Raw genomic sequence first — 63,868 nt, forward strand, 5'->3', positions numbered from 1 at the left:
GGAATCTAGGGAGGAGAGAGAAAGGAGAGAACCAGGAAGAAAGAGAGGGGGACTCCCGGGGCCAGTCAGGCAGCCACCAGCCAGCTAAACATGGAGTAGGACACACAGAACGAAAGGTAAAAAGCCCTAAGGCAAAATATAGACGAAGAGAAACAGGTTAATTGAAGTTATAAGAGCTTGTGGGGTGAGTATTCATAACTAATGGTAAGTCTCCGTGACGTGGATTGGAAGCTGGCTGGCGGTCAAAAGAAAGCCTGATACAAAAGAGTATAATAAACAAGAAGGGCTAGCCTAGGGTATCATGACCAAGGTTGTTATGTCCAAAGTCTGGACCCGAATCTCCACCACAGGACCAGCTCTGATGCAAAAACAAAGAGTCTTTATTTGCACATTAACTTGGGTCCCTCCATCCATCAGAAGCAGCCAAGACAGCAGGAGAGACCCCAGGGGCAAGGGGAAGGTGGAGAAGGCTTGGGATTGGCTGCCCCTCTGGGCTAAGGTCCAGAAAATGTCAGGGTATGTCTCTAGGCTAAGGTTACTACTTCCCTAGGCTTAAAGTCTATGGGAGCCCTGCCTCTAGCCCAGTGACTACCACTTCACTATTTCCCTGGGCCGGAAAAGTCGCCCTCTAGGCTAGAGGTTACTACTTTACTACTCAGGGAGTGGTGAGGCTTTCCTGCTCAGGGGTTGCCTGGTTTTTTGTCAGTGCAGAGACGGCTCAGATTTCAGGGCCAAACTGTGTTTCTTTCTAGGGTTCTTTTTGGCTCTTTGGCTCCAATCTTAGGCCTGGGTGAATTTCTTTTACAGGTTCTGATTCTAGAGGCACATTGTGTTCTTTTGGTGCTAGTGTCGGAGTTAGGGTGTTTCCCCTTGGCTCTAGGTTTAAAGTTCTTTCTCTGGCTCAGGTCCCAAATGCAGGGTGTGTTTCTTTCACCCGGTTGGGGCTCAGAGCTGAGCTATTCAGGCACTGTGTAGGGGTTGAGGATCAGGGATTTTCTGGGGCCTGGGTCTCTCAAGGTGGCCTCCTAAAGGTGACAGCTGAACTAAATCCTAAAAAACTGATGAGACTCCTCTTTGGCTAAGAACTTCAGAACCAGACCAGTCAAGGTCCTACAGGGGACCAGATAGATTAGAGAGAGGGCTGAAGAATCACACAAAGGCATGTGTGTGACACTGGAGTTCTGGGAGTGTGAGGAGACAGCTGTTCTATGGAAGGATGAGTGCAGAGGGTAGCAGTGGCTCCAGAGGACACTGGAGGTCCTCAGATCTCACACAAGCATCCCTGTGTACAGAGCCCAAGCCCTGGCTCTGACTGACTGACCTCAGTTATTGGCCCCTGGAGCAGAGATCTCCTAAGGAGAAAGGGAATGCCACAAAGAGGCGATCCTAAACCCGGACAGGACTGAGGAAGGTAGGGTACAGAGTATAAAGGTCACAGGCACTTGTGTGAAATGAGCCAACAAGGCTGTCCATGTCTGATAAGGACGCTAAAAGATTTCTCCATCAAGAGGCCTGGGTCAAAGAAAATCGAGAAGGAGCCAGAACTGGTCACTGAGAAGAAGGAGCTGCAGAGGACAGGAGGAAGTGAGAAAGGCTTGTAAACTAGGGAAGGAGCAGACATGAAAGGTAAAGGGCTGGATGAGTTGGGGATGAGGAGCTGGCCTTGGGGAAGGTTGTAGAAATTTGAAAGTGGAGTAGACAGGATCCATTGGCTGCAAGTACAGAACTAAAAGAGGCTAGAACATTCCTGGGCGGCTGGCTCTGCTGGGAGAAAGATGGCTCAGGGGCATTGCTGGTGCTGAATGTCCCATGCAGGAGCAGGGGAAGGGAGCGAGTGATCCTGCACACAGGCTCACACACTGGCTCACACACCCTGCACACAGGCTCACACACTGGCTCACACACCCTGCACACAGGCTCACACATTGACTCACACACCCTGCACACAGGCTCACACACTGGCTCACACACCCTGCACACAGGCTCACACACTTGATTACCCATCCTGAGGCTTTGATAGAGGGGATACCTTCTAGGCAGAACCCCTGGAAGAAGACAACTTCAGTCCAGTTTAGGCTAACTATGAGCCACTGTGCCATGAACATATAGACCAATGTGTTTGTGTCTGTCCACACTGTAAGAATGTATTGACTATCGCCAGATTCACAAACAATATCAGTGTCATTGACTTTACTCCTGGTGTCACCTGCAGTCTTGACCACACCAGCTGTTAGTTCTTCGTCACACTCCAGTTGCTGTGGTGTCATGCCACACATGCCACAGCACTCAGGTGAATGTCATAGGACAACTTTTAGGAGTCAGTCCCTGCCCTCTATTTTGTTTTGAGGCAGGATCTCTCCTGCCATTTCTGCTGCTTCTCCATATGCTTTAGGCTAGCTGGTCCCCAACCTTGTGCTTCTGTTTTTAATTACATGTATTTATTTGCATATGTACATATCAGAGACAACTTCTGAGAGTTCATTCTCTGTTCTCTCTTTTTTCCATGTGGGTCCCAGGGGATTGAAGTCATCCATTTTGGCCACACGTGTTTTGACCCACTGAATCACCTTACGGCCTCAACATTCAGTTTTTTAGCCTTTTATGTGGGGTTTCTGGGGATCCAGCCTCAGGCAGTCAGCCTTGCAGGGTAAGCACTTTTACCCTCTGAGCCACCTCCCAATCCACTCCAGTTTACTGAAGTCTGTAAGACTCAAGTTAGACCAGGTTGTGGTGACGCACATCTTTAATCCCAGCACTCGGGAGGCAGAGGCAGGAGGATCTCTGAGTTTGAGGCCAGCCTGGTCTATAGTGAGTTCCAGACATAGAAACCCTGTCTCATGGTGGGGGGGGGGGGCACCTCAAATTAAGAACTGGAGAGATGACTCAGCAGTTAAGAGCACATGCTGCTCTTGCTGGGGACCAGAATCCTGTTTCCAGAACACACTTCAGGCAACTCACAATTGTCAATAGCTTGAGCTCCAAGAAAAGCAAAGCCTCTGGCCTCCACGGACACATTCACTCATGTGGACATGCACATACTTAAAAATAATACAAATAGCCGGGCATTGGTGGTACATACCTTTAATCCCAGCACTCGGGAGGCAGAGACAGGTTGGTCTCTGTGAGTTGGAGACCAGCCTAGTCTATAAGAGCTAGTTCCAGGGTAGCCTCCAAAGCCACAGAGAAAGCCTGCCTCGAAACCCTCCCCCCCCCAAAAAAAAAAAAACACAAATAGTGCCAGGCGGTGGGGTGTACAACGTTAGTCCTAGCACTCGGGAGGTAGAGGCAGGCAGATCTCTGTGAGTTTGAGGCCAGCCTGGTCTACAAGTTTCAGGACGACGAGAGCTGTTACACAAAGAAACCCTGTCTCTCTATCACCTTGGTCTACATAACCAGTCCCACACCAGCCAAGGCTACATAATATGACCCTGTCTCAAAAATAATAAAAGAAAAAAGAAAAGAAAGAGAGAGGGCTGGAGAGATGTCTTAGCATTTTAAGAGCACTGGCTGTTCTTCCAGAGGACCCGGGTTCAATTCCCGGCAGCCACGCACCTGTAACTTGAGTGTCAGGGGTTCAGACACTCTTCCAACCTTCTAGGACATCAGGCATGCAAGTGGTATATAGACACACGCATAGGCAAAACACCCATACACATAAAATAAAAATAAATTTTATTGAGAGACCAAACAAGGGCGTACAGAGATTCGGGGAGGGAGAGACTTTGAACAGATGCTGAGTCATTCTACCTTAGCATTATTTTCAATGTCGTGGGATGCCGGTGACTGGGCCTCATCCTGCCAGTCACACGATGCGCCACCCTGAAAAACACCTATCTCCAGACCCTACTTTAGCATTTTCACTCCAAATTTTGCCTCTATGCAAAATAGAGAACTCAGAGCAGGGCATGACCCTGCTTCTTTGTCCAGACTGTTTTCAAACTCTGGGGCCAGCTGGACTGGGTGGTACAGGAGACTGAGGGGGAAGGATCATGAATGGAAATTCCAGACCAATTAGCCAGACCCCCAACTCAAAAAAAAAAAAAAAAAGGAAAAGAAAATGGGCTGGGTGGAGAGAAGGCAATAGAGGAAAGGGAGATGGTGTCATGTTGCACTCGTGTGCAAGTGTGGGGGGGTGCCCAGAGAAAATGCCCTTTGCTGGCAACAGGACTCGGCAGTGGAGCTTGACTCTTGATCTTCAATACCTCGTAAAAGGAGTGTTGTAAGGTGGTTTCCAAGGGCTTTCTTTGCAACCTTCAGATCCCAAGCCCTGCACCAGCCTGCTCACTGGTGGTGAACCGGGCTGATCCTGGGGGTGGTGAATGTTGGTCCGTGTGTGAGGAAGGCAGCTTGGTCATAGAAGTTTGGAAACAGATCCATCTGCCCTTTGGGAGACACCAGGGCATTACTGGCCCATGGTCTGCTGTCTTGAAACAGTTATCAAGTGGTTTAGAAAACCACTGCCGGTTTTCAGGTGATGTAATAGTTAGAATTCCACTGACCTACCTGTGCCATTGGTCACTGCCCGCCCCTCCCCTGCTTCTTTCCTGCCACCTCCAGTCAGGCTGTCCCTGGGAAATGGGTGAAAGGAAATGCCAAGGCCAATGCAAAGGCCTCTTGCCACCTCCCAGGGGGCGGTGCCCCTCCTTGATACTTGGGGCTGGAGCATAAGGAAGCAGCAGTTTCAGTCACCCAGGCAGGGTAGCAGGTGGGCTGGGGGAGGGCTGGCAGCCTGCCACCCACAGGCTCCCTTCTCTTTCCTTCCAGGCTGTGGTCACAAAGTAGCAGTAAGGCTGTGACAACAATACTAGTAGCTGACAATGCCCCAGGCTCTGGAGCAAGCAGATGGCAGATGGGCCTGGGTAGTCCTGCTGGCCTCCCTGGTGGCCCAGGCCCTCACCGTGAGCTTCCCTTCCTGCATCGGTGTCTTCTTCACTGACCTACAGCGTGACTTCCAGGCCACCAACAGTGAGACCTCATGGTTTCCCTCTATCATGGGAGCCATGCTCCATGGTGGGGGTGAGCAGCTTGAAGAGGGGGTGAGGGTCTGTTGGGAGCTGGGGGGAATCCTCCTGACTTACTAGGTCCCTCTTTCTGGGGCCATAGGCTTTACCTGCTGGATGCATTCCTGAGGTTTACTTGATCTGATCAGGGCCTGGCCTACCTGGCTAGAGTCCAGTTGCATTATGTCCGGTTCCTAGAAGTCTGGGCTGCATTAGTGCTGAGAAAGTGGAATGATGGCTGAGGCACAGAGTCAGCAATGATTCCAGAGCCCTCTCGGTGACCGACCTGGAGCGGAGCATTCCATGGCAGGCTGAGTGACAGCTGGTGCTGAGGCCATCTCAGGACCTTTCCTTCCCATGTGATGTAATGGGAAACCTCGTGGATCCTGGAGCTAGTGCGAGCTAGGAGACATATGGGCTGTGAATTGCTGTGAATATGCTAGAGACCCTCACTGTAGCTTCCAGATAGGCGAGGACAAGCCATAAGGAGGGGGCACCGCAAAAGCCCCATCTCTCCCTGGAGGGTCCCCCACAGAGTCTGGAGTTGAAAGAGGAGACAGACCCCATACCCCCTTCTCCTTGCTCTCCAACCACACCAGCTGACACGGGTGACCTCTCCCCCAGGACCTGAGCAGATTACTCTATAGACAGAGACCTCAATGGGGGCTTGGTCAATGAGAGCATAGCCAACTATCCACAGGGCTCTCTCTTACACACACACACACAGACACAGACACACAGACACACACACACACACACACACACACACAGACACAGACACACAGACACACAGACACACACACACACACACAGACACACAGACACACACACAGACACACACACACACAGACACACACACACACACAGACACACACACACAACACACACACAGACACACAGACACACACACACACAGACACACACACACACAGACACACACACAGACACACACACACAGACACACACACACAGACACACACACACACACAGACACACACACAGACACACAGACACACAGACACACACACAGACACACACACAGACACACACACAGACACACACACACAGACACACACACACACACACACAGACACACACACAGACACACACACACACACAGACACACACACAGACACACACACACACACACACACAGACACACACACAGACACACAGACACACACACACACAGACACACACACAGACACACACAACACACACACACACAGACACAGACACACACACACAGACACACACACACACACAGACACACACACACACACAGACACACACACACACAGACACACACACAGACACACACACAGACAGACACAGACACAGACACACACACACACACACATACAGACACACACACACACACACACACACACACACACACACACACACACACACACGTTTGTTTGGGTAGTCCAGTTTGGCTCTGTTGATTCCAGCTCCCCAGCAACCTTTCTGCCACTCTCTCCATCACCCTGATGGTTATTCCAGATACTTTCCTCCCACTGAGAAAAAGGAAAGTCGAGGCTGGGGAGATTGTCAGCCTCCATGGTGACCCTGAATTGACCACCAGAAGTATGGACTCAGGCTGAGAAGGAAAAGCCCAGCTTGGCCTAGAATGTGTGGCCTCCCGGCTTGCAGGGCTGGAGTGTACAATGGGAATCTCAGAGGGATCTTTGCCATGAAGGCCGAGGAGGGGCCTGCAATAGAGACTAGAGACTGGGCATCCTGTGGACACCCTAATTCACCAGCCAGTGTTGGGCCCACTGCCCTGTCACAGACAAACCCACAACTTCTGTTGGTGTGAGGTTCCTACCTGTCCATCTTCTCACCTGCATGAGTGTGTGAAGCTGTAGGGGAAAGAGAGGCCCACAGAGACCGAGGAGGGGTCTGAAGGCAGGCAGAGGGCACAGGTGGCTCAGCATCCCCACCCAGGCTCCACTCTGCTCGTCTATGACTGGAACTCCTCCCAAGGTCACATTCCTGAGTCAGGTAAATCCCAGAGGTGGGGAAGACACGTGGGCCAGCAGTCACACCCATTCAAAGACTCCTTCCCCATTCTGCAGTGGCAAGCGCGGGCTGCTAGCGGGCTGCTAGCGTGCCTGTTGTTCTCCTGGGGCTCACACGGGCTCACAGCGCACTTCCTCCCTTCCAACACACACACATGTGCTGTGTGTGCACACACTTTCTCTGCCCTCCGGGAAAGTTACCACGAGAATCTCCATTGTGTGTGTTTGGGGGGTGGGGGTGCGCAAAGCGTGTGGGTCCGTGAGATATCTATGGACAGCTGGAAAGTTTGGTTTTTACTTGCCAGAGTGTGGGGCAAGTGAGAAGCAACTGGGCCCTTCAACTTCAGGTTGGATAGCTTTGGAGCCACCTTTCTTCCTTCTTTCCTTTTTTCCTTCCTCCCCTCCTTCCTTCTTTCCTCTTCTTCCTTTCCTTCCTCCCTTCCTCTCTTCCTTCCTTCCTTCTTTCCTCGCTCCCTTTCTTCCTTCTTTCCTCTCCTCCTTCCTTCCTTCCTTCTTTCCTCTCCTCCTTTCTTCTTTCCTTCCTTCCTTCTTTCCTCTCTTCCTTCCTTCTTTCCTCTCTTCCGTCCTTCCCTCTTCCCTCTCCTCCTTCCTTCTTTCCTCTCTTCCTTCTTTCCTCTCCTCCTTCCTTCTTTCCTTCCTTCCTTCTTTCCTCTCTTCCTTCCCTCTTTCCTCTCTTCCTTCCTTCCTTCTTTCCTCTCCTCCTTCCTTCCTTCTTTCCTCTCCTCCTTTCTTCTTTCCTTCCTTCCTTCTTTCCTCTCTTCCTTCCTTCTTTCCTCTCTTCCTTTCTTTCCTCTCCTCCTTCCTTCTTTCCTTCCTTCCTTCTTTCCTCTCTTCCTTCCTTCCTTCTTTCCTCTCCTCCTTCCTTCTTTCCTTCCTTCCTTCTTTCCTCTCTTTCTTCCTTCTTTCCTCCCTTTCTTTCCTCTCCTCCTTCCTTCTTTCCTTCCTTCCTTCCTTCTTTCCTCTCTTCCTTCCTTCCTTCCTTTTTTCCTCCCTTCCTTCTTTCCTCTCCTCCTTCCTTCTTTCCTTCCTTCTTTCCTCTCTTCCTTCCTTCCTTCTTTCCTCTCTTCCTTCCTTCTTTCCTCTCTTCCTTTCTTTCCTCTCCTCCTTCCTTCTTTCCTTCCTTCCTTCTTTCCTCTCTTCCTTCCCTCTTTCCTCTCTTCCTTCCTTCCTTCTTTCCTCTCTTCCTTCCTTCCTTCTTTCCTCCCTTCCTTCTTTCCTCTCCTCCTTCCTTCTTTCCTTCCTTCTTTCCTCTCTTCCTTTCTTTCCTCTCCTCCTTCCTTCTTGCCTTCCTTCCTTCTTTCCTCTCTTCCTTCCTTCCTTCTTTCCTCGCTCCCTTTCTTCCTTCTTTCCTCCCTTCCTTCTTTCCTCTCCTCCTTCCTTCTTGCCTTCCTTCCTTCTTTCCTCTCCTCCTTCCTTCTTTCCTCTCCTCCTTCCTTCCTTCCTTCTTTCCTCTCTTCCTTCCTTCCTTCTTTCCTCCCTTCCTTCTTTCCTCTCCTCCTTCCTTCTTTCCTTCCTTCTTTACTCTCTTCCTTCTTTCCTCTCCTCCTTCCTTCTTTCCTTCCTTCCTTCTTTCCTCTCTTCCTTTCCTCTTTCCTCTCTTCCTTCCTTCCTTCTTTCCTCTCTTCCTTCCTTCTTTCCTCTCCTCCTTCCTTCTTTCCTTCCTTCCTTCTTTCCTCTCTTTCTTCCCTCTTTCCTCTCTTCCTTCCTTCCTTCTTTCCTCTCTTCCTTCCTTCTTTCCTTCCTTCCTTCTTTCCTCGCCTCCTTCCTTCTTTCCTCTCTTTCTTCCCTCTTTCCTCTCTTCCTTCCTTCCTTCTTTCCTCTCTTCCTTCCTTCCTTCCTCCCTTCCTTCTTTCCTCTCCTCCTTCCTTCTTTCCTTCCTTCTTTCCTCTCTTCCTTTCTTTCCTCTCCTTCCTTCTTGCCTTCCTTCCTTCTTTCCTCTCTTCCTTCCTTCCTTCTTTCCTCGCTCCCTTTCTTCCTTCTTTCCTCTCCTCCTTCCTTCCTTCCTTCTTTCCTCTCCTCCTTCCTTCCTTCCTTCTTTCCTCTCCTCCTTTCTTCTTTCCTTCCTTCCTTCTTTCCTCTCTTCCTTCCTTCTTTCCTCTCTTCCTTCCTTCCCTCTTCCCTCTCCTCCTTCCTTCTTTCCTCTCTTCCTTCTTTCCTCTCCTCCTTCCTTCTTTCCTTCCTTCCTTCTTTCCTCTCTTCCTTCCCTCTTTCCTCTCTTCCTTCCTTCCTTCTTTCCTCTCCTCCTTCCTTCCTTCTTTCCTTCCTTCCTTCTTTCCTCTCCTCCTTTCTTCTTTCCTTCCTTCCTTCTTTCCTCTCTTCCTTCCTTCCTTCTTTCCTCTCTTCCTTTCTTTCCTCTCCTCCTTCCTTCTTTCCTTCCTTTCTTCTTTCCTCCCTTCCTTCCTTCCTTCTTTCCTCTCTTCCTTCCTTCCTTCCTTCCTTCCTTCCTTCTTTCCTCCCTTCCTTCTTTCCTCTCCTCCTTCCTTCTTTCCTTCCTTCTTTCCTCTCCTCCTTTCTTTCCTCTCCTCCTTCCTTCTTGCCTTCCTTCCTTTCTTTCTTTCCTCTCCTCCTTCCTTCTTTCCTTCCTTCCTTCTTTCCTCTCTTCCTTTCCTCTTTCCTCTCTTCCTTCCTTCCTTCCTCTCTTCCTTCCTTCCTTCTTTCCTCGCTTCCTTCCTTTCTTCTTTCCTCTCCTCCTTCCTTCTTTCCTTCTTTCCTGCCTCCCTTTTCTCTCAGTCTCCTCTTTGTATCTCTCAGACTCTTCCTGCTTTCCAGCCCCTGTTTCTCTCTCTCAGTATATCTCCCTTTCAATCTTTCTCTCCCAATCTCAATTTCTCATCTCTCCTCTCTTGTGCTCTCTCCCTCTGTCTTCTGTCTGTCTGTCTCTCTGTGTGTCCAAAATATAGAGCCCAAGACCTGCACGCCAAACATGCTCTCTCCCTGTCAGCTGCATCACCAGCCCTGGTGCACAGATTGGGTAGTGGCTAGAAGAACAGTGAGAGAGGGCAGAAGGAATCTGGCCTGATTTTCTCCCTAGCACACCAAAGGTCAGAACAAGGAGGCGCGGAGGAGTCCAGGACCCCAGTCAAATGCATGAGGTTGGGAGGTGAAGGGTCCAGTCTTCCAGAAAACTGTGGAGTGGGTGAGAGCAAGGGCTGGAAGTGCATGCTGAGATCAAGTGCTCTAGGGGCTCTTTCTGGGGTGACCCCAGCAAGGGTGTGATGCTCACGGGGGTCATAATCCCACACTGTTAGACCCGCATGGAATTGTTCACAGTTTGGGTGAGAGGAGGGCTTTGTGTGCCCTTTAGATGTCCTTATGGTGATCACATATCACCTAGCCCAACCACTCATTGTCTAGGGGAGGAAACTGGGGCAGAAAGAAGCGGGAAGCCTTCCTGGGGCCACATGGCCAGACTGTGGCAGAGTGGAGACCAGAAGCCAAGCTAGAAGATTTTCATCATCTCTAAATCCCCTGGCTGGTTCCTATTAGAAGCCTTCCCAGCCCTGCTTGCCCTGACTCCAGACCTCCTGACCCACTGCTGCTCATCTTGCCCACAGGACCCCTGTGCAGCATCCTCATAAGACAGTTTGGCTGCCGAGTGACCATGATGCTGGGAGGCTTGCTGTCCAGCCTGGGCATGGTAGCCAGCGCCTTCTCTGCCTCACTCAGCCAGTTCTTCTTCACTGCAGGATTCATCACGGGTAACTGTCACTCTGTCCAAAGTGGCAGGGCAGGTGGGATGGCTTGCAGCCCAGGGGAGAAGACAGCCAGGAGACAGGTCCATAAGAATGCTCGAGAGGACAGGGCTGGGGATGTGATAGCCTCCTGGCCTGAGGGAGCAAGCATGAAGAGTCAAGAAGAAAGACACCCAAGGCTCCATAATGAGACCCTGTCTTAAGGTTCATTGTCAGTTTGAAGCCAGACTGGGCTACATTGCAAGTGTAAAGCCAGCCTGAGCTACAGAGTAAAACCCTGTTTCAAATAACCAAGCAAATGAAAAAGGCCCTCTCACTGCATGGTCAGGGAGCAAGAGAGAAAGAAAAGGAACAGAGGGTCCCAGTAGCCCCTGACCCAAAGATCTCCCATTAAGCCCTACTCTCTCTTTTTAATTTTTAAAAAGATTTTCTGGGGCTGAAAAGGTAGCTCAGCAGTTCAGGTCCTCTTCCAGAGGGCCTGGGTTCAAATCCCAGCACCCACATGCTGTTCACAATTGTCTGTCACTCCGAGATCTGACACTCTCGCACAGACATACCTGCAGACAAAACACCAATGCACATAAAAATAAATAAATTTTTAAAAAATAATAAGCCTGGAGATGGTGGTACACAGCTTTAATTCTAGCACTTAGGAGGAAGACACAGGCTGATCTTTGACTTCGAGGCCAGATTGGTCTACAGAGTGAGTTCTAGGACAGCCAGGGCTACACAGAGAAACCCTGTCTCGAAGAAAAAAAAAAAAAAAAAAAAAAGGCAACAACAACAGGGCTCAAACTCATAGAGAGCCTGAATAGCCTCCAGAGTGCTGGGATTAAAGGCATTTACTACCACAAAGACTGGTCCAGTGAAGAAGGGAAAAACAATATTGCAAAACAGAAGAATTGCTGGTGGGAGCGCTTAAGCAGACAGGCCAAAGGGCAGAAATAAAGAGCCAACCCTGAGGGTTGCCCCTTGGACAGGTAAGTGAGGGGTTAGGAACCAGGCTTTGGACTGCAGAGAGGAAGAAGCCTACACTGCCACCTAGAAGGCAGGCAGGTGAGTGACTGAACAAGCTGTAGTGGCAGAGGTATGGGCCAGGGTAGGGGATGCAGCTTTCTTTCTGTTGGGGGCTTTTTCTCCAGCACTGACCACTGTGGGGCACAGGGGGCACAGCAGGGAGACCCCTCTGGGGAGGTGCTGTCTCAGCTAAGTGGAGCATATTGCACGCAGAAGATTTGGCCCTGGCAATGGACACAAAGTATAGGGGCAGTTTGCAGTTTAGAGGAGAGGGGACCTGCAGGGTTTGATCCTGGTGATTGATAAGAAGTGGCTTGAGACTGATCCCAGGGCCTAAGCCAAAGTCAAACGGATCTTCCAGGGCAGAGAAGACACTTAGGATGTTTAAGTGTGACAGGAAGTCTTTGGGAGGCATTAAAAGCTGGTGTTTAAAATGTCAGTGCAGTCAGGGCTGGAAAGATGGCTCAGAAGTTAAGAGCACTGGCTGCTCTTCCAGAGGTCCTGAGTTCAATTCCCAGGACCACATGAAGGCTCACAACCATCCATAATGAGATCTGGTGCCCTCTTCTGACCTGCAGGGATACATGCAGACAGAACACTGTATACATAAATCTTTTAAAAAAAAAAAAATGTCAGTGCAGTCAGGCAGTGATGGCACACACCTGTAATCAAGGAGTTCGAGGCCAGCCTGGGCTGCAGAGTGAGTGCCAACAGGCTCCAAAACTACACAGAGAAATCCTGTTTCAAAAAACAAAAATAAATAAACAGATAAATAAATAAAATGTCACTGCAAAGAGCTTGATAGATGGCTCAGCGCTAACAGTGTGTACTGCTCTGGAAGAGGACCTGACCTGAGTTTCATTTCTCCGAACCCAAGTAAAGTGGTTCACAGCCACCACCACTCCAGCTCCAAGGGCTCCGGCGCCTCTGACCTCCACAGGCACAGAACTCCAGTACACACACACATATATAATCAAAAACAAAAATAAAATCTAGGGGCAGGATAGATGGTTCAGAGGAGCTGGGTTCAGTTCCCAGGACCCACATGGTGGCTCACAGCCGTCTATAACTCCAGTTCCAGAAGATCCTATGTCCTGAGTTCCACAGGTATCAAGCATGAACATGGTGCCTATAACACAAGCAGGCACAACACTCATGCACAACACTCACTACGTAGCCCAGGCTGACCTGGAACTCATAGAGATCCTCCTGCCTCTGCCTCCTGAATTCTGGAATTAATGTCACTCACCATAATAATACCTGGATAAAAAAAAAAATGAAGGTTATAGTAGTGCTGGCAGAGGGGAGCTGGGAAGAAGAGTTGGGTGAGATGCTTACAGGATGGTCAGGTGCCTTCCATCACGGGAACTTGGAAGTGTATCTGGCCTAGGGTCAAAGGAGACAGATATGTGACAGGAGCCAAGACCCCTATTCCATATGGAGGTGGAAAGCCCCAGAATGTCCCTGAGCTGATGTCCCCTCTTGCACTACAGGCCTGGGCATGTGCTTCAGCTTCCAGTCAAGCATCACGGTCCTGGGCTTGTATTTTGTCCACCGTCGACCACTAGCCAATGCACTGGCCTCCATAGGAATCTCTGTGGGCGTCACTCTCTGGCCACTGCTGGCCCGGTATCTTCTGGAAACCCTGGGCTGGAGAGGTGCCTTCCTCATCTTCGGCGGCATTGTTCTCCACTGTTGTGTATGTGGAGCCATCCTGAGGCCTGTTGCCACCAGCGTGGTCCCTGAGCCCAAAGAAGATGCCCCTCTACCGACCAAGACACCGACACGCAGCTGCCTGGCAACATGTGTCTCAACCATCCAGTACCACCTGGCCTTCGACATCCTTCGGCACAATATGGGATTCCGCATCTATATAGTGGGCGTGGCCTGGATGACGCTGGGTCTCTCAGTGCCGCACATATTCCTGGTGCCATACGCTATGCACCATGGGATGGATGAGTATTGGGCAGCCATGCTCATTTCGGTCATCGGCTTCTGCAACATCTTCTTACGGCCAGTGGCAGGGCTGCTGGCAGGCAGGAAGAGCTTGGCTGCCTACCGGATGTATCTGTTTGCCATGGCGACCCTTGCCAATGGGCTCACCAATCTGTTATGCACGGTGTCAGCGGACTTCTCGGTGCTCCTGAGCTATTGCCTGGTGTACAGCCTGTCCATGTGTGGTATCGGGATCCTCGTCTTCCAGGTCCTCATGGACATTGTCCCGATGGATCGGTTCCCCAATGCCCTGGGCCTCATGACTGTCCTCTCTGGTGTGTTTTCTCTCATCTCTCCACCACTGGCCGGTGAGAGCCTGGGAGGGAGGGCAGCCAGGCATGCCCAGGTGGGGCCTGTATAGAGAGGGCGTACGGGACAAGGCAGAGAACACCTGGACAGATTTGAGCCCAGTCTACCATTGTCCCAAAGGGACTTGGAATCTGTGAACCTCCCCTTACCCCAGCAGCTCAGGGCCCATGTTATAGTGTGTGATCTACCTGACAATCAAGGTATGAAAACATAGGCTAGACCAGTTGTTGTGATGCATGCCTGTAATCCCATGAGTTGGGAAATGGAGGCAGGAAGATCAAGAGTTCAAAGTCATACCAGCCTAGGCTATATGCGACCCTGTCCCAGCCTCCCCATTAGAGAAAAGAGAGACATAGAAAAAGAGGGCTAAGAGTACTGGCTGGTATGACTTTGAACTCTTGATCTTCCTGCCTCCATTTCCCAGCAATGAGGACCTGAGCTCATTGCCAGCACCCACATGGTGGCTCACAACTGTTCAGAACCCCAGTTCCAGGGAATACAGCGCTCTTCAGGCCTCCACAGTACACTTACATACATGCAGGTAAAATGGATCTTTTTAAGGTAGGGAGGGGCTGGAGAGATGGCTCAGCAGTTAAGAGCACTTGTTGCTTTTGCAGAGGACCTGGATTCAGTTCCCAGCACCCACCTGATAGCTCAAAGCCATTAGTAACTCCAGTTTTAGAGGACCCATGCCCCTTTCTGGCCTTTGTAGGTACTGCACACATGTGGCTTATATACATACACGAAGACAAAACACTCATACAGTTAAGTAAAAGATTTTTAAGTGGGGAGAGGGAGGGAAAGAGAGAGAGAGAAAGGGCTTGCACTCCAGACCCAGGTGAATCTGTCTCTTTTTCTGAACCTTTGCTCCTATCAGTGAAACACGCTGATAAGAGGCACGGCCTTGTAAGGATCCCAAGGCACGAAGGAAAGGGCATGGCTCATGATAAGAGCTGTACCTGTGTTTACTGTAATGAACATCCTGCCAACTCCAAAATGCAGAAGAGAGCACGTGCTATAGCCATCCACCCAGAACAGTCACAGAGTGCACCCGGTCAAAGCCTCACTCTTGGGCCTTACCCTCAGGAGTGGAAACAAAGAGATGTGTGGGGAGGGAAACAAGCCGAATTTGTATGATGAGACCCAGGGGGAAGGCTACGGCTCAGCTGAGGGAGGGACTGTGGGAATGGGTGGGAGGAGGCTGGTCCAGGGGTGGTCGACACTCAAGTGCTCTGGCAGTTACTATGGTCAGACCCTATCTATCCTCAGCAAGCAGCCTTATTTATTTGTTTATCTTTGGATTTTCAAGACAGGTTTCTCTGTGTGGCTTTGGAGCTTGTCCTGGAACTTGCTCTGTAGACTAGGCTGGCCTCAAACCTACAGAGATCCGCCTGCCTCTGACTCCTGAGTGCTGGGATTAAAGGTGTATGCCCAGCGAGTCTTTTTCCTAAGTGTGTTTCAGTTTCGCAGGAAGTCCTGCAGGCAAATGGATGCCTAAAGAGGCAGGGTTAGGGCCTAAGGTAGGGTTATGGCTGGGCAAACAGCTCGGATTCCATTAACCCTTCTCTCCATTTTCCCTGCCACCAAGGGTAAAGAGCCCTTAGGGTCCCTCCTGGGGAGGACATCTGCCTAGGCCAGAAGCCAGGTGTTCCCCCCCCACATACCTATTGTGCACCTCCAAGGTACCAGCCATAATTCCTTGTTGAGCAGAAATGAGTCTAAAATCTCTACCTTCCTCAAATACACAAGTTAGTTGGAGGACACCCTTGCAGCGTCCATGGTGGATTAACCTGTTCTCTGTCCTCTAGGACTCTTGCTGGACACGACCAACAATTTCAACTATATTTTCTATGCATCAAGCTTCTTGCTCATCTCGGCCTCCCTCTTCATGGGTGGGGGCTTCTATGCCTCAGATAAGAAGAAGCTGAAGCAAAATGGGCAAGTCAAGGTGGAGGACCCCGTCTCGGAGATTACCCCGATGCAGCAGGGTCTTACCTCAGAAGACAAGGCCAGCAGCCAAGAAGCAACTGTGCCCTGAAAACATGTATGTGAGCAGTGCCTAAACTTAGAGGTCTCATGTGACCTGACTCCAGGCTTGGAAGTCCCTGAGGGACTGTCCTTCCAGAAAGCAGAGTGTAGAAATGGGGCCTTGTAAGGGATGCTGTAGCCAGCCCCTAAGCAGGCGTGGCTACAGCATCCCCTACAGGGCCTCCCTGGCCTTGGGTCCCAAGAGGGGTCTGAGCCCTGCTCGAAGCAGTCATGGCTAGCTACCCTGGGATGGCTGCTCACAGCTGCTCCTACAAACCAACACTCTGTGTCTTCCCACCCAACCTTCCTCCGTAGATTTTCCTTCTTGGCCTCCAGACAATTCTGAAGAACTCACCTTTCAGAGTCCAAGAACTTCCTGCTCTCTCTTCTCAAATAATCGGCCCTGACCCCTTAGATCACGAGGGTTAAGGGTGCTGCTTCTGAAGTGGACCCTCACACTGACTGGAACCATAGGAGAGGAAGAGCTGGAAGGCCAGGGTGAGAAGTCGTCGGCCTCAGTACAGGATGGGGACAAATAGGCTGTTGGGTGGAGTACAGGTCCTGACAACTATGCAGAGAGCTGTCCTGGAGGCATCCTCCTGCTTGGGTTTCAGAGTTTATGAAGTCTGAGGAGTCTTCTACCATCAAGCAGGGCCTGAGCCAGCATCTTCTCTTGTACCCCACTTTGTATCCACGTAAGGGAAGGCAGACATCTGACCGGCCCGGACTGCAAGGCTGGCCAGGTAGCCTAAGGAACATTGTGAAAACTGGACTTGTGTGTGTAAACGGTAGCCTGTGCTCTACTCTTGGCCTTATGAGCGTCCCTTTCTTCAGGATGTGTTCAAGGTATCAACCCTGCGGCTGCAGTTGCTGCTAGCCTGAACCCATGGCCTGGAGCTATGCCCATGGACACACTTCTGCCAGTGTGTCCTCTCAGGTCATTACCCAGGGCTAGCTGTCATCAGCCCAGGCTTGTCCCAGCAGGGCACTCCTGGGAATGGGAAAACAGACTGTTTGAATTATATACAAAAACATTCCCTGAAGGGGGTCATAAACTCTGGGCTAATAAAGCAGGAAAAGAAACCTGAGTAAATTTCCTCCGCTCTCCCAACTTGGCAGAAACTTCTTGGTCTTGTTTGTTGGTTCAGGCTCAACCAGGCTGCAGCAAGAAAACCTTATCAGGAAAAAACGACTTTATTTTCATGACTGACGCCAGCCTTCCTCCTCCGCAGAGCCATCTGGCATGAATAAGCGTCTTTAGGACTGTCCTGACTCCTCTAAGGCTATCTTGAGTGCCCCCTCATGGCCAAAGGCAGTACTGCAGGGGTGCCTTTGCTGATCCCTGGGTCCCACATGGTGGAAGGAGAGGTCCCACTACCACAAGTTGTCCTCTGGCCTCCTCATGTGCACTGTGGCACACACACACACACACACACACACACACACACACACACACACACACACACACAAATACATGCAAAAGTAATGCTTTTTGTTTTTTGGGGTTTTTTTAAGTTTGGCTTGTAGGAGATAATATCACCTTCAGATTGCAAAGTCTGCCTCTGTGTCTAATCCCCACTGTTTTCCTGATCCCAGCTTGGTCCTGAGCTTGGCCACAGGCATAGCTTGTGCTCTGAAGGGGAAAATGCCAGGACCAATTTTTTCACCCTAATGGAAAACAGAGTTGGGGCTGGCTAATAGTTGGACTTTCAGGAAATATGGAACCCATGAACCTCCAGCTAGGAAATTTCCATCTCACTTGCCCGCTGGTAATAATGACATTAATCTATGGGCAGCAAGCAAAGAAGAAATGAGGATAGGTATGTGTACCAAGCCCTGGGTTCAATCCCCAGCCTCGACTAAACCTACAAGTGTTGTAATCCCAACACTCAGGAGGTAGAGGCAGGAGGATGAGTAGTTGAAGATATTCTTGGCTACATAGTAAGTTCAAACGAAATCTCTGGGCAAAATTCCTTTGACAAATATTTATTGAGCATCTACTGTGTTCCAGGAACCAAGCAGAGGGACTAAGTCCATGTCACTCTGCCCTTGGCACAAAACCAGAGGCTGAAACTTCTTTCCTAGAGGGCGGACCTGCAAATGAGCGAGACTTGAATGACCTTTGAAATTCCAGAACCCACACTTTGCTGATCCCCTCAAAACCTTCTAGGAATGATCTAAAGCAGTTCCTGGCCACAAAAAAACAAACAAACAAAAAACAAAAACCTGGAGCTTGGTTCCATGTCCCAGGCTCCTGGTCCCTAGGTCTTTTGACGCTCTTTCTAGTCAGAAGCCAAAGAGACCCCTGGCCACCTTGACCTGAGATGTACTTCCCCAGGGTAGACCAGGCTTCTCACAAAAACCAGAGGCCGGGAGTTCTCATGGAGCAGCCAGACTCAAGCACCCAGACTAGGGTCAAAACTCTTGTCCCAGGTTGCGCTGGGCAGAAATTAACCAGACTTGAGCCCCAGAGGTGGGGGGGCCTGGGAAAGGTAAAGGACATAAGCCGTTCTGCAGTAACTCAGACCCCTGGTACCAAACACAGAGCTAGTACCTGACCCTTGACCCTCTGCCTCCATGACGACGGCGTGGCAAAGCTGCCTCCCTTCCTGATGCGCCTCGGGACCCTTAGGGCCTGTTTTGGGTTTGGGGGATGCTTTGTTTTGTAGTCGGGGTCTTGCCACGTAGCCCTGGCTTGCCTTGAGCTCTGTTCTCAAACTCACGGAGGTCCTCCTGCCTCTTCCTCCAAGTGCTGGGATGATGACCGTAAGGTCCGGCGGTCTATCAGTGCCACCCATCCTTCGCCCCCTCCCTTTCTCCTCTTTCTTCCCTCCCTCCCCTCCTCCCGCTGCGAATCCCCGCGGCTGCGCAGATGACGCCCAAAAGCCCTGCGCTCGAGGAGCGGCGCCAGAAGCCCGGGAGGCGCTCAGTAGCCACGCCCAGTCCCGTCCTGGTCCTGCCCCTTCCGCTCCCTGGGGCGGGGCTATAGAGCGATTTCCGCCCTGAGCCCGGAAGCGGTGTGCAGAGCGCGGTGAGGGCTGTGCCTCTGGTTCCAAGTCGCCCCGGCTTTTTGTCCCCCGGGTTGAATTCGGTTTTCAAACCCGGCTCTGGCAGGTTCTGAGACGCCTGCGCATCCCCATAGCCCGTCTCCCGCTGCCAGTCACTGCAGACTCGGAGCCCGGGCCGCACCGGGTTGCCTGCCGCCTGCCGCCCCCGGGACGGAGCCTTCCCGCCCGGCCCCTTCGCCGCCCCAGCCATGGCACAGAAGCCCAAGGTAGACCCCCACGTCGGGCGGCTAGGGTACCTGCAGGCGCTGGTCACCGAGTTCCAGGAGACCGAGAGCCAAGGTGAGAGGCGCGGGGTGGGCGCGAGGGACCGGGCGGGGCCCCGACGGCAGCAGCCCGCGCGCGGCCCGAGCCCAGCCCGCTTCCCGTTGCAGACGCCAAGCAGCAAGTCCTCGCCAACCTCGCCAACTTCGCCTATGACCCGAGCAACTACCAGTATCTGCGGCAACTGCAAGTCCTAGACTTGTTCCTCGATTCGCTGTCCGAAGAGAACGAAACCCTAGTGAAGTTTGCCATTGGTAAGGGTTAGGCCCGGACTAGAGCGACCTCAGAGATTTACAAGTGAGGCCATAAGCCAGGCGTGATGGCACTCGCCTGTAAACCCAGCATTATGGGGACCTGAGGCAGGAGGATTGCCACGATTTGGAGGCCAGCCTGGGATGCAGAGTAAGACGCTGTCACAAAATGGAACCAGTCTTTAGGACAGGAATCTCATCTGCCAGGGCACACCTCTTATATGTGTGGCCATCTCCTCCTCCATACATTGTCCGGGTCACAGCTAGTCTGAAACAGGGCTGGAAGTCAATGCCAGCGCTTCATGTCTTTCCTTCCTCTTAGACAGGAGAGAATAAGCAAGGAAATGAGTCAAAACTGCTTTGAAAGAAGTTTGGAGCTTGCTCTTATATCGAGACAAAAGGTGACTTGGAATTTGTAGCTTAGGTCTCCTGAGTTAGATGACTATAAAACCGGGTGTGTGTTGGGAGAGGGGGAAATACACCTAGGTGTATGCTTCAAGGTCAGAGGACAGTGGCTCACAGTGCTTTAATCCCAGCACTCAGGGGACAGAGGCAGGTGGATCTCTGTGAGTTCCAGGCCAGCCTGGTCTACTGAGCAAGATCCAGGACAGCCAGAGCTGTTATACAGGGAAACCCTGTCTGGAAAAAGAAAAAAAAGAATAGCTCCAGGACTGGAGTGTGGCTCAGTGTTAGAGTTACCCTGTATTATGGTGCATGTACTCTCAAGCCTGGGCTCTCTAGATCAATCCTCAGCACTGGAAGATTATTCCAGAATTGTTTAATGTTTAATTATGCACATTTCTCTAACAATACTCTAAATAATTTTTTTTTTTTTTATGGAGACGTGGGTCATATGCCGAGGACAATTTTGTTATTTTTTTTTGATGCAGGGTCTCACTATGTCTCCCTGGCTGGCCTGAACCTTGTCTGCCTTATGGATGCTGGGATTAAAGGCATGAACCACCATCCCTGACTTTCAGAGGGCAAGCTATAGCGTCAGTTCCTCTACCATGTGAGTTCTAGGGGTGCAACTCTAATAGTCATGAAGCTTGGTGTCAGGTGCCTTTAGCCACTGAGCTGTCTTGCAGCCCTAAAAGGACATTTTTTGTTGGAGGTGATTTATATAAACTAGGGTCCAGTTTGGGACCTGTACATTTTGTCTAAGTGTTCCTTAGAGAGATCTCTTTCTGTCCCAAATAATCTTTTCATCTTAGAACAAGTTGAGAAAACTTGAAGGGGCAGGGGTCTAGCTCAGTTGGTAGAGTGTGTGGTGGCCCATGCTTGTGATCCCAGCACTCAGGAGATAAGGACAGGTGGATGAGGAACTTTAGTGCCTCTCCAGCCATGTAGTAAGTCCAAGCCTGAACCACTCAAGACCCTTTCTCAGCAGAGAAGAAAGAAAGAATTCCAAACATAAAAGTTCCCACGTAGCCACACCCACTTCTTCCTGGTCCCAGTTTCCTCCATTGTATGGAATGTTTGCTATAAGCCAGTATACGAGAATCATCATTAGCCAAAGTCTTTAGATTGGTCAAAGGTCCTTCATTTTTTTCCTAAAACCCTTTTTCTGGCCCAAGATCCCACATGGCACACATGACTTGATCATCGTGTCTTCCTTGGGGCTGGGGTGGTGGGAGTGTTTTCTGAGACAGGGTCTCATTACGTGGCTCTGGCTGGCCTGGAACTCCTTATGTAGATCAGTCTGCCTCTGCCTGCCTAGTGCTGGGGTTAAAGACTGGGTCACCATGCCCAAATCGATGTTTTTCTTATGTTTTGTTCTGAAAGGAAGGTGCTGTTTTCTTTGGGTTTTGTTTTGGTTTTTCCAGACAGAGTTTCTCTGTGTAGCTTTGGCGCCTATCCTGGCACTCGCTCTGTAGATCAGGCTGGCCTCGAACTCACAGAGATCCGCCTGCCTCTGCCTCCCGAGTGCTGGGATTAAAGGCGTGCGCCACCAACGCCAGGCGGAAGGTGCTGGTTTTTTTTGCCACATCATGTTAGCAGCATTTAGTGCCAGTGTGATGTAGCTCTCCTGATGCTCACCTTTGTGATCTGACTGAGGGAATGTTTGCCAGGTGTCTCTACAGTGAAGCCACCCGCACCCTGCTTTCCATAGTGTACTTTTGGTTTTTGGTTTTTGGTTTTTAGAGACAGGGTTTCTCTGTGTAGCTTTGGAGCCTATCCTGGCACTCGCTCTGGAGACCAGGCTGGCTTCGAACTCACACATAGTGTACACTTGGGAAGGGAGTTACTGCATAAATTGTCTTAAATCTCTCTTTTTGAGGCTTTTTTTTTTTTAATTTCCTTTACATTTATTTACTGTGTATCTGTGTCAAGATGGGAATGTGGAAGTCCAGGGACAACATGCAAGTATCAGTTCCCTCCTTCCACCATGTGAGATCAAGGGATGACACTCAGGTCATCAAGCATGGCATCAAGTGCCCTTAAATCTCTTTAAGCTCTTAGATTTTGGGGAGTTCTTTGCCAGGAGAGATATAAAATAAACAATGTCTGTGCCTTCTCTGTAGGCAGTAACCAAAGTTAGATCCCACCCAAGTGCAACTTGGATAGCCACTGATGTCTATTGGACTTACAAAATAGGGTGATCCTTTAGCAACTGTACCACCAAAAAATCTTGCACCAGCAGAGGGGATGACTTCCCTGTAGATGGAGAGATGGAGCCCCTACTCCCTCAGTAAGCTGTAGCACCCCCAAGGCCACCACAGTTGGCACAGGCACAGGCACGCACAGCAACTTGGAGACACAGGAGGGAGCCCCTGGAGTCTTGAGTGAGGATCTAATGGCGCTCTCTCTCTCTCTCTCTCTCTCTCTCTCTCTCTCTCTCTCTGTGAGGGGGCATCAGTAGTGAGAAAGCACAATGGGCATACCTTTTGTAAACAGTCACAGTTGCAGCAATGACAGCCCTAGGCTATGTGTAGTGCTGCATGCCTTTAATCTCAGGACCCAGGAGGCAAAAAGGAAAGAAAATAACAACATATTTTGTGTAATGAGGTTAGCAATTACAGTTCCTTAAAAGATGCTCTTTCCATAGTGCTGATGGTTGAATGGTCTACACCTTCCTATATGTCATTGCTTCTTAACCTTTTCCCACTCAGAGCCTTATTTGCCTGAGAAAAACAATTCAGAGGGATGGGTACAGTTCAAGACAGGGTTTCTCTGTGTAACCCTGGCTATCCTGGAACTCACTCTGTAGACCAGGCTAACCTCAGACGCAAGAGATCTGCCTGTCTCTGTCTGTCAAGTGCTATAAAGGCGTGTTGCCACCACAGCCTAGCTGTCTGAGAAATTTTTAGTTACATATATAGCTATATAAAATAAATGCAGAAGCTGGGCGGTAGTGGCGCACGCCTTTGGTCCCAGCACTTGGGAGGCAGAGGCAGGTGGATCTCTGAGCTTGAGACCAGCCTGGTCTACAAGAGCTAGTTCCAGGACAGCCTCCAAAGCCACAGAGAAAGCCTGTCTTGAAAAACAAAACAAAAACAGTGCACAAAACAAATGTTACTATAACAAATCATAAAGAAATATAGTCCTGGTATTTGGGGGGCGTGAGGCAAGAGAATCAAAAGTTTGGGGTACTCCAAAGCTACACAGAGAAACCCTGTCTCGAAAAAACCAAAAACAACAAAAAAAAAGAGTTTAGGGTGATTTTTTCAGTTAAGTAACAACTTTGAGGCCAGCCTGGGCTACATGAGACACCCTGTCCTGGAGGGATCCCTGGTAACATAATTTTACTATTTATTAAAGACTACGTTTGTATACTAATAAGATGGATTGTTTATTTTTTCACATAATCAAAACTGGCTGAATGTTTGATACCGTGTGACATAGAATATCCTCAGTGTTTGTCAGAGGTTTATTTTGTTTTGTTTTTTGTTTTTCGAGACAGGGTTTCTCTGTGTAGCTTTGGAGCCTATCCTGGCACTCGCTCTGGAGACCAGGCTGGTCTGAACTCACAGAGATCCCCCTGCCTCTGCCTCCCAAGTGCTGGGATTAAAGGCGTGCGCCACCAACGCCTGGCATTGTCAGAGTTTTAATGGCTTTGATTTTATAAGGTCAGTGCTGAGAACTCTGATTTACAGAACTACACAGTAACAAATGGTAGGTGTATGTTTAGGGCTGTGATTAAAGATGTGTGTAGCTTGCCCAACTGGCCCACCGTTTTAGGGCCTCCACGTTCAGTTACATAGCCTCATGTGTGGTTGTGACTTACAATATAAGAAGCAGTGATTTAAGTCAGGCAGTGGTGGCACATGCCTTAAATCCCAGTACTGCACAGGCAGGTGGATCTCTATGAGTTCAAAGCCAGTCTGGTCTACAGAGAGTTCCAGTTCCAGGACAGCTAGGATTACACAGAGAAACTTGTCTTGGAAGGAAAAACAAAGAAACAGTCATTTAGCTTGTCCTTCTGTCTCCTTCCTTTCCTATAACCTAGAAATTGAATAGTGTAACAGCCCAGTGACACTTTTTATCCCTGAATACATTATGGTATGATATAGATTTTTTTTTTAAGATTTTATTTTATTGAGTATACAACATTTTGCTTCCATGTATATCTGCACACCAGAAGAGGGCACCAGATCTCATAACAGATGGTTGTGAGCCACCATGTGGTTGCTGGGAATTGAACTCAGGACCTCTGGAAGAGCAGTCAGTGCTCTTAACCTCTGACCCATCTCTCCAGGCCCTGATTTGGATTCTTTAGAGACGCCCAGCTCTTGTTAATGTTTGTGGTCCACAGAACGGGAATACAGATCCTCTGTCCCTTTCATTGAGCAGGAACTCCAGGGCACAGAAATCCCATCTGCTCTCACCCTCTACAAGCAGCTGCTCCACTAAGTGTGATGCTGAGGGAATCCACCCTAGGAGTCAGGACCCAAAAGAGGCCCTTGCAGCTGGAGGCACAAGTTTGGGGACTGAGCCTCAGATGCAGGGGAATGGTAGGGCTCTAGGTGGGATCCAGGGCTATGGCAGGAGCCCCTTTGTCTAGGTCTTACTGATTCAAGCCTATCTCTGTTCTTCTAGAATAATGTTATACTAGATAAAAAGTCTTAAAAATTGGCCCCAGACTGGGAGGAAGGAGGATCGGGAGTTCAGGGTCAGCCTCAGCCTATATATATATGGCAAGCCTCAGTTTACAAGACCCTGTCTCAAAATCCTCTATAAGTTTGTGCACACACTATTCTCAGCACCTAGGAGGCAGAGGCCAGCTAGGGACTACATAGTGAGACTTTGTCTTAAAAAACAAGGAACCCTACATACAACTAAATACTGGTCTTTAGATGTGTTCCCAAGTACCTACAATTGTACCTCTGCCTCACTGTTGTGCCCTCTGAATGGTGACAGTGGCCATGTCTCCATCTGGGAACCATAGATCTTTACAGCAGGCTGCTGACTCCAGTGCAAATGACCTAATCACAGTGCAGACATCCCTTCGGGTTCCAGTGTCTGCCTGCTGGCTCCTCAGCACCGACCCCCATGCCTCCCTGGCCAGGATAAAGTGTCCCCAGAACAGGACCCCTGAGCTCCTCTATGGACCTGGAGGCTCCATGGGAGATGGGCCTGGCCTGAGTCTGCCCTCTGGGCAGCTTCCCTGAGTGGATGACTATGTCCTGTCCCTCCTCAAGAACTGTCAGTATCACCACCAGTTTCATTTTTCCGAAGCACTTCTCTGTGCCTGTCCTTCTTCCCCTGGTCTAAGTCTCTGTCTCAAGTGTTCCAGCTCTCAGCCTGGAATCTCTGGGATGCTGCACAGATGAGATTGCTCTTGTATTTATTGTATGCAGCATAGCCTGGTCTGGCTGACATTTCCAGGGAAGGGGTAAGTGGTGTTTTCCTGTGCCAAGCAAGTGGAACTAGCCCTCCTTGCATACCAGGAACTCTCCTCACCAAGGTTGATTCCCCCTAGTTGTGATACCTAGAGCCAGGGTTATCCTAATCTTCCAGGATCTGAATTTGGTGCACAGGGGACCCAGTGGCCAGAGCCCAAGCTCAACTCCAGGGCTTGTCTTCCCTTCTTCTTTGTTTTCCACCATGTCTCCTCTGCCACAGTTAGGAGTTAGCTCTGGTTCGAGAGCATACCTGCTGCACCTGGTGGTGCCCAAGGTCAGGGTCACATTTAATCAGGGACTAACAGCCACCAGACAGTGGGCAGTGGCTTCAGTCACACAAAAGCTGTCCATGGCTGCTGCTGGTAGTAGTGGTGGCGGCGGCGGCGCCTCAGGAAGCAGAGGCAGGCGGATCTCTGAGTTCCAGGCCAGCCATGACTAAGCAGAGAAACCCTGTCTTGAACCCTCACCCCCACCCCAAAACAGAGGGAAAAAATGGCCTCTGAGAATTCAGGTTAAATTGACTTCCTATATCTTGCAATACATATCGATGCCACCAGGTGGTAGTAGTGCTCAAAGGCTAAGTTTCTATAGCTTTGGAAAGCAACAATGTTTTCTCTTGGTTTAATTAGATGTCTTGGGCATTTGAAAGAGTTGTCTTTTTCTTTTCAAGTAAAGTACAAGCGGAGTACAGTGGCTTGCATGCAATTCCAGCTACTTGGGAGTCCTGGGCCAGAGGATCTCTTGAGCCCTCTAGTTGGAGACCAAGCAGGCTTGTTCTAAACATAGGCGACACATAACTGGTCAACATGGTACAGAATTTACAGAATTGGAGAGTGTGATCCTAACATGGAGGTACACCATTATAATCCCGGCACTGGGAGACAAGGGCAGGAAGATCTCCAGGAGTCCAAGGCTAGACTTGTCTACATGAGGGGTTCCAGGGCTACATAGGAATGTCTTGTCCTGTGCATGCATGTACACATGAAAGCGTATTGCTTTCTCTTTCCTTCTTTTCTTTTGGTTTATTGTTTATTTGTTTTTAGATAACGTCTCACTATGTAATACTAGCAGGCCTGGAACACTACATAGACTAGGGTAGTCTCAGACTCACAGAGATGCCTGCCTCTTCTCCCAGGTGTTGAGATTCAGGGTCTGCGCTACTAGGCCTGGCCTGCTTTCTGTGGTTCTTGATACTGTGCTAGGGTGTGGACTCCAAGGCCTCCTGTGTGCTTGCCAGACACTCCACTCTGTTCTGTAGTCTCCACCTGCTTTGGTAATGCTTCCTACAGCTAGCTTTTAGTATACTCTCCAAAGATATTTTCTCAATTTGTGAATCCACATGTAAGTATCATGTGTAGTTTTCGTATAATCTATGCATGAGGTAGCCTGTATATATGTATTTCGTTTGTGTTATTGGTTGAGGCAGGATCATACTCAGTAACCAGGATAGCTTGCAGCTCACTGTGTAGTCCAGGCTGTCCTTGAACCTGCAATACGTCTTGCTAGTCTAGCCAATGTAGTGAACAAAAAGCAATTTATCATTTAGCAAGATTAAAAGTGATACACACCTTTAACTCTAGCACTTAGGTAGAGGAGAGAGGATGGTGAGTTCAAAACCAGCATGGGCTACAGAGTGACGCCATGTCCATTAAAAAAAGAAGAAAGAATATCACAAGGTATTTTCAGAAGAGCCTCATCGCATGTCTGTCCCCATACCAAATTCTGTCTGTTCGTGTGTGTTACATAGATGTGAGCATATACGTGCATGCATATTTTTCTTTCTTTCACAGGTGATGACTCAGCATTTTCAAGTTGCTGGCCCAAGAACAGATTTGTTTAAGTTTTGTAAACTTTATTTATTAGTATTGTGTGTGATGTGTGAGGGGTATGCATACATGCCATTACATGCATGTGGGGGTCAATTTTACGGAGTCAGTTTTCTCCTGCTGACTTTATGCAGGTGCCTGTGATTGGACTTGGGTCAGCAGGCAGGCTCAAGTGCCATTACCTGCATTTCCCTGGCCTGGTTTTATATTTTTTGAGTGAAGGAAGGTCTTCCTCTGTTGTCCATGCTGCCCACGGACAGCATGGTGAGCTCCAGTGATCCCCCTTCCTCAGCTGCCCTCGTAGCTAGGACCACAAGGACTTGCCCACTCACCCTAATCTGAGGAAGATTTTGTGCCCTGTGCCCAGGTGTAGACAAGTCCTTATGTTGAGGTAACATCTCGGGGACCTCCTCAAGAAGAGCTCTCTCAGTCAGCAGGTGCCCAGTGCCATCAAGCTTCACCTGTGTCGCCTCCTAATCCCCAGGAAAGTCCCTTTGTGAGCTCTTCCCAGCCCCAGTGATTGACTCCAGTTCACTGGCTTCTCCAAGTCCAGCTCTCCCATTTCAGATTACGCTTGGGAGTTCCTCTTCCACCTCTCAGGGTTTCTATGGTTACTGGTGTCCAGCAGAGCCCTTTGCCTCTTGCCTCCAGCTGTTTTTTTTTTTCCCTTGTCTTTGTCTGTCCAAAGCAAATTCTTCAGCTAGTCAGGACTTGCTTTTCTCTCTTCTTTCTTTCTGGTGGTGCTGGGAATGAACCAGGAACCTAGGCAAGTGCTCCACTGTCAAGCCACACCCCAGCCTGCCCTTTTTGTTTTGCAACTATCTTTAAATGCAGTATGATGAATGCACAGTAAAATGCACGTAAGTGGCAGTTTAATTAATCCTTAAGTTTATTAAGGTGTGTGTCCCGACATGCAAGATGTGGCTTGTTTCTCCCATGTGCCCCACACAGGCACAGCTCTGACCTCTCTCCCCATGGGTTTCTTTTACCTGGTCTTGGTCTTTATATGAGTGAAATCATGTGAGAACCATCCTAAATCTACATTTTAAAAAAAATGTAGAGGGCTGTAAGGAGGCATGGTAGCACAGGGCGTTAACGCCGACACTCAGGAGGCAGAGGCAAATGAATCTCTGTGAGTTCAAGGCCAGCCTGGTCTACATAGCAAAGTCCAGGCCAGCCAGAGCTATACTGTGAGATTCTCTCTCTCTCTCTCTCTCTCTCTCTCTCTCTCTCTTCTCTCTCTCTCTCTCTCTCTCTCTCAAGCACACAGGCACACACAAACACTTATTCTTTGTATGTATGTGTCATGAGTGTGGTAGCCAGAGATGGATGTTAAGGGTATTCCACTGTGTTTTGGTTTTTGGTTTATAGAGATGTTTCTTTGTAGCTTTGGAGGCTGTCTTGGGATTCACTCTATAAACCAGGCTGTCCTCAAATTCTCAGAGATCTGTCAGCCACTGTCTCCCTAGTACTGGGATTTAAAGACATGCTCTACCACCGACCAACTTACATTGTGTTTTTTTTTTTGGAGACTGAGTCTCTCACTGATTCTGGAGTTCACCAACATAATCTCTCTCTCTCTCTCTCTCTCTCTCTCCCTCCCTCCCTTCCTCCCTCCCTCCCTCCCTCCCTCCCTCTATAAAGAGGATACAGACCCATGTGATCATGTCTGACTTTTTTGGTTTTTTGAAGCAGGCTTTGGAGACTGTCCTGGAGCTAGCTCTTGTAGACCAAGCCAAGTGCTGGGATTAAAGGCGTGCGCCCGGCTTACCTTTAAGATTTTTTAAATCTTCAGTGTGTGTGTGTGTGTGTGTGTAGAGAGAGAGAGAGAGAGAGAGAGAGAGAGAGAAATGGAGGTGGGGGAGGTCCCTGTGGGCAGGTAGAAGAGGACATGGTAATCAGGTAATGAGGAGCTACAGCTGGGTGGAGTACTTGTGAGCCACTGAGAGTCTGGGAACTACACTCCCAGGTCTTCTGCAAGAGCAGTGTGTGGTCTTAACTCTGAGCCTTCTCCCCAGTCCATGGGGTTTGTTGTTGTTTTTCGTTTATTAGTTTTTGTTTTGTTTTTAATTTTTATATGCATTGGTGTTTTGCCTGCATGTATATCTGTGTGAGAGTGTCAGATCCCCTGGAACTGGAGTTATAAACAGTTGTGAGTGGCCATTGTGGGTTCTGGGAATTGAACCCTGGTCCTCTGGAAGAACAGTCAATGCTCTTAACTGCTAAACCCGTCTCTCCAAACAAGTTTGGAGAAGGGAAGCCCGGGCAGAACTGGTGTTCCAGTTTTTTCTTCCACCTTTTTTTGGGGGTATGTTGAGACAGGGTTTTTCTTTGTAGTCTTGGCTGTCCTGGAACTTGTTCTGCAGAGATGGCTGACCTCAAAACCCACAGAAATCCACCTGGATTAAAGTCGTGTTACACTACCTCCTGGCTAGTCCTTATGTTTTTTTTGTTTGTATTTGAGACAGGGTTTCTCAGTGTAACAGCCCTGGCTGTCCTGGAACTCACTGTAGAGCAGGCTGGCCCTGAATTCAGCTCTTTTTTAACTGGGGGGGGGGGTTGTTTATTTGTTTGAGACAGGGTTTCTCTGTGTATCCCTGTCTCTGTAGCTAACCTCGAACTCAGAGTGCAGGGATTAAAGGTGTGCGCCACCACTGCCCAGTTCCATGCCCTTCTCAGCTCTTCACAGCAGGCAGGGTCAGGGACCTGCACTGGTGAGGGTGCTGGTGGGTCGTCTGGTACCATCTTGGTGCCCCCAGCCCGGTCTTCTTGTCTCAGAGTCTCAGCACTTCCCCTGGACCCTCACCCTACTGTCCATCTTCAAGAGATGCTGCAGCTAGGCAGAGGGGCCTACAGCCCTGATGGCCGGAAGCTGAGTCAGTGAGTACAGGAAGTCATCTTCCGGCAACGAGGAGCCGGAGCTGAGCAAAGTGCTCCTCTAGAAAAGGTAGCATCTGTCCTCAAGACCAAGAGGCCATTAGATTGAGGGGCCTAACCTGAGAGTGAAGAAGGGGTCTTGGTCACACACCTGTCATCTGCATGTATGCATGTGCTCTACACACATGCCTGGTCCCCACAGAGACAAGAGGACATTGAGCCCCTCAACTGAAGTCACAAGTGATTGTGAGCCACCATGTGGGTGCTGGGAACTGAACACAGGTCCTCTGGAAAAGCAATAAGCACTCTTAGCCTCTGAGCCATCTCTTGACAGTTTTTCTTTTTTAAATAAATTTATTTATTTTGCATAAGGTCACAAATTCACCTCCTTCCTCCCCTTCTGATCCCCTCCCCACTCTTGACAGTTTTTTTTAACCCAGAGTCACTGGCCTCTCACTGTGGACTTTCCTACTCCCCAGAATTCTCCTAACAGTGAGGTATAGTGTTGTGTCTACTTCACAATATAAATAGTGGCAGGCTGGACTCCCTGAAGCCTGGAGAGGAGACTGGGTTTTGGTGACCTTGCAGTCCTTGGCCATGGGCAAACTTTTCTCCAGGCCTGGGCAGTCCCCGGGACTCACTAGCCAGAGAGAAGCTGGGAGGAAAGATGAGAGGACCCCGGACCACAGCACCCAGGCTCATCCTTGCCTTTCTCCAGGGGGCCTCTGCAACCTGTGCCCAGACAAGGCCAACAAGGAGCACATCCTACAGGCCGGGGGCCTCTCGCTCATCACCAACTGTCTGTCCAGTCCTGACGAGGAGACCGTGTTATCTGCTGTCACCACACTCATTTACTTGAGCTCATCCGGTGCTGGCTCCCACCCGGAGCTCACCTCCTTGCCCGTGGTCCAGTGCATGCTGCGCTTTTCGATTTCAGCCAACACAAGGCTCCGGAACCTGGCCCAGATCTTCCTAGAGGACTTCTGCTCCCCGAGCCTGGTGGCTGAGGCCCAAAGCCAACAGGCTCATTCTGCCCTGGGAATCCCACTGCCAAAGACTAAGTTAGTCCCACAGCAGCCCTGATCCAAGAAGACCTCAAGACCCTGCCACTTTCTACCTGAGACCAGTGCTGGCATAGGCATAGGAAGCAGAGGCTAATAATAGCATCTTGAGCCCATCCTGCCCAAGTGGTACCTGTTGGTTGTGTGCAAGGTGCAGTCTCTGGGCATGGCAGTTATTTACAGCTAGGAAAAGCAGTTGAAATGGAGAAGCCAGACTTGAGATGCTTAGAGGAGAAAACCAAAGCTGATATGACTTTCATGGACTAGTGTTCCCAACAAACTACAGACATAAGACCACTGCTGATGCCCCCAGTGCCCAGCTGACATGCTCATTAAAAGCTTTGCATTGGTGTACTTGAGCAGCTACTAGAACCAAGACTCGGCAGAGTGGCCAGTAACATGAGTGTCTAGAGAAACTCTGATGGCTAGAGATAGGTCAGCCTTATTAGCTGGGAAGGCACTGTGGGTAACTCCTCCAGTCGTGAGGCTGAGCATTTGGGCACAGCAGACATTGACTTGGACAGCTCTGTAGCCCAGAAACAACTGCCCAAACAACCCAGCCCTCTGCTAGGCACCCTTCGAGCAATGCCAAGATGAAGTCTGCCCTTGGCTGTCACACCTCAAAGACTATTAACCAGATGACCATCAGGCATAGGAGCAAGGCCCTCCGGGAGTTAAGAGCAAAATAAAGACAGGGGAGCTCAATGTGGAGGTGCACACCTTGACCCTTTGAGAACCTACATAGGATCCTAGGACATAGTGACTTCTGCTTACCTTGTGACCAGGCTGTGGTACCAGCTGCCCCCTGTGGCACCCCAGTCCTTCAGAAAAGTCCCTCTGGCCCTCTCTGCCTGTCATCAGATCTTCTGACACTAGGATGGGAGCCCTGGATGTAAACCCTTCACGGCTATCCAGTTCTACTTCCTGTCATTCTTCCAGGAGCCACCAGCCTCCAAACCTATTAGGACTCTGATGCAGATCTTCAATAAAGACACCTAGAAACTTGATGCCAGTGTGAATGCCAACAAAAGAGCACGGTGGCTTAGACCTGTAGTCCTGTCTATCACCTGAGGAACGCAGGCAAGAGGGGAGGCATGAGTGACACCAGCCCACCTAGTGAGTTCCTGGTAAGATCCTGTCACTAATGTCTGAAGGACAGCAAGACCCTGTAACTAGCAACGCCCTCCCTCCCATGCCAGTGAAAAGAAAAAATGAAACTGGGGGGGGGTGAGAAGAGGGTAGACCTGATGAGAAGTTGGGGTTCAGGACAAATGGGTCCTGATCTCAGCATTGTCCCCTTAGATGAGCAACTAGAAGCTGTGTTAGAGGAAGGAGAGCTAAGGAAGTGGGGCTGTCCCTACAGCCCCTGGATGAGGGAAGTTACCTCACCCCACCCCCACTGCAGGGCAGTGGACCCTTTTTTTCCTAAGAGAAGGGTCTTCAAAGAACCAAAGCCTTGGGGCTGGGGAGATGGCTCAGAGATTAAGAGCTCTGGCTGCTCTTCCAAAGGACCTGAGTTCAATTCCAGCAACCACATGGTGGCTCACAACCATCTGTAATAAGATCTGGTGCCCTCTTCTGGCCTGGAGGCAGAACATTGTATACATAATAAATAAACTTAAAAAAAAAAAAAAAGGAGCCAAAGCCTTGCTTTTAGTTTTTATTTTTATTAAAAGCCTCCTGAGTTCCCCAGTATTTCTGTCCAGCCCTGCTCCTGCGTGTAGCCATCTTGGCCAAATGGCAGAGTTTGTTCCAGTGGAGGTTACAGTGGCCCCTGCTTGGAGAATGTCGCCTGTCCACTGTCCATGTAGGTTCTTGTTGACCCACCTCAGGGTCGTTCACAGGCTGGCTCGCTTGCTGTCTATAATCCCCCTCCAGTTGTCACTCCAGGAAAGCAGCCGTCTCCTGGTGGGGGGCAGAGCCAGGTGCTGATTGTGGCAGCAGGTGAACAAGATGTGCTCCCAGCTTGGGGTCTCCTCCAGGCCTGGGGCAGAAAAGGCACAGCCTGTCGTCTGTAATCTGATTTTATTTTTATTCCTCTACCTAATCCCAGCAGGCCAGATGCCTGAAGGTTGTCGAGGTTAACTGGCCCAACCTTGAATGGTGTCTTTGTCATCAATGAGCAGGTCTCCCACGACCACTGTCTTGTCCCTAGTCAGGATAATCCGCTCCACAAACTGAGGCCCCAGGTTCTGCTCCACCCAGCGGTACTGTATGGGGGGGGGGGCGGGGAGGGGGAGGTGGTTCCGTCAGTGCGCCTGCTACACTAAATGCAGCATCAGTGAGATGTTGGGTTAAATGGGACCAAGCCTTCAAAAGTGAGGTACCCCAGCCCCCCGATTTCTGCGGCTTATTTTTAAGATCAAATTTGGAAAAGCACCTTCTCGCCCACACAGTGGTCATACTTCCGCAGTGGGCTGGTGCAGATGAAGACCTCGGTGCTGCAGAGAGAGGCGGGAGTCAGGCCTGGGGCGCCGGCGACCTCCCGCCGCCCCTCCCCACGCTCCTTACTCTTGCATGTCGTTCATCTCTCGCACAGCGTCCACGGCCCCAGGGATGGGCTCCAAGTTCAGGAAAAAGCCTGGAGCCTCATACACACTGGCCAGTTTCTCCTGGAAGAGACAGAGCTCGTCCGGCTTCTGCCGTACTGCAGGGGGAGCCCCAGAGAGCACCCCCAGGAAGCAGCCCGAGTGCGCGCCGCCGGGCGCTCTCCAGCTTCCTGGGCTGTGGACTCAGAAGCCGGGGTGCCTGGGACAGAACCGACCCCAGACGGCCCTGCCCGGGGCGGGGAACCGAGATCCCCGCCGGGCCTCCTACCGCCAGGTCCGGCCGCAGGGCTCGGTACTGCTCGCTGGCGAGGAAGCCGCGGCGCTGCTCCAGCGGCACGTGCGGGTCCCCGGGGAAGCGGCGGCGGAAGCCCCGCAGGAGGCCGGACTCGAAGTCGGCCAGCACGCCGTCCATGTCCACCAGCACGCGCACCGGCCGCCGCGCCGCCATGGCCGCGCCCGGGGTCGCCGCCGCCGCAGCCAAGGCCGAGGGTGCCAGCCCCGGAACCAGCTCCCGGGACGCGGGCAGGGGCGGGGCCCCAGCCGGCTCATTTGCATAGAGCCCCGCCTGGTACCCTGCGGGGCCCCGCGCCCCTTCCTGCGCCGCCACTCCCGTGTCGTCTCAGGGTCCCTCTCCCCAGACCTCCCCGAGAGCCGAAACCCTTGCGATGTGGGAGCCGCTTCACGCGCTGCGCGTTCTTCGTCTCTCCCTTGCTTGTCCAGGCTGCGGGTGGCCAGGAGCGCACAGGGACCCCAAACTCCCAGACCAGTTCAAGAAGGGGCCCCCTAGAGACGACTGTGGGCGTCGCCGGGCTCTCAGGAGACTCCGTCATGAGCCAGAGTTGGTCTGAAACAGTAGCAGCGTTGATTTCAATGAATCCACTGCTTTTTCCGTGCATTCGAGGCCTCCGGCAGAATCCAAAGCTTCTGTTTCCTTCTAGAGAAAATGTTAACCGTCGACACTCTCACCGGTCTTTGTAGATTTGGCAAAGTTCATGGAGACTCTCACATCGATCTACCGACCTGTAAACGCGGGTTTGAGTGAGCCCTCTTGCTGGCTGTCCTTCCCTATTGAAATGTCTCCACCCCGCAGGCTTTCTCTGTGTAGCCAGGGCTGTCCTGGAACTCAGTCTGTAGACCACGCCTGCCTCTGCCTCCCGAGTACTGGGATTAAAGGAGGGGCCACTACACCCCGCAGTTGGATGACTCCTAAACAAGCGGGAGAAGCATCAACACAGAGCCTGAACTCTCCCTTGAAGAAAGGCCAGTTTACAGTCTAAAACAACAAAGTGTGGTGGCCTGTAATCCCAGCACTCCCTCGGAAGGTAGAAAACTTCGTATCTCTATAAATTCCAAGGTAGCCAAGAGCTACGTCGTGAGGACCATGTCTCAAAAACAAAAACAGTAAGCCCTTACTTTGTGGCTGAATTTTCACCAAGTCAAGCAACGCACACGAACTGAGTCAAAAGGTTCATCTGCAAGTGTGTGTCTCCTGCCTTTTGGGAACTTATTTAAAAATACTTTTATGCTAGGTGGTAGGGTGGTGGTGCACGCCTTTTGACCCCAGCACTTAGGCAGTGGCAGGCAGATCTCTGATCTCTGAGTTGGAAGCCAACCTGGACTATACAGCTAGAATACACCAGGTGTTAGTACTCGGGCATCTGTACTGGCTGTCCTTGGGGTTCTGACAGGACACGCCCTCAGCTGCAGCTACTAAGAGCACCACCTGAGCACATTCACTATGTTCCCTTTAAAAGAGCCCTACCCGCCTCCCATGCTTCTCTCTCTATTTCACTCTGTTCCCTCTCTCTCTCCCCACTCCCCATGCTCCTGTCCCCAGAGGCCAATCTCCACCTTCCCTTTCCCCCTGTGATTCCTTTCCCTAAAAAACCTCTGCCGGCCTCTCCCCCTCTCTCCCCCTCTCCCTTTCTCTCCCCCTCTCTCCCCCTCCCTTTCCCTCTTCCCTTCTTTCCCTCTCTCTCCCTCTTTCCCCCTCTCCCTTTCTCTCCCTCTCTCTCTTTCTCTCTCTCTCTCCACCCTCTCCCCCTCTCTCTCCCCCTACTCTCCCCCTCTTTCCCTCTCTTCCTCTCCCCTCTTCTCTCTCTCCCTCTCCCTCTCTAGTTGCACCACTTTTCTTACATTTTAACATTTAACATTTAACATCCCTGATAGAGAAGGCTCTCCTGGCGTCTCCTCCTGCCCTCGGGCAGTGTGAGGTATGCCAGGATCCTGGAACTCAGTTTACTTACAGCAGCCTCTCTTCTCCGGATTGCGGAGTCCTTCATCCAAAATCAGCACGATTGGTGAGCCACTCCACACCTTAGGCTCTTCCCACAAATAAGGATTCCTCGTCTCAAGGGTGGTTTCTTGCATTTTGGCCTCTGTTAAGTCCTGGTATCAGAAACCACTGCTCTCTCAGGCTCTGAGTCCTTGGCCCTCACCCTTTGATTTATAGCCGACTGGGTGGCCTGTGCCACTCTTGGACCCTCAGGTCCTTATCCCCCACAGCTTGGTTGGCAAATCACTGAACTGGCTTGTGCCTTTCTTGCTAGATCCTTGCTTGACAAAAGCCACTGGGTCTTGCTCTGCTCCACTCACTGGGAATAAGCCGACCAAAAATGCTCTTCCCGGCACTTTGTAATCACTGCGTGCTTGAACCTCACCCTCCTGCTCCACCTTCAATAGACCCGCTCTTCCACCTGCCGCAAAGCTGCTTTTTCATTCACTGATGGCTCTGCCTTCCATTCAATACCAACCATTGGTCTCTGGTGGGGTTATCCACTTCTGACCATTGCCCTGCACGTGAGGCTTCCTTTCTGGAGCATGGTCCTTTCCTCCCCTCTGGCTTTTCTGGAAGTCCTGGTAGCTGGGGACTGTGTGTCTCTTGAGCTCAGAGCCCTTGGTCCCCACATTTCAGTGACGCCTCACTGGGAGGCCTGTGCCTGTCTCAAAATCAACCCTGTCTGAATTCCTGGGATGCTAGGAATTGCAGACCCTTGGGTCTTACTTCTCTGCCTCACTCATGGGAGCTGTGTCATCGTCTATACCTCCTTGCTCCCACTGATATGTTTTTTGGAGAGTCACTGACCATTCTTTTTTTAAAGATTTATTTATTATATATACAATGTTCTGCCTGCATGTATGCCTGCAGGCCAGAAGAGAGTGTCAGATCTCATTACAGATGGTTGTGAGCCACCATGTGGGTCCTGGGAATTGAACTCAGGACCTCTGGAAGTGCAGCCAGTGCTCTTAACCTCTGAACCATCTCTCCAGCTCCCACTGACCATTCTTAATCAGCCATTGTGGCAGCACTACCAGCTGTTGGCCGTAGAACTGGAGGCACAAGATTATCAAACATGACCAGGTGATGGTGTGGTGATGGGAAAGGCACCTGATGGCCCCTTTCCAAAGGGCCCTGCCTACATCCATCCTTCTCTCTTTCTTTCCCCTCCCCCTCATCCTACTCTTTCCCCTTCCCCCTCTGTCACACTTTCTTCTCTCCTGCTGCTCCTGTCCCTGGAGCCAGTCTCCCCCCTTCTCTTTCCCCTTTTTATGATCCCTTTCCCTAATAAAAACCCTCTGCTTGAACCCTGTAGCGTGGCGTCTTTCTCTCCCACACTGCTTTTCTTAAGTTAAAACAAGATGGTCCTGCCTTGCAGAGACAGAGGACTGACTTGTAAGCTCCTTGCTTTTTCCTTCCCAGTTGCAGGAGATTAAACCCCTCTGCAGTCAGGTTTTCTGCTTTAACATCAGTGTCTGTACTTTGAGTAAAGTGGAACTCGCTGCAGATGAAGCCGGGGTCTTTGTGTGTGACATGAGTCTCTCCCCTCAGCTGGTCCTCTCCTCCTCCATCTTCTTGACTGGGTCCGACTGCACGTGTGTGAGGTAGACAGTTTATCGGCAGATGTTCTGGGCAGTGAGAACCCAAGCAAACATGAGAGCTTCTGGAACTTGGTGAGTATAACGTGGGCAGCCCCCTCCTTCCTTCTGCTTTGCATTCTGCATCCTGGTGCTGTCAGGTGGCTATAGGATGACGACTGCTCCAGGCCTTGGCTCGGCTCTTTTGAGTTTCTGATCCTAGCAGCAGTTTTACATCTTTCTTTCTCTGCTGCAGAGTAGTTTCAAACTAATTTAGCATGAAGGGTAACACTTGCTGTTGGAAAGGAAGTTTGATTTGTTTATAGAGCTGAGGAAGAGAAGGTAAGATGGTCAAAGTGGTTGATGGGGACTAAGCTGGGGATGGAGTGCAGATGAGCACAGTGGCTGTTCTGAGGTAGAATACTTAGGGCCGTAATGTAAATAGCAGATAATTACATTAGGATTTATAACTGTAGCTCGGGGTGGTGGTGGCAGCGCACGCCTTTAATCCCGGCACTCGAGAGGCAGGGGCAGGCAGATCTCTGTGAGTTCAAGACCAGTCTGGTCTACAAGAGCTAGTTCCAGGACAGCCTCCAAAGCCACAGAGAAACCCTGTCTCAAAAACAAACAAACAAACAAGGATTCATAACAGTAGCAAAATACAGTTATGAAGTAGCAATGAAGTAATTTTATGGCTGGGGTTCCAGCATTAGTAAGATTGAGAACCACCGATCAGGGGCTTGTGGCATCCTAGAATACCTGCCGGCATCTTCGAGATCACAATCTCTAGCATCACCAAAAGAAAAAGAATATCCTTGGTTGTTTTGTTTTTGGTTGTTGCTGTTGGTCTGTTTGGGTTTTTTTGTTTTTTGTTTTCCTTTGAGACAGGGTTTCTTTGCTGTGTGTGTTTGTCTGTCCTGGAACTCTCTGTAGACCAGGCTGGCCTTGACACCTTGACTCACAGAGATCCCTACCTCCTGAGTACTGGGATTAAAGGCTGTGACACCACTGCCTGTCTGGTTTGGGTTTTGAGACAAGGTCTCCTTATGTAGCCCTACTGGTCTGGAATTTTTGTTGTTGTTGTTTTTGACAGGTTTGGGTGGCGTGGTTGCCTATGTTCCCAGTGATGTGGTGCTGGGGATGGCCACCAGCCTAACTCTTAAGTTCAGTGAGAGATCCTGTCTCTAGGGACTAAGTCATAAGTGCTGATCACCTGATAGTCCTCTGGCCTCCTCATGGTACACAACTGTACACACACACACACACACACACACACACACACACACACACACACACGGGTGTTAAAACATTTAAAGTTGGTTGCCAGCTATCTTTAAACTGACAGTTTGCTAAAGGAGTCATATCTTAGGGTTGTTATTCTTGTGATGAAATACAATGGCCAAAAGCAACTTGGGGAGGTAAGGGCTTAATTTACATAGCCCAGAGTAATAGTGCATTGAGAGAAGCCAAGGCAGGAACTTAGACTGAGTAAGATCCTGGAGACAGGAGCTGAGGCAGAGGCCATAGAGGGGTGCTGCTTGCTGGCTTGCTCCTTATGGCTTGCTCTGCCTGCTGTCATACAGAACTCAGGACCACCATCCCAGGGATGGCCCCACCTACCATGGGCTGGGCCCTCCCAAATAAATGACTAATTGAGAAAATGCTTTCCACCTACCTACAGCCTGATGCTATGGAGGCATTTTCTTGGTTGAGGTTCTAGCCTCTCTGATGACTGTAGCCCATGTCAAGCTACTTTAAAATCAGCCAGCACAGGGTATGACTGGGAGTCACTGCTGGAAGGGAGGAGTTCTTGCTGACTCGGGTCAAGGGCAGCCTGGAGGCGTCAGCACTTTGGAGTAGCGAGCCTTCTGCTGGGGGCTCTTGGCTCCCATCTCTTTGCAGGTGACTGTCTTGGTGCTTCAGGGCCGGTTGGATGAGGCACGACAAATGCTGTCCAAAGAAGCTGATGCCAACCCCTCCTGTGCAAGCATGTGCCGCATCCTTGGGGACCTGATGAGGACAATGCCCATTCTCAGTGTATGTGGGAGCCTCCTTGCCTGCCCGGCCTTGGGAGATAGGGATCAGGGAACGTGTAGGTCTGGGGTCTCAGTGTCTCACAGCAGGCCTGTCCCGTCCCGCAGCCTGGCAACACTCAGACGCTGACTGAACTGGAGCTGAAGTGGCAGCACTGGCGTGAGGAATGTGAGCGGCACTTGCAAGACAGCACGTTCGCAGCCAGCCCCCGCCTGGAGGCTCTCTGCAAGGTGTGGGCGGGGGCAGGCCAGGGCTGGGCACTTCTTTGGGAACCTGGCATCCAGGCAGCAAGCAGCTGGATTTTCTTTGGAGAGGGCTGTCCGGTCACTCGGCTGCAAAGGAGGGAGAGCTTTCAGCTTCTAGTTGAGGCCCCCGATGAGATCGGCAGAGTCCTAAGTCTTCTGTGAGGACAGAGCTCAGAGAATGTCTCTCCTCAGATCATGCTGGGGGATGAGGCCACCTTGTTGGAGCACAAGGAGCTTCTGAGCAACTGGTACCATTTCCTAGTGACTAGGCTGCTGTATTCTAACCCCACAGTGAAACCCATTGACCTGCACTTCTATGCCCAGGTGAGTGAGTGACAGTGTAGGGGGATTCCTTGGGACCCTAATTCTTTCCTTCAGTCCTCTGTGAAGGAACTCCTCTCCAGACGGCCCACCCCCACTCCCACCCGCACCCCCACCCCCACCCCCAGTCTCTGCTTCCATCTTGGGAGATTGAGTTGGGCTATCACCTTCCACAGTCTAGCCTGGACATGTTTCTGGGGGGTGAGAGCAGTCCAGAGCCACTGGACAACATCTTGATGGCAGCCTTTGAGTTTGACATTCACCAAGTGATCAAGGAGTGCAGGTAAGGCACCCTCACTTTAACTGGGCTTTTTTGTTTTTTATTTATTTTTTGAGACAGGGCTTCTCTTTTAAGGGGTATAATTATCAGTATTCAATATACATCAGTCATCACCTCCATTTACTTCTAGAATGTCTTGTTCCTCCTACTTTTTACTTCCTTTCCTAGTTTTTATTTTCTTCGAGACAGGGTTTCTCTGTGTAGTCTTGGTTGTCCTGGAACTGGCTCTGTAGGCCAGGCTGGCCTCAGACTCGGAGATCCTTCTGCCTCTGCCTCCCGAGTGCTGGGATTAAAGGTGTCCACTGCCCTGGAACGTTTGTTCTTTTTCGTATGTGGTGGTTTATTTATATTGGCTTGTTTTATATTTGTGTGTACTCTGTGTATGGTGGTTAATGTGCCTTGTGAAAGCCTCGGTTTTATTGCCTTGATACCTGGACTCTCATGGAGCCAGAAGCTTGGTTTCCCCTGGGCTGACCTTATTGGCTGGCAGACTCTTAGGATCTACTTTTGCCCACTTCTCAGTGCTCTGGTTGCAGGCACCCACAGCTACATCTGGTATGGAGGATTCAAACCGGGGTCCCTCATGCTTGCAGAGCAAGGTTTTTTTTGTTGTTAAGATTTATTATGTACACAGTGTTCTTCTGCATGTCTGCCTGCACACCAGAATTGGGCACCAGATCTCATCACAGATGGTTGTGAGCGACCGTGTGGTTGCTGGGAATGAAGCAGGACCTCTGGATGAGCAGCATCAGGGTTTTATGCACCCAGGTTTGCCTCAGATTCACTATGGTCCCTGAAGTTAGCCTTGAACTCAGGATGCTCCTGCCTCCACCTCTCAAGTTCTCCGATTAAATGCATGCAGCACTGAACCTCACAGTTTAAACAAGATTTTGTTTTGCCCACATGTATGTATGAATGAATGTGCACAGTCATGCAGTGCCTGCGGAGGCCAGCAGTTGTGAGCTGCTAAAAGGGTGCTGAGAACTGAACCTGGGTCCTCTGCAAAAGCAGTGATGTTCTTAACTGCTAAGCAACCTCCCGAGCACATCAACCCTACTACCATTTTTAAAGTTTGAAGATCATATGACCTCATAGATGCTTTTCTAAAGTGGGGTGCTTGGACCCCTTCCAGTTAGGTCACCAGACAGTCCAGCAATCTGCTTCAACAATGCTGAGACTGGCTGAACAGCCAGCCAGCCACTCCCTCGTAACACTCTGACCAGGTGTTTCTCCAGTAAGAGTTAAGGCTGGCTGGAGGGATGGCTCAGAGGTTAAGAGCACTGGCTGCTCTTCCAGAGGTCCTGAGTTCAATTCCCAGCAACCACATGGTGGCTCACAACCATCTGTAATTGATACGTGGTGTTCTCTTCTGGTGTGCAGGCAGACATGCACTGTAAACATACATCTTTAAAGATGAGGCTAAGAAACATTCCCTGTCTGGGGAGGTGGGGGGGGGGGTCTGCAATCAGTCTCTCCTAATTTGTACCTTTTTGGTCTAATTTTTTTTTTTTTCAAGACGGTTTCTCTGTGTAGCTTTGGAGCCTATCCTGGCACTTGCTCTGGAGACCAGGCTGGCCTCTAACTCACAGAGATCCACCTGCCTCTGCCTCCCGAGTGCTGGGATTAAAGGCGTGCGCCACCAACGCCCAGCTTGGTCTAATTTTTGTAGACCAATTAATAGAATCTCCTCTTTTTTTTTTTTTTTTGAGCAATTCTTAATTCCCAGAGAGGCAAAACATGTGGCTACAGGGCTGTGGGTTCCAAAGCCAAGCCTCCTGCATGTGCTGTGGCTGTCCGTCCTGGCCCGCTATGGCGGCAGCAAACCCCCCCCCCACTCCAGCCTGTGGGAGGCTGAAGCCGACTTAATGCCTTTGGCTTTCAAATCAGACTTAATGCCTTTGGCTTTCAAATCATCGGGCAGGATTGTTTCTAGGAAGGACATTCAAACACTGTCAGAAAGCCAGGACGGGGTGAGTCTCCATTGAAAGACAGCATGCAGGACACCCTGGTGGTTTCCGTCCTCAGCACTGCGTCAGCTAAGTATACTAGTGCATGCCTGTAACACTGCACATGAAGGTGCAGTCAAGAGTTCAAGACCAGCTTCAGCTGGAAGTCAGTAGACTGACTCTCCCCTCCCCCTTATGCATGCACACACCACACACACACTTTGGGGGAAAAAAGACAAAACACAGTGCTTCAAAAGGTGGGTATTGTTTACTTTAAGCAACAGTCCAGGACTGAGAAGTACAAGTTTCAAGGACGAGACTTTTCTTCATGGTCAAGCACCAGCGTCATGCACATGGCATTGAGTTATTCCATTAGGACGTCCCCACGGGACTGCCTCCTTGTGTGCTTCATCTTGCAATTCCAGGCGGCTTGATGGTACACCTGAAGCCTTCCTCTGCACCAGGGTGGCTCTGCCCAGCAGCTAGCCAGTCACAGTGGCCCTGGCTTCCTTCCTTTGCAGACAGCAGGGTGAGGTGCACGTGCTTATCATCCCACACGGCACAGGAAGGCGCACTTAGCGAAGGACACTGACGGTGGGAATACCAAGGAGCTACCGTGCTGTGTCACAGACCACTCTACAGGGGCTGAAGGGCAGCACCTGTGGCTGTCATCTGTCTCACCACACTAAGCCAAATACAGCATCAAAAACCCTGGTACAAAAGCGTCTCTAACAACATCAGGACCCAGATCATTTGTTCTTAAAAACAGTCTACTATTCCAGCCTACTACTAGAAAACATTCATGCCATGGCCCACAGACCCAGAAGTCAGACAGAAGAAAAGGAACAGAAAGCAGGAGAAGGAAAAACAAGGACAGCAGTACATAAAGTGCTTCTCTTTTAATGAACAAATGCAAAGATGTACAGTCAGGCTCACGGTGTGCAGTTCACAAGCACGGAAAAACAGACAGAAGGACAGAGTTCCAACAAAGGAAGCTAACCCAAGACCAGGCTGGATTTGCCGCCAGGGGGGTTTCTCCTGGATGGCACTGGGGCCGGGGCCACTGGGCTGGGCACAGGAGCAGCGGGCACAGGCTTCTCTTCAATCTGCCCCAGGCTGGCTTGGAAGTCTGTGTCCACGTTTTCTAGGAAGAAAGAAAATGGTTCAAACCAGTGGAAAAACCACACAAATATCAGTCAACTCAGTGTACTGCCTACTTGTTTTGTGTATGCCTTTAATCCCAGGTGGTAGAGGCAGGGGAATCAGGAGTTCAAGGTCATACTTTGCTACACAGACTATTCAAGGCCAGTCAGGGCTACAACGTGATACCATCTCAAAAAGATAAATCAGGGTGTCCCATGCCTTTAATCTCAGCACTTGGGAGGCAGAGACAGGCGGATCTACAGCATGAGTTCCAGGACAGGCTCCAAAGCTACACAGAGAAACCCTGTCTCCCAGGAACTATGGGTAGGTCATTTTCATAGGCTATCCCTTCCCACCATTTTACACTTGTGTCATTAATGAACCTGTTTCATATTTCACATGTGAAGTCGCTGTGCTGAAGGTGAAGGCAGGTAGAGAGGTAGAGAGGCCAGCTTGAGCTACTATAAAAACCATGCCTCAAGAATAAAATAGCTGAGTGCTGGTGCCACACACCTTTCTTTATCCCCAGCACTCGGGAGGCAGAGGCAAAGGCAGGTGGATCTGGGTTCAAAGCTAGTCTGATCTACAGAGTGAGTTCCAGGACAGCTAGGGCTGTTACACAGGAAAACCGTATCTCAAAATAAAAATAAAACAAGGAAGCAGGGGAGAGAGATGGCTCAGCAGTTAAAAGCACCTGCTGCTCTTACTCCAGTCCCATCTTGCTCCAAGGCCCTCTTGGCCTACATGAAGGCAAAACAGCCATATACCTAAAATTCACAATCATTAAAAGTCTTAAAAAGCGAGCATAGGTGTATACTTCCACAGCAATCTGACAATAAATGTGAGCGTTCAAACTAGGAATTCTAAAGAGGAATATTTCAACAACCTTGAAGATCAAACCTAGGGCTTTATACATCAAAATAAACACTGTCTATAATAACTTGCTATTTAGCCCATCAACAAAATAACTAAACAAAGTCACCAGTGCTGAAAAGAAAATGTTCACAGTGAGCTTCAGGGTCAGAAGGAAGAACGCTGCCTCTATCTTTCGGGAGGAAGACGGCTGCCGTAATTCCCTTTCTCCCCCACACACATCTGAGGAGAAGCCAGGCCAGTGACTTGCTAGGGCCAACACTACCACTGAGCCTCATCCTCCACTCCAGACTCTACCCCCGCCCCCCTTTTTTCCAGACAGGGTTTCATTATATAACCCTGGCTGTCGTGGAAATCACCGAGATCCTCCTGTTTCCAAGTGTTGGAATTTAAAAGTGAAGACATTAAGCAGCAAATCATCTCAGTAGCTGGTTCCCCACCACCCCTTCTCCCCCTACTTCCTCCTGTAGCCCAGACTTGGCCTTGAATTCTGGTCTTGATTGTTCTGTTTCATCTTCCAATGTGCTGGGCCTATGGATTGCAGAGCCACCAGGCACAGCCCTCCCCAAAGAGCAGGTCCAAACTCCTCCATGTACCCATTCTTGTATTTGACTGCCTTCTATCCAAACAAAGCCTATCTCACTTAATGTTCAACACGTCCTTCCTTGAAGCTAATGGAAAGAAACAGAGTTGCCCTTTAGCCTACCAAGTGCATATTAATTATTTTATGACAAATGCCTAAAAGTCACAGCAGTCAGAAGCTCAGAATAACCAGGGGCCACATGACCACTTCAAGAGGACTCCATGTTTGAGTTCCGTGAGCAGTTTCCCTGTAGGACCTGCAGCTGAGCTAGGGCAGAGGGGCAGGGAGGGAGCCATTAGGCCACACTACTATCTTCGGAGCTTTCGGCTCTCCAGGCTTTCTGCATTTTAAATTAAGATCAACTGGCTAGGGCTATAGTTCCCTGGTAGAGTCCTCGGCTGGCAGTCACAAGGTGTGGGGTGTGGGCTGGGCAGGTTCTGTCTGTTGAGTGTGGTCGGTCTGATTGTGGTAGTGCTCTGAAAATGAGCACAGCTGCAAAGCCAGGAGGGCTCGGTGTGGTAACCAGTGCGGCCCTAGATTGCCAACCTTGTGATGCCCAAAAAGACACAGGGTTACGCTGGAGTGAGGTGCCTTTAATGCCAGAACTCAGGTCTATATAATGAGACCCTGTTTTCTAAAAGTTTTTTAGGACAGGATCTCTATGTAGTCCTGGCTGTCCTGGAAATTGAGATATAGACCAGACTGGCCTTGAACTCACAACATTTTTCTGCCTCTGTCACCATGCCTATCTTAAATCTTTATGTCTTAAGTGCTTTGCCTGAGTGTTTGTCGATGAACCATGCACATGCACCATGCCCACAGAACTCGGGAGGCTGTTGGATCCCCTGGAGCTGGAATTACAAGCAGCTGTGAGACTCAAACCTGGATCCTCTTGAAGAGTAGTCAGTGCTCTCAAACACCTAGCTATCTCTCCAGCCCAGAACCTCTTAGAACTGTCAGTAAGCACACCACACACTGGCCTGATTCATATTCTTTGATTTGGGATTTTTTTTCTTTTTAGTCCTTTCTAATCGAATGAAGGCTGACAGCATTGGGCCAGCAAGAAGACACTTTGGAGGGTAAAAGCCCCAGCTCCCAAGCGCTGGGATTAAAGGCTTGTGCTACTTGACTTATATATGTGGCTTGGGTTTTAGTTGTAGTGATTTTTAATTTTATGTGCATTGTTGTTTTGCCTGCATGTGTCTATGTGAAGGCGTCGGAGCCCCTGGAACTGGAGTTACAGTTGTGAACTGCCCTGTGGGTGCTGGGAATTGAACCCAGGTCCTCTAGAAGAGCAGTCAGTCATTAAGAGCACTTGCTACTCTTCCAAGGAGCCAGAGTTTTGTGTTTTGTTGTTTGATTTTTCAAGACAGGGTCTGCCACCCTCCCAAGTGCTGGGACTAAAAGCATGCACCACTACGTGGATCTCTCTTGAGTTCTAGGTCAGCCTGGTCTGCAGAGAGTGTTCCAGGAAGGCCAAGGCTACACAAAGAAACCCTGTCTAGGAAAAAAAAAAGTGTGTGTGTTATAAAATGTGGCCACACTGACTCCCTGCAGCTCCATTTTTCCTTCCTCTCTAGGGTATGCTGGCCCCTGAGGCACACTCAGGTCTCTCTCCCTGAGACACGATTTGAACATTAATTCAGACCTAAGCATTACAGGACGGGGTCAGCATTCAGATGGACTTACCATGCATATCACCTTCTCCCTAGAAAAGAAAAGTTCAAAATTAGTTCCTGTTTTACTGCTGCAAAGCACAAAGCATAGTTCAGAGCAGCTAGCCCAGTTGAAATTACATGTGAAATTCCATTTTGGTAACTGCAGGATCCAATTCAATACAATCTGGGGCAATGCTATGCAACTGTCCTGCATAATAAATGCCTCAGTGCCAGGGAGAGAGAGACAGACAGACACACACACACCATCTTTTCTCAAACAGGGAATGGGGAACTTTTTTTTTTCCTTCCCCTATGTAATTGCTGAAGGGCTGGATTTACTCCACAGCTACTGCACAACCTCCAGTTATCTAGGAGTTGATGCCTCAGGGTGCTCTGAGGCACCTAGAGGGAAGACTTCCTCCCAGACACACACCCAGGGGGCTCACTGGCAGCTCTAATTACAGACATCCCACTGTGACATCAGTGCTGCCATTTCCTGGAGTTCAATACAAACATGCAGACAACTGACACAGTCCTTCAACTCCAAGATACAGGAGGGTTAAAGGAAGGCAAAGGCTGCAGAAGGCCCCAGAGTTAATAAAGAGCCTAAAACTAAGACATCTAAGCAGATCAGGCCAGGTTAACTTACTATCTGACTCTCTGGCCTCCCTTAGGCTTTTGTTTGAAGGAGGGGTTCATGTAGCTCAGGCTGGTTTAGAACCCTGTGAAGCTGATCTTGCTGCCACCACCACCCAGGTACTGGGATAATTGGTATGAGCCACTTAATTTTGGTCTCATGAGGCAGCACTGGGGGGTGGGCCCAGGGCTTTTGGCAAGCTAAGAAAACACTCCAAGTGAGCTCCACCCCCAGCTTACTTGTCTAGCTTTCTGTCCAATCTTACATTTTAATCTTCATCATCAACACGGCTCAGTTCATTACCTTAAGGAGAACTGAGCAATCAAAAAATTTTTTAAAAATGTTTTTTCAGGACAGGGTTTCTCTGTGTAGCGCTGGCTGTCCTAGAACTCATTCTGTAGGCCAGGCTAGCCTTGACCTCAGAGAGGTCTACTTCTGCCTCCTGGGTGCTGGGACTGAAGACCCAACACCCCACATGCTGGCCTGCCAAGGAGCCTGCCATCTTATTCTCACACTGACCTTGAGGTCTAAGAAGTCTCCAGAGCTTGCTTCAGAGGGGGCACTTCTCTGTGCTCCAGGCGACTCCGAATCTTCCCTGCCACCACTCGACTTGGCACCTAGAAACCAATACATACTTAAAGAAATGAACAGAAGGGGCTGGAGAGAGGGTTGAGCCATCCAGTACCCACCCACAGGGTTCACACACATACACTTACTTGTTAGAAAAGAATACAGTAGACATACTATCTAACAAGACAGGCAGGCTAGCTGAAAACTACTTGGGGACATTCCGCCTCTGATCCTTAACTTACTCCAGCTATCATATGGTAGACTCTCCAAGGTCTGGGGATCTACTCACTACTCCCAGTCACCCTGCCTGAGTCTGCCAAGTACTGGACTGCAGGTGTAACGCACACCCAGCTAGTGCTGTACGTCTTACCTCTTAGGGTTCAGCCTTTACTAGGCAGTACCAAACCCAGTTGGATCAGTGACTTTGTGAAACCGGTATCTGCTGTCCGGTACACACCTTTAATCCCAGCACTAAGGGGTGGGGAAGAGGCAGGCAGCTCTCTGTGAGTTCAAGGCCAGTCTGGTCTACAGAGCGAGTTTCAGGAGACCCAGAGCTACACAGAAAAACCCTCTTAAAAACAAGACAAACAGGTCGGGCGTTGGTGGCGCACGCCTTTAATCCCAGTACTCGGGAGGCAGAGGCAGGGGGATCTCTGAGTTCCAGGCCAGCCTCCAAAGCTACACAAAGAAACCCTGTCTCAAAAAACAAAACAAACAAACAAAAGACAAACCAGCACCTGCTGACTTGGCCCAAGAGGGAGGGTTTTCTTCAGGTGTTCCAAAGATGCTAGAGGCCATCTTGTTCTTCCTCACAGGCTGTTCTGATGGCTCATCGAAGCCTAGTGAAAAATTGGAGCCGCCGCCTGGAGGCCGCAAAACCCTGGAAACAAGAGTCAGACATTAGCTTCCACTCACACACTCCTGTATGAATATGTTCACGTCTCTTCCCTTCCCTTGCCCACCTTCCCCTCCTTCAAGACTGCTGAGAGCAGGAAGGAACGGCCCATCTAGATAATACCATCTGCAGGGAATCAGGCACCAACAGTGCTTTATCCATCTCCAGTAAGGTCACCCTCAGCCACAAGCTGCAACACCTGAGTGCCATCCAGGGAACAGTTGTGTCCCTTTGAGGAAGAAGGGTCTCTCTGGGCTTAGCTGAATGAATTTGCAAAGACGTTCAGAACATCTTGTTACTAATTGGGAAAGCATTTCCAACTTGGACAAGGCAGCACACACCTGTGATCAGAACTAGGGAGACTGAGACAGGACTGCCAGTCCCCAGGGACTATAGCATCATATAGTCACCAAAAAAAGAGGCTAAACAAAATTCTTATTCTCAACTAAATGGAAAAAAGATGAATATACATATAAAAGTTACCTTGAGATGAGCAATATGCTCAGCAGACAAAGGTGCTTGTCTTCAAGCCTGAAGACCTACACTGGAGCCCCAGCACCACAGTAGTTTACACCCAGCTTGTAATTTCTGGCCTCTGCAGGCACTGCACACACATGGTGACTGTACATATATATGGGCAAAACACTCCTATACATACAACAAAAATATCTAGGGCTGGCTACATCTACATCGCAGCTCCCAAATCCATGGCTCAAGGAACACTATGAAAGAGGGTGTGGAAAAAGCCAGAACACAGGACAGCAACACTGGAGTGTCATCCAGGAAATAGCCTCTCCTAGAAATGGCCACATGACAACCCTGGAGCAATGACAGTATCAACTAATGATTTCTGGGAGAGGAAGAATTAATTGGCGCCCCCCCCCAGGTGAGGCCCTCCCCTATTGGTTATCCGATAAAGCTGTCAGCTCTGTAACCATACACACATTTATATTTGTATTTATATCTGTTCATACACGCACACACACACACGGATGTATGTGATAATTTGCTAGTGACGGAGGGGTGTCAGGGAAGATAACTAGGAGGGCCTGGAGGGAAGAGGGAAATGATGTAATTCACTATTAATAAGTCTAAATAAATAAATATGAGGCTGGAGAGATGGCTCAGCAGTTAAAGCACTGGCTGCTCTTTCAGAGGACCAGGGTTCAATTCTCAGCACCCACATGGCAGCTCACAACCATCTCTGTAACTCCAGTTCCAGGGAACTTGGCTTTCTCCTTTGGCCTCCATGGATATCAGGCAAGTACATAGTACATATATATATATACACATGCTGGCAAAACACTTAGATATATTAAATAAATACAACCCTTTTTGAACATCAATAAATGTTGCTGAAAACCCTGAATCTGTACAAGAAACTATACACATTCCACAAATATCAATTTAAAATTACTGAAACCTTAATATAAGACCTAAGACTCTCGGGGCTGGAGAGATGCTCAGAATTACGTCTTCTGCTTTTACTGAGGGACCCAAGTTTGGTTCCCAGCACCCATATGGGAGCACACAGATATACACTCAATAGAAAAATAAAGGCAGGAGGTGTTGGTATACACCTTTAATCCAGGGGCGGGGCGGCGCAGATCTCTGTCAGTTTGAGGCTAGCCTGCTCTAAGAGTTCCAGGACAGGCTCCAAAGCTACACAGAGAAACCTTGTCTTATACCCTTGGCATGATGACTCAGTAAGTAAAAGCATTTGCTAAGCTAAATCTAATACCTCCAGCTCTCCACACACACATCCTTTTGTTTTCCATGGCTGAAAGGACAGACAACTTACAAGAATTGGTTTTCCTCTTCCATGTGTGCCCCTGGGACCTAACTTGGGTCTTGAGGCCTGGCAGCAGGTGCCTCCACCCACTGAGCCATCTGACCAGCTCCTGAAGACTCTATCATCAGCCTTCTACAGAGATCCATGTTTACTTCAGCACTGTTCACAAGAGCCAAGTGCATGAGCTTCGGTGCCCCACCACTGACGAGAAAATTTGCCATATAAGCTCCATGGAGTCGCACAGAGGCTGGGGAGGGGGGGACTTGCTGGAGGGTAGCTCTAACTGGAAATCCGTGTATTAAATGAAACGAACTAGATACAGAGAAACAAATACATTGTGTTTGTCTTCATTTATGGATACATAAAACTGTTTATATTTTTGCCATAAAGCAGAAAGGAGACTGGCAGGAAGAAGGAAGAGGTACCTGCAATCACAAAATACACTTGAGAGAACTGTCTTTGAGTGAGGCGGTGACTCATACCTGTAATCCCTGAATTTGGGAGTTAGTTGGAGGACTAAAAACCATCCTAGGTGCCAGGTGGTGGTGGCGCACGCCTTTAATCTCAGCACTCTGGAGGCAGAGGCAGGCGGATCTGAGTTCAAGACCAGCCTGGTCTATAGATCGACTTACAGGACAGGCTCCAAAGCCACAGAGAAACTGTGTGTGTGTGTGGGGGGGAGGGATCATCCTAGGCTACGTGCCAAATTCAGGCCAGCCTTGGCTCCCGAGACCCTGTCTCAAAAACCAAGAAGAAAAAAACCTGTCCTACTGAATGAAACCCATCAGTATGTACAAGAGACACTCAGAAAACTAGGGGCTGGAGAGATGGCCTGGTAGTTAAATGTACTTGTTACTCCTGCAGGGAACCTCGTTTTGCAGCTCAGCATTCACATGGTGGTTTCACAGCTATCCTTAACCCCAGTCCCAGAGGGCCTGATGACCCCATTCTGACCTCCAGGGGCAGGCACAAGCATGGCATCTGACTGTTCTTCCAGAGAACCCAGAACCCACATGGCAGTTCACAACTGTCTATAACTCCAGTTCCAGGGGACCCAAAACTGGTGGCAAAACACTAATGCACATAAAATAAAATTTAAGAAAAGACACATAAATCTATGTTTTTGGTTTTTTTAATTTTGAATAGTTAAAAAAAGAAAAAAAAGATGATGTAACTAGGTAGGTGTGGTGGCTCACGCTGCCAATCCCAGCACTCGGGAAGCTGAGGTAATAAGATTCCTTCAGTTCCAGGCCAGCCAAGGCAACAGAGTGAGACCCTTTCTCAAAATATCAAAAAGTAAGTCGTATTTGTTTCAAAAACCCTTTCTAGTTTATCATTTCTAGCTGTTAACAGGCAAAAAACGTTCTGTGATGAGAATTCTTTGGAATTTGCCTTATGGCTTAATTAACATGTTCCGTGTTCAATTTTGTTTTGCTTTATGTGTTTTAGAGACAGGGTTTCTCTCCGTAGCTGTCCTGGAACTAACTCGGTAGACCAGGCCGGCCTCGAACTCAAGAGATCTATCTGCCTGCCTGTGTCTCCTGAGCACTCGAACTGCAGAAGTGCACCTCCCCCGCTTGCCCAGCACGTGTTCACTTTCATAAAGTCATGTGTACTGTTAGATCCAGACCCTGCTTGTCTCACAGGCTCATGCCTGTGATCCCAACACTTTTGAGGCCAAAGCAGAAGGACCACAGTTAAAGAACAACCGGGGCTACACAGACTGGAAGAGAGAAGCTAGATGTGACACCTGCGATCCCAGCACTAGGGAAATAGGAGGGTAACCTGGGCTACATGGCAGGGGACAGGAGTGAGAAAGGCTTCTTCCTAGGCACAAGATGAAAATTGGCAGAGAGGAATACTTGACAGATGACAGGACTCCTAAAGATGCTAAGAGGAGGCACAAGAGGACAGACGAAAGGTGCCCACGTGGGCAATTTAAAACACAGCAAGTTTCAACCTCCCAGCGGGGTGGTAAGCAAGGCCAGCACCACAGCTACTGGGGAGACCAGGGCAGGAGAGAATGAGGAGTCAAGAAGGTGGACACCACCGTGGGTGGCATGTTCCCCAAATATACAATCAATGCTGTTAGCTATGGAGTTACGTGTGCTTGGTCCCTGGGACATAGCTCCCTCCCATGGGAAGCCACAGAAACACAAGAAGGCAGGGGCTTCTGTCACCACACTGCTCCTGCTGCTGCTCTGGTGGCCTAAAATAAACTGGGTCTTTTTCTAAACAAAAAATGTTTATTAGTTCTATGTGTCTGCATGTATGTCTGTGTGCATGTGTGTCTGTGTGTCTGTGTGCATGTGTGTCTGTGTGCATGTGTGTCTGTGTGCATGTATGTGCATGTGTGCATGTATGTGCATGTGTGCATGTACGTGCATGTGTGCATGTATGTCTGTGTGCATGTGTGTGCATGTGTGTGCATGTATGTCTGTGTGCATGTGTGTGCATGTGTGCATGCCTAGTGCCCAAGGAGGAGGACAAAGAGGGTGTGCAACTCTCCTGGGACTGGAGTCACAGACAGCTGTCAGCCACCGCGTGGATGCTGGGAATCAAACTAGGGCCTGGAAAAGCAGCCAGAGCTCTTAAGGACTGAGCTATTTCTCCAGCCCCCAAACAAAACTTTAAAAAAATCCACATCATGTCCTAACTACCTTAGCTCTGGCCACAAGGACATTCATTAAGGGGACGGGCAGACAGACATGGTGGAGGGGTGGGGGGGGTGGCGCACACCTTTAATCCCAGCTCTTGAGGGGTGGGCAGCGGCAGGGACATCTCTGAGTTCTAGGCCAACCTTGTCTACATAGTGAGACCTTGTTTCTAAGGAAAAAAACAAAACACTGACACCGAGCATTTTACAAGCTGTGTGAGGGCATAGGTTTGACCCACTGCAAACCAGAAGGAAGAAAGCAAGGTGGGGGAAGAAGGGTGCTGCTGGGCGAGGCCACACATCTGTAATGCCAAGCACTGCGGGGCAGACGCAGCAGGAGTGTCTGCCGGGGCTACACAAACACTTAACCAAAAAGAGACAGAGGCAGAAAAACCTGCTCTTTCCTGACCCAGTCTATTAAAAGACAAGCTTTATTTTTTGAGACAAGGTCACAGGTGGTAGCACAGGTTGGCCTGGAACTCTTGGATTTTCTTACCACAGCCCCGTGTTTGAAATGTGCCTTGGTTGGCACATTCCCACCTATGCACAGAGCAATGCCATCTCATAAAAACCAGAAGGGAGTCAGGGGCAATGGGACACACCTTTAATCCCAGCACTTGGAAGGCAGAGGCAGGCTTCTGAGTCCTAGCCCAACCTGGTCTATACAGCTGAGTTAGCTGCAGGGCAGCCAGGGCCATGTAAAAGGTCCCCGCCTCAAGAACAAACAAAACACAGGAGAGCTTCTGGGTAGTTGAAACTGGAGGTTCTTGGAGGGGAAGCAGCTGTGTTGGCCATGGAAGTCCTGCACCCTTCTCTCATATTTTAAACCTAATTATACCCTTAAGGGTAAACCCATAAATGGAGGAGTTTCCCTGAATTTTATGGCAAATTAATTAAACCTAAGGACAGGTAATAGGAATCCTGATTTACAGCCAGTTGGTCAAAAGCACAGGGTTAAAAAAAAAAGTTTGGGGGTGGAGGATTAAGAAGCCAAGCAATGTTATCTCTTGTCTGTAATCCCAGAATGTGGGTGCTGAAAGAGAAGGACTGGTGTGAATTTGAAACCAGCCTGGACTAAAGTGAATTCAGGATTATCCAGGCTAGAAATGAAACCCTGCCTTAAAAAGAAAGTGACTACCAGTATGGTTCAGGTGGTTCAGCATTTGCCCTGCCTGCATGCAGGAAGCCTTAGGCTCCACTCCCAGGGCCACATAACTGGACATGGTGGGCACCCTCACTGTGTGGGAGGCACTATCTCCAGGTAATAGGACAGCCAGCAGGTGCCTACCGCCCATGCCACATCTGCTGGTGACAGAATCTGCTGTAGTTTGAGAGCAAAGGGAAAAACATGGTGGATTTTTCCTCCTCAGACTAGAAAATAAATGTAATTTAAAACAAAAGGTATACTGTTCATTTACTTATTGGGGGGAATGGTATAAAGACATAGATATAAATTTGAACAAACCTCAAATACACAAAATCTTCCTCAACCCTCTAGGTGGTGGGATTACAGGAGTGAGCCACCAAGTCCAGTTTGGCACAACTTTCTAAGGGACACAATGTGAGTTGCCTAACCTCTCTATGCCTCAGTTTCTTCTCTATAAAATGAGGGCAGGCAGTAGTATCTGTCCCATCAGACTGTTATTACAGGAACATCACACACATATATATAAAAATCTGGAACACAGCGATCATGTACACAAACTACTATTAAAACCATCTATATGTCACCACAATGCCACAGGCGTGTTCCCTCTCACTAATGAATTTTAGACTAACTTTAATGTCTTCTTTTTCTCTATATTTCTGTTAGCCTAAAATTCTTTCAAAGACTGCTTCTGGGGCCAGGCAGTGGTGGCCCACACCTTTAACCCCACCACTCGGGAAGCAGAGGCTGGAGGATCTCTGAGTTCGAGGCCAGCCTGGTCTATAGCGGGAGTGCCAGGACAGCCAGGGCTACACAGAGAAACCCCGTCTCAACTCAAACCAACCAAGATGGCTCCAGCACCTTCCTCTCCGCTACCTTCACTGTGCTTGCACTCCACTGAGAGCCAGCTCCTCTGGCTGGAGCATGCTCCACCCTCCTCTCAGAGCCATTTAAGCTCTTAAACCCCACTCCTACACACCCCTGCTCCTCAAAGAGCTCAGGAGCACAGCATGGCAGTGCTCCTGGAAAGGGAGGCCGCATGGACTTCTGAACGTCTGTCTCAGTCTTCACCCCTGCAGCACACAGCAGAGATGAGTGGCAATCTGCAGCAAGCCTGACTTGTGGGCACTGCAGCTTTACTGTCAGGGTTTTCCAGTCATGCCATCCTGTTTTCCTCAACCACTTACCAACACAAAACCTGGGCCTAGTTCAGGGCCCCATAAAGCCAGGTGAGTGAGGCTTCGGCTGCCTAACTAGCAGTTGTTGGTCTCTGCTCTGCAGGCTCCAAGCAGCTGGGCAGCATGAAGTCCTCATGCCTGATGGACTTGTGGCAAGTGCTCCAATGTATCAAGGGCTAATCAAACAATGCCACATTTGTCTTCAGGGACACACCCATGGAGTTACTTTAAGGTTTTCTTGGTTTTCTGGACTTGTTCACCTCTACCTTCTCTCTAGAATGTGACATTAGTGTCTCACTCAGGTAAGATGCAATACTCAGGCCTGGCGAGAAGGCTCAATGCTTCAGATGGCTTGCGGCTCTCATAGAGGACCCCATCACCCATGTCAGGCAGCCCAGAGCCATCTTTAACTCTCCAGGGGGTCCAACACCTTCTGGACTCTGCAGCAACCCCTCTCAAAACATAATAAATCTTTCTCTTTTTTTTTGGGGGGGGGGCAGTTTTCAAGACAGGTTTCTCTGTGGCTTTGGAGTCTATCCTGCAACTTACTCTATAGACCAAGCTGGTCTCGAACTCACAGAGATCCGCCTGTCTCTGCCTCCTGAGTACTGGGATTAAAGGCATGCGCCACCACCGCCGCCGCCGCTGGCGCCACCACCTCTTTCTCTCTTTTTTTTTTACAAGAGGGATACCAGGCATTAGTGGACTGCTCAAAGGTTTGCTATTCCAGAGGTCCTGAGTTCAATTCCCAGCACCTACATGGCAGCTCACAACCATCTGTAACTCCAGTTCCAGGGGATTTGACACCCTCTTCCAGCCTCTGTGAGGACCAAGCACACTTGCAATTACCCATACATACTTTCAGGCAAAACATTCACAAAATAAAATTTTAAATGTAAAAGATACTTTAAAAAAGAAATGGGGGGAGGCACACATGGAGAATCGATGGCTCAGCAGTTAGAGTGTTTGCTGCTCTGCAGCAGAGCCTATCAGGTAGCTCACTTTCTCTAACTCCAGAGTCCTGGATGCCTCCACCTCCACAGGGGCCCACATGCATGTACACACAGCCACACAGCTAGCCAGCCACATTACTTCAAAAAATAAATATTCAGCTGGATATGGTGGCCATTTCTTAAATCCTAGTACACCAGAGGCAGAGGCAAGTAGATCTCTGTGAGATGAAGACAACCTGTTTTACACATTGAGTTTCTGGCCAGCTGAGGCTACATGGTGAGACACTATCTCAAATAAACAAACAAACATCTAAAACTATGTCTGCACATACTTGTAATCTTCGCACTCAAGAGCCTAATGAGATCACAGTTGGTGGCTAACCTGTGCAATATACAAGTTCAGGACAGTGTAAAGCCACGTGGTTTAAGCCTCAGATATTAAACACACCCCGAGTAAAGTCATTATATAAATCAAGATAAATGAATTTAAGCATGTATTTTATGAAGATGATAGTCCTCACATTTAATTTTGAAAACTTTGAGGAAGGGTATCATTACACAGCTGTAGCTAGCCTGGAGCTTGACTGAAGCCGTCTTCCCACTTCTGACTCCCTAGTGCTAGCTCACACCCCTTGTGCAGGTTCCCAGGTAATTAAACTGTAGACAGATTCTGGGGTGATGGGGGGGGGAAGAAAATGGGAGATGCTGAGAATGGAACCCAGATCTCTGCCCTCGCCGTGGACCATGAACATGCTAAGCAAGTACCTCTCCAGCCCTACAGTTTCTTATTGGCTGGGATTGTTTTAAATTTTTGCCTTAAATGACCAAACCTGAAATATTAGAATCGAAATCAACGTTCATCTTTGTTCTCCCTCCCTCCTTCCCCAGGGAGGGGAGGCTCTCTTCACTAAGTGTAATTAACCCTCGTGAAATCTTCAGAACCAGAGTAGACCTATAAATATTTTTTGGCCATGAAATAACAATAATAATAAACCTTAGCACCCAGCCAGCTTAAAAACATGTCAAAGCTCGGTCTAGTCTAACTTTCACTGGTCCTGCAATAGCAGGTACTACCTCCCCGATGACGTCAGTGTTGTAGAGCCCATCTGAAATAGAGCAGTTCCCAAACAAAGGACTTGCTTGCAAGACAAAGTACTTGAGCTTCGCTTTTGACTCTTTCTTTCTGAACCACATATATGGTAACTGCTTCAGGGTTGCCTGACTTAAGACCCAAAATGTTACACCACAGATAGCAATTTAGAAAATAGCTCCTTTCTTCCGACCCCAGCCCCCATCACTCTGCCACACGACGTTCGTCACGAGGTAGCAGAGCAAGAAGCACATAACTGAGGGGGGAGATTACAGAAGAAGAATCGGGAAGTTAATAAAGACCAGGGCAAGTGACAACAAAGGTGGCCGGAAAACACTCACTCTGCACTTGTTTGTCTCACAGGTCAAACATACAGGTAAAGGACCTGGGCTCTGAGATGCTTTTCCAAGCCTTGAGATGAACTTGACCGTCAAAAGGGTCACACGTTACACATTATCACACCAGTAACCAAAGCCTGACCAGCACAAAGTTGGCCTCATCGCACTAAACAACATCCAGGGCTCAATCTGTCCCTGTGCCCTCTGTAACAAGTTACCTCACTGGAAGGATGACAAGAGGGAGTGCCCATGTCTCCAAGGTCCACACTCCCAAGTTCTGCCCCGCCCTGTAACTGCACCTTTAGCCCCTTAGCTCTCTTCCATTGCACCCATTCTTTTACCACTTGGTGAAACTGAAAGCAGTCACTGCCACGGCCTGTCCCCTCCCGGCGCTTCCTCCTAAGACTACTCCTCCTCCGTGGGGGCTGCTTTTTGTTGGCGAGTTGTCAAACCTCTGTGAGAGACTGTTATTCCACGGCTGTCTTCTTAGTCCCACAAAATGGCTCCCTTTGTGCCACTTGGCCAGGACCCCAAGGCTTGGCCACACACGACGGCGGGTCATCACCAATGGAGAACAGATGGCCAGGAAAGTGGAGCCCAAGCTTCTTCTGAGCCTTCAGGAAGATCCCAGAGACGTCTCAAAGGCCACTTGAAAGACCGTGTGCAATTAGCTGAACCGATGTGGGCTCCCTTCACAGAACCCAAACCCTCCCACCAAGTTAGTGAAGGTCAGAAAAAGGATCCGGGTGCAGACACCCCGCTCCGCCCCAAAATGTAGTCTACTTGGTGGCAAGATAGGTGCCAGCTTGCAGGAGGGGATACTACATACTACCGGAGAGACAATGGATGGCTCCATGGCCCCGCCCAAGCACAGACAACCTCCTCCTCCTCCTTCTCCAGGGGAAGCCTGCTCCGGGGTGAACTCGTTCGGCCCAAGTCAACGGGACAAGTGGGGAAGGTGCACGGAAGGGCTGAGGTCCGAGGGTCTGAGCGCAGAGACCCATTCGAGCCGGCTCTCGGCCCCGCGCCGCGCACTCGGAGGTGGGCGTGGGGAGGGGGAGGAGACCGGGTCTCTCCTTTGTTAAGCGCAGGGAGGCACTCCGAGAAGAGGACCCGTCACTCGGATCCAGGGCTGCAAGTGAGGGAGGCGATGGCCAGCCCCGCCCTACCGAGGTGCACCTGCTGCGCGGACCCGGGACCCAGCGGGCCACCACGAGGAGAGAGCCGGCACAGCCGCAGGCTCTCGCTCAGCTTTGCTCGCCGCGCCCGCGCCCGGGGCCGGGGCCAGCACACTGCCGAGGCCGGAGGCGGGAGCGCGTGGCCGGCGCGCGGGTGGGACAATGGGCCCAGGATCCACGGCCCTGCGGGCTCCGTGGGCTCCAGGGAGACCCAGCCCACCATCCTGGATCCGACCCGGATCGCCGCGGGTGGCAGAGGCGATCCTCCCGCGCACGCACTCTCGCCGACTCCAAGCCAGCCGTAGCGCCCGCCATACGGCCGCCACCCACGGTCCGCGGGAGAAACGAACAGAGACGCGCGACCGGGGCGGGGCCACCAGGCGAGGCCGTCCCGACGACGCACAAAGCGGCGCCCACGCCTCGCTCCGCCACCCGCCAGGGCGCGAGCGCGGCGCCCCCGGCCCGTTACCGCCAACGCCTCGCGGCCCCCACCGGCCCCGGAGAGCTCGAGCACGGCGCCGTCGCCTTACCGGGAGCTGTTCCTGCTGTTGGGGTCCACACCCTTGAAGGTGGTAGTAGTGGTCATGGCGCCAAGGGGCGAGGTAGGCTGGCGCAGGGAGAACGCCGAGGGGACTGGGACCAACCGGCCTGCACAGCTCCGCAATCGCCACCAGCCACGCTCCACGAGCCTCTGCCGCTGTGGGGCTCGCCGGACTCACGCTTTATAGGGCTCCGAGGACCCACCCTCCGCGGGCCGCCATTGGCCAATTTAAAAGGATCTCTTCGTTCCTATTGGTTCCCTGCCGTGCTAATCACAGTTCGGCATCAGCACCGGCTGCGCTGGCCAGGGCTCAGCCCAAGCCCCGCCCCCTTCCTGTACAGGGACGGGCCGCTATAGCCTCCCCTCCCCCCACCCGACAACCGGGTCCTGCTCCCCACGAGTGTTCACTCACTGTTACTTTTAAAGTGACTTGAGGAGCCGTTGAGGTGGCCCAGAAGCAAAGGCGCTGGCCGCCTAGCATGACAACCCGAGTTCGATCTCCAAGACCCAGAAAGTGGAAGAGGCGAACCAACTCCTCAACCTCTGACCTCCAGATACACAAACACACACACACACACACACACACACACACACACACACACACGCGCGCGCGCGCGCGCGCGCACACACACATGCACACATACGCGCACACACATGCACACATACGCACACACTTGCGCGCGCGCGCACACGTGTGCACACACACATGCACACACATGCACACATGCACACTCATGCATGCACGCGCGCACACACAGTGCGCACACACATGCACACACGCACACACACACACTCAGTGGGGTGTGATGGCACTTGCCTGTAATGCCTTCACTTGGGAGACTGTGGCAGGGGGATCACTTTGAGTTTGAAGCCAGCCTGGTCTACATATATAGTGAGACCCTGTATCAAAAATGAAGTAGGGAGGGCGAGAGGGAGGGAGGGACGGAGGGAGGGACGGAGGGGATGAAGTGTTAACACCATGGTGTTGCAGAGGGTCTCTGTTCAGTTCCCAGCACTCACTGTAACTCCAGTTCCAGAGGCTCTGACCTGGGCATTGCGCTCACTTGGTGCACATAATTACATGCAGGCACTCATATATACACAAAAGAAGCCTTTCACCGAGCCATAGCACTCGCCTTTAATCCCAGAATTTGAGATCTCTTAAGTTCCAGGTCAACCTAGTTTACAGAGCGAGGTCCCCGCTGGCTAGCCAGGCCTACAAAGAGAAACCATGTCTCAAACAAAACAAAACAAAACAAAAAACAAAAAACAAAAACCCACAAACAAATAAAAGATTTCTAAGTTTGTTTTTAAGGCCTGGAGTAGTGCTGCATGCCCTTAATCCCAGCACTCAGGAGGCAGAGGCAGGTGGATCTCTGTGACTTTGAGGCCAGCTCACCATGACAGAAAATATAAATCATGAAATCGCCGTCTGCTGTCTACTGACTTGGCCTGTGTGACTGTTTTTACATTGTCACCCCACGTCCGAAGGGATGGCTTTCATTACCTTCCCAGTGGATGGTTACACTATGCTGAAGCAGTACAAGGTAGATGGCTAGGGAAGTTTTTAAATATGCTCTCTAACCTGACCAGCAGTTAGGAAAGAACGCTGCATGCCCCATGCCCAAATAAGCTTCCAGCTGTCCACTGCTCGGGAGACATGAGATCATTCTTCATGAGGATGGGAATTACTGCCATGAACTAATATTTTTTTTTTTGAGATCTACTGTGAGTCACACTGGACCACCTAACAAAACAGTCTCAGAGAGTCGGCAACAAGCGTGCTGGAATTATAAAGTTTTGTTTTTCTTAAATGTTGTCTGTGTAGCATTGGTTGTCCTGGAACTTACTATCTAGACCAGGCTGACTTTAAACTCACAGAAATCCATCTACCTCTGCCTCTTGAGTACTGGGATTAAAGGCCTGTACCAACACTCCTGGAAAAGACTGGAATTTCTTTACGGGGGAATAAAAAAAACTTTAATATTACTCTTTCAGCTCCAATGGGTGGCACGTGAGTAGGCCCAAGTGATGGTTTAGTTTTAGAGCTTGTTCTAAAGCTGGCTGTCTGGTGAATAAATGGCCTCATCTCCCAAACTGTGAGAGCTGCCAGAGACTCTGCAGCTGTTTCTAACCCTTAAGTCATGATTCTTCCACCTGTCTGCGTAAATTTATCCCTGCAACAAATGCAGGCAGCACTTGGAGGCCTCGAGGACGGTTTAAAGATCACAGTAGACAAAGCCTTAGGTAAAGGCGTAGGCAGCTGATGGTTGACCCTCTCTCATGTCAAACCTAACTCTAAAAGTAGATATCTCCTATCCTCTGTAGCCTCGGTATTTCCATGAGACTCAACAACATTCCTCTTCCCGTGGCTCTCTTCAGGCAGTCGGAAGTTAGTGTTTTCAGTGGCCTTGCTTAACTGCCCTTCCCTCCCTCTAAGCTTTCAGGAAAACCAGAACTCCTTTTTCGGTGGAAGTGCAGTCAGGTTACCCAAGTCTGTATTAACTGCAGTAGTATAAAGGATACTTCAGGTCGAGCCTGGGATCTTCCCATCCTGCCTTGCCAGCCCATGTGCTGGGATTATAGGTGTGCACCACCCTGTCAACTTGACATCCTTTGAACAATAAAGACCGGCTTCCAGCGTTTTGTGATGTTAAGAAAGAGGAAGAGTATATTGTTCACGGACAGGCAAGATGGCCTTGCTCCCACACCTGAGGTCTCAAGTTCAATACCCAGGCACCATATAGTACAGAGAACAGACTCCCTGAGATTGTTCTCTGACCTTCACCCACACAGGTGTTCATGCATCAATGTATACATGTTCATATATGCAAAATAAATAAATGTAAACTGGGCACTCAGGAGGCAGAGGCAGGCAGATCCCTGTGAGTTTGAGCCCAGCCTAACCTATAAAGTGAATTCCAGGGCAGCCAGAGATACAGAAACACTCTCCTAGGGAGAGAGAGAGAGAGAGAGAGAGAGAGAGAGAGAGAAAGAACGAACCTGGGAGAGCCCATGCCTCAGGCCCTGGGTTCCACTGAGGGAGGAGAGACCACCTGGCCATCTGGGTGAGCTTGAGTTTCTAAATTACAAATGACAGCTTGAGGGGGTGGTAGGGGAGGAGGGTAGGGAGAGGGAACTGGGATCGTCATGTAAAACTATCTTGTTTCTAATTCAAATAAAAAATGCAAAAAAATGACATCTTGAGTTGGGTGGTGATGGCACACACCTTTAATCCCAGCACTCAGGAGGCAGAGACGGATCTCTGTGAGTTAGAGGCTATCCTGGTCTACACAGAGAGTTCCAGGACAGCCACAGCCAGGGCTGTTACACAGAGAAACCCTGTTTTGAAACACACACACACACACACACAGAAAGAGAGAGAGAGAGAGAGAGAGAGAGAGAGAGAGAGAGAGAGAGAGAGAGGGAGAGGGGGGGCAGGAGGAGGAATAGAATCTTAAGGAACACAGAGACTATGCCAACAGCACTAGGAGGGGAAGCTATGAGGGACACGGCAGGGGCCAGACTCTGGGCCCCTCCTACCAGCTTCAGTTCACTCTTCTCAGCTGTTCATTTGAATCATCTTCATCAATGGGTTTCCTGTGTCTTCTATTTCCTTAGATTTTTAGAGAACAAATGGATTTTGATAGAATCCTAGAGAGTTGTTTGTGAGTTTTGTTTTATTTTCAAAACCAACCCTATTTGCATCTTAATCCCAACCCCTGAAGGTATCTCCTGAATGTGCCACTTGTAATTTAACCTCTCATCAAGCCCATCACAGGCATCACTTCTAAAGCCAAATTTAACATCCATCTGTCTGTCCTTTTCTTAGCTCTGCCTTTGCCAAAAACAGAGATAAGTGCTTTTAAGACACTGTCCTGCTTCCAAATGATTTCCTCCTATGTAAACTGCAGGACAGAGGGCATGCACTGGCTGGAGTTAAAGGTCATTAAAAAACAAATCAACAAGTAACACAATAAAAACTTTCCTTCCCATTTTGTTGCACTTTCTATGGTCAGAATCTTCCTCCTTTACAAAAATGAGGTTTCCTCTTTTGAGGCAGGGTCTCGTGTAATCCAGGTTCACACAGTGTAACTGTTGATGACCTTGGGCTCTTTTTGCTGTTTGTT

The 63,868-nt window shown here is 49.9% G+C and overlaps 3 protein-coding genes and 1 long non-coding RNA gene across 10 annotated transcripts; 2 read left to right on the forward strand and 2 right to left on the reverse strand.

Annotated features, from left to right (window-relative positions):
- The first annotated feature begins 9,777 nt into the window (after positions 1-9,777).
- Positions 9,778-17,517, forward strand: Slc16a5 (solute carrier family 16 member 5). The gene is made up of 3 exons (XM_035448039.1): positions 9,778-10,743; positions 13,248-14,057; positions 15,867-17,517. The coding sequence occupies exons 1-3, from the start codon at positions 10,647-10,649 to the stop codon at positions 16,094-16,096; spliced, it is 1,137 nt and encodes a 378-aa protein (XP_035303930.1). The 5' UTR covers positions 9,778-10,646; the 3' UTR covers positions 16,097-17,517.
- Positions 17,518-18,056: 539 nt separating this feature from the next.
- LOC103163107 lies at positions 18,057-18,923 on the reverse strand. The gene is made up of 2 exons (XR_003487080.2): positions 18,641-18,923; positions 18,057-18,180 (listed from the first exon to the last, which is right to left on the reverse strand). It is a non-coding gene; the product is annotated as an uncharacterized LOC103163107 (long non-coding RNA).
- Positions 18,924-19,091: 168 nt separating this feature from the next.
- LOC100758257 (armadillo repeat-containing protein 7) lies at positions 19,092-51,657 on the forward strand. Of its 7 annotated transcripts, none has more exons than XM_027425702.2 (8): positions 19,092-19,433; positions 19,526-19,669; positions 37,655-37,776; positions 39,583-39,717; positions 39,822-39,944; positions 40,152-40,283; positions 40,457-40,563; positions 51,522-51,657. In XM_027425702.2, the coding sequence occupies exons 1-8, from the start codon at positions 19,343-19,345 to the stop codon at positions 51,640-51,642; spliced, it is 975 nt and encodes a 324-aa protein (XP_027281503.1). In that variant the 5' UTR covers positions 19,092-19,342; the 3' UTR covers positions 51,643-51,657. The 7 variants fall into 7 exon arrangements, 6 of the variants coding, with proteins under 6 accessions (XP_027281503.1, XP_027281505.1, XP_027281509.1 ...); XM_027425704.2 differs by lacking the exon at positions 51,522-51,657 and adding an exon at positions 50,722-50,877; XM_027425708.2 differs by lacking the exons at positions 37,655-37,776; positions 39,583-39,717; positions 39,822-39,944; ... (1 more) ...; positions 40,457-40,563; positions 51,522-51,657 and adding exons at positions 20,557-20,678; positions 30,934-31,064.
- On the reverse strand, positions 42,756-59,909 carry Jpt1 (Jupiter microtubule associated homolog 1). Its single transcript, XM_027425711.2, has 5 exons — positions 59,728-59,909; positions 48,708-48,850; positions 47,920-48,017; positions 46,795-46,813; positions 42,756-43,650 (listed from the first exon to the last, which is right to left on the reverse strand). Exons 1-5 carry the CDS (start codon positions 59,781-59,783, stop codon positions 43,502-43,504), a joined length of 465 nt encoding a protein of 154 aa, XP_027281512.1. The 5' UTR covers positions 59,784-59,909; the 3' UTR covers positions 42,756-43,501.
- Between the last annotated feature and the right edge of the window lie 3,959 nt (positions 59,910-63,868).

Source organism: Cricetulus griseus, chromosome 7, assembly GCF_003668045.3.
Source record: "Cricetulus griseus strain 17A/GY chromosome 7, alternate assembly CriGri-PICRH-1.0, whole genome shotgun sequence".
NCBI lineage: Eukaryota > Metazoa > Chordata > Mammalia > Rodentia > Cricetidae > Cricetulus > Cricetulus griseus.

Bases quoted from the DNA above. Each gene is read 5' to 3' on its own strand.
- Slc16a5 (XM_035448039.1), top strand. From the start codon at position 10,647: ATGATGCTGGGAGGCTTGCTGTCCAGCCTGGGCATGGTAGCCAGCGCC. The intron at 10,744-13,247 runs GTAACTGTCACT...CTTGCACTACAG, and splicing joins CACTGCAGGATTCATCACGG to GCCTGGGCATGTGCTTCAGC. The intron at 14,058-15,866 runs GTGAGAGCCTGG...TCTGTCCTCTAG, and splicing joins CATCTCTCCACCACTGGCCG to GACTCTTGCTGGACACGACC.
- LOC100758257 (XM_027425702.2), top strand. From the start codon at position 19,343: ATGGCACAGAAGCCCAAGGTAGACCCCCACGTCGGGCGGCTAGGGTAC. The intron at 19,434-19,525 runs GTGAGAGGCGCG...TTCCCGTTGCAG, and splicing joins CCAGGAGACCGAGAGCCAAG to ACGCCAAGCAGCAAGTCCTC. The intron at 40,284-40,456 runs GTGAGTGAGTGA...CACCTTCCACAG, and splicing joins ACCTGCACTTCTATGCCCAG to TCTAGCCTGGACATGTTTCT.
- Jpt1 (XM_027425711.2), bottom strand. From the start codon at position 59,783: ATGACCACTACTACCACCTTCAAGGGTGTGGACCCCAACAGCAGGAAC. The intron at 48,851-59,727 runs GTAAGGCGACGG...TCTTGTTTCCAG, and splicing joins AACAGCAGGAACAGCTCCCG to GGTTTTGCGGCCTCCAGGCG. The intron at 48,018-48,707 runs GTGCTGGTTTGT...ATTGGTTTCTAG, and splicing joins CTCTTGGGCCAAGTCAGCAG to GTGCCAAGTCGAGTGGTGGC.